The sequence below is a fragment of the Corapipo altera genome, unplaced genomic scaffold (genome assembly GCF_003945725.1).
Source record: "Corapipo altera isolate COAL_440 unplaced genomic scaffold, ASM394572v1 0, whole genome shotgun sequence".
NCBI classification, from domain to species: Eukaryota; Metazoa; Chordata; class Aves; order Passeriformes; family Pipridae; genus Corapipo; species Corapipo altera.
In genome coordinates, this window is record NW_020884872.1 from 5,370,664 (window position 1) to 5,437,101 (window position 66,438).

Genomic DNA, 66,438 nt, shown 5'->3' on the forward strand with positions numbered 1-66,438 from the left:
CTTGGAACAACCAAGCAGAGCCTGGATCCATCCTCTGACACCTTCCTTTCTGATACTTACATATATTGATGGAGTCCCTTCTCAGTCATCTTTTCTTGAGGTTGAACAGGCCCAGCTCCCTCAGCCTTTCCTTGTAAATGAGGTGCTCCAGTTCCCTAATCATCTTTGTAGCCCTGTTCTGGACTTGCTCCAGGAGATCCATAATAATCCTTAAATGGTGACTGTATTACAATGATTTCATTTCATATCATCTAATGAACGTGGTGAAGGTTCTAATGCCCACCACATATTGAGAGGAAAAGTCCCAGGAGCCTAACCAACATCTATAGGGGTTATAGGGGTTCTCTCCCTGTGGAGTTGGGCTGTGCTCAATTATTCTTTAGAGCAGTTTCTCTGCTTCTGGAAAAAAAGAGAGGTTAGAGAGATTACACTTACGGGGAAATGTAAACTTTTGTGTATGTTTGCTACAAATACGAGAAACATTCACTTTGCAAGTTGGAAAAGCAACTAATAGAGTTCCTTTGGCGTGGCACAAGGGCTACTGAGAAAAGTATTTGGAGTCAGGGTTGTTGAAGAGGGAAAAGGGAGTGTTTTTTTGAGCAAAAGAGATATTTCAGCTTTCACAGGTAAAAAGATTTTAAAAATGAATTTGACTACAGGACAGATGGATTCAGATCACTAAGTAGCTACACATGTTTTCTCTTGGGGTTTTCCACTTGTGGTTTACCAGCCATGCCACAATAACTGTCTTTCACTTTTCTGTGAAAGTAAGTCCCTTTCTTAGAGTCTTGCTCCAAACCTGCATCAAGTGTTGCTTTCCTGTGCACGTGTTCAAGTTGCTTGGGATATGTAGTCCCTGTGAGCTGCTACCTTTAATGAAGACAAGCAGAGGGATGCTGATGCTCAAGTGCAGCACTGAACTGGGATGGTGTAATGAGCTGGTTTCAGTTCTGGATGTGGGAGTGTTGTACCTCTGCTCTGCTTGGGGTTGTAAATTTGGGTGAGAAATGGATGTATCAGCCTGGGCTTAGTGCTGCCTTCAGGCTACTGCATGGCTTTCACCGAGTTTGCTCAAGGTATTTTGTTGTGTGAGACAAAAAAAGCAAAGGTGTCTCCTCATCTAAGGGCTTTGGGAAGGAGCACTCGTATGCCCTGAGGGATGTGGCTGAAAGCAAAACTGCCACTTGGGTTGAGGGCAATGGTTTGGAGTGACTTGTGTGTGCGTGCTGGTAGATTTAGTCAAACACCCAGAAGAATGAATGGATTTTATTTAAAATATAAACATGGCACGTGAAGACAAAAACTCTCTTATTACAAAACTTCTGCATCCTTTGAATGGTAACAAACAACTGGGACCCTCTAAAAATAGCTGGAACCCCAAACCAATTGAAAGCACAGATTTTGCAAGAACAGGCTTTTGCATTTAGATGTATCCATGAAGCAGCACAGAGGTAAGAAAATCCAAGCAGTGTAGATTGGTTTAACAACGTATTGTGGAGTGACTGCTTGGTCATTTCTTACATCTCTGAACCCTTACAGCTTCTTGCAGTTGTAGCATATAAAAGTTATTAAAGTTGGAAAACTGTTTAGGAAAAAGGCTTCTGTCAGTTACAGCAGCACCAAAGAGACTGCACAAAACAACTTCATGTGATAGATAGCAAGGAAAGGTCCACAGAACTTCTTACTGAACCACTAGGAAATGGCTACCCTGCATATCTGCATGGGTGTTATTCACATTTTTAAGGTGCCTGCAAGCTTTCTTCAGGCAAGTTCCCTTTATGGTTCACTGAAGACTAGATCTGGACTCAGAAAATATCTAACACCTCTCATGGGCACGAGAGAAGCACAGCTATCCAGCTTGGAGCCTCCTTGGGGGTATTGCTTCAACAAAAGCTAACTGCTGCACTATTGCCAAATGATTCTGGGTCCACGTGATGGGAGAACAGGACAACAAAATTTTCACTTGGCTGGGACTTGAAAGCTGATCTTGATATGAAAAATCAATGTCCCAACTCATGATTGACACCAGAGTGCCTCGAACACACAGAACAAGGGCAAACAAGGCTGTGACTTATTACAAAAATGGTACAATTTTTGTCTAGCAACCAGTGCAGGGGAAGCCAAGTATTTCCAGAACTCAGTCTAAAATTGTAATCTCCATCCCCCTGTGACAAGATGGGGAAACTGTCTCACATGGGCAAGTGAGCCAATATAGATTCCTCCTCCTTCAAAACCTCATACCATCAGCAAAGTTTGCTGCAGCCGGTTTCTCTTGGGGGCTGAAACAGCAAGGCCCATGTACTGGCACAAGGAAACTGCAGTTCTTGGCTTTCTGGACATTCATGGACAACAGCCTGACAGCACTTTTTTTGGTTTTGTTTTGTTCTGGGGTTTTTTTGCGGGTTTTTTTTGTTTTGTTTGTTTGGGTTTTTTTGGGGTTTTTTTTTGTTGTTTTTTTTTGTTGGGAAGGTGGAGGGATGAGACACAAGCAGAGGAACAGTTTAAAAACTTCAGTTTAAAATCCTCCCTGAAAGGAGGATCTGAAGCCACAGGAGTGTACTTAAATAGAGATTCAGTTGAATCAAGCAGAACTTGACTGTGGTTTTTGTTTCATCCTGAAAAGGGTAAGTCCAGGTAACCCAACATTAACATAACAGAAAACCCTATTTTTAATTGGTCAGAATTCCACAGCCTGTTCTTTTGCACAGTATGCTCTGACTCCTGTAAAAAGTGAAAATCCCCTTTTTGGTGGAATATTTGGTAAAAACCAAAATGTTGCTATCAAGTGCATTTAAAGAAGGCACTCTTATGTTAAAACATTCAGTGCTTAATCCCATCAGTGTTGGAGCCCTGGGTCAAAGTGTTCTGCCTAGTTCTGTACACAATAACATGCAGCTGGTGAAACCAGGCAATGAAAAGGATGTACTGTAGACAGAGAAACATGGAAAGGGTTAGTTACAGTTCTCACTTTGCAGAGTCCTTCGGTTTTATTTCTTTATTTTAGCTGCCTTTCTTCACATCCAGTAGTCATCATCAGGGTGAGGTGACACAGCAAGAACTTCCCATGCTCCTGAAATGCAGCTGTTTCTGCTCCCAGCAAAATCCTCAAAGATGATGATGAGAGACAGGACAGCCACCAACTTCCAGTGCTCTGGCACAGAGCAGTTTAGTCCCAGGCTCACTGCATTCCTCAGTGCAGGTACTCAAATCACTGACAGTCACAGAGGACTGTCCCAGGTGGTTAACTGGAGTGGTCACACAACTGCTGTGTGGACACAGTCAGTGGCTGAAATGACAGTCCAGCAGATTTCCTGTCCCTTGTGTTGGAGAAGCTTGTTTTGTTTTGTTTTTGGTTTTGTGGTTTGGTTGGTTTTTTTTTTGCCATCTCTCTTGGCAGAAATCTGTCACTTGTATTACAAACAGTGCTGCCATTGAGACAGGGAGTGATGCTTCTCTTGACACATCTCCAGCTGCCCAAATTGTTGGCAGACTTCCCATTTAGGCAGGAGCTGTAAAAACAGAACAATTTCTTTTCAGCAAACAAAAAAAAAGGAAAAAAAAAAGAAAAAAGAAAAAAACTCTCCACAAAATAATCATGTCCTAGCATTGTTTGTTCTATGTAATCAGTGGAACAAAGCTATGGAAAAGAGGTATTCATGCTGCTGAGAGAGAACTGGCTGGGGTGAAGCCCTGTCTCTGCCTGGCTACCCAAGAAACTGGAGGCTTTCTGTCCTTGTTCCACAATCTGGAAGTGCCTCTGTGCAAATGCAAGAAGGGCACTCCTGCTAACATCCCCCTCCCTTTTGAGGGGATACCAGTGTCACCTTGGGTTCATTTTAAACTACTTCAGAGAATGAGAAGCACAAATCCTGTCTGTGGTCAAGGGAAAACGGCTTCCTGAGGCTCCTCTAAGGAAGTGAGGGGATCCCTCCAGGGACCAGTTCAGAATTGTTCCAGCTCAGACTTTCTCCTCACCAGAGCACTCGGCCCCACTCTATAATGGGTGTCTGGAGAGACTAACCCCACCAGGATGGAATTACTCTTCTTTACAACCTGCCTTCCTCACAGTTTCCAACCCTTTTTTCCCCCCCTTTTAACAGAAAAGATAGTTTCAGTAATTCCTTTTTGGTTTGCAGTATTTGGGATTCCCACTGCCCATGAAGCAATCTGACCTTCTTCATAAAGTGAAACCATCAGAAGCACATTCCCATCAGTATTGAAAAGCAAAATGCATGGCAGAGCATCCCCCCGGGTGCACCTCCACAGTGCCTTATTCCCCATCTACCACACACAACCTGCTTGAAAGTATGAAATGATGACTGAATTAGGCTGAAGTTTCTCCAAGAGCCATCTTTTTTCCCCAGGGTAGTACCAGCTGTATTACTAAATAATTTCTGACAGATACTGGTTTTCTCTTTTGTTAAAAACAAACAAACAAACAAACAAACAAAACAGAATAGCAACAACTTGGGAGAGATGGAGACTTGACAGCCTGGACAAACTCTCTATCTCAGTGCTCAACTACCATTACACATTTCTTCCTAAAATCCAGCCTAAGTCTCCTTTGTTTAAATCTGTTGGACCTTAATTGCTGTGTCAGCCGGGTTAGCGCAATAAATAACTTGTCCCATTCTCTCTAAGGATGCTCTGAAGAGGGTTGTTTATTGTGTCCTTAATCAGCCTAAACAAACATAACCAATCTCCCATCACGTCCCTAGATCATTCTCATTTCTCTGGTGTTAGTCCAAGTTGCCCTTAAATTAGGATGCCCAGAAGATGGTGGGACAGCTGATTCCAGTGAGCCACCAAAGCTGCTGTCCCACCTCCTCTTCCACAAATGATGCAGAGACATGCCAAGGAAAAGATTGTGTCTGGAAGGCAAGTGTCTTTACTTTGTAGCACAAATCATGCTACAGCAGCCTTCAAAATAAGACAAATATTTACTCTTACTTACGTCACAGAGATTTTTCTATTTATGAGCAAAGTCAAGGCCCTTGTATAAGTAGGGCCTTCTATAAATCAGTCTGTAAAGGAGGTTGACCTTAAATGAACTGTTAATATTATGTTAATGTAGTCCACAGGAACAAAATGAGAAACTCTCTTTGTTTTAAGGAGAAAATCCATCCTCCTCTCTACATTGTGCTCTGCTGGAAACAGTGCAATGCCTTTCGTTGTTTAGCAAACACAAATATTGGGGATCAGGCTGTGGTCTGGAAAATAACTGACCATTAACCCAGTTTACATGACCACAAAAGAAGTTCCTGAGAAAGTTTTTTAATTTATGGGATTATATTACTTCTGCTTGATACTATGAATTGGGTACATTCACAACATCTGCTACAGCAAGCTATGCTTTAACTATTAGAGCTTTGGTGGAATCACAGTATTTTCTGCCTGTTCTGCAGAGACACACAGACAACAGTCATTTGCTCAAGTAGAAACTACCAAAGGAAATATAACATAGGCAGATATTTCAACCTCTCTATACTCTCAAAGTCCCCTGTTCTGAGTTCGTTTTTCCAAATCTATCTTCATTTTTTGCCCTATTTTTATTTTTCTCCCACTATAAGTGGTAAATGAATTTGTAAACCAGCTGGCCTGCAATATTGCATTATTGCTTGTAAAAAATATGAACACGTTGAAGGTCTGAATTGTGTAAATTTTTTCTGGGAGAGTGCTTAGTATTTTATTTTAGTTGGGTGTATAAAGGCTCAGGTTCATAGACATAAAGAAAATTATGTTCCTGTATCCCAGTTAAAGACCTACTAGGATGTCGTGCCTAAAAAGTCAGGGAACAACGAGTTGGTGATATGCACTGCAGTGATATGAAGTGATAAATGGTCAGTGTTGTCCAGACTCGAAAATCAGCATTTAAGATAGATTTTCCAAGTTTGTGGCAATGAAGCTTTAGCATAGTTGTAGAACAAGAAGGGAGGGTGGCTTCAACCTGTATGCTCCATGTTCCCTGTTGATTTGTCATGTCCTTTGGCCTGGACTGTTGAAGGAACTTTTGAGAACTAAGACTCTCAGGTTGCCTTTGTCAACACTTACAGACCTTGAGGAAAGGGTTGACAGAAGAAGTAGGGCTCCTACTTTACATGCTTGAGTTATAACATCCAGCAAGTCTAATCTAAAGGCTTTGTGCTAAACTTGAGTACCAAAGCTTTGAAGTTAAGTCACTCTTGAGACAAATACAGTAATATATTCTTAATACTTACGGTTGGGTCCTTCTTTGTATTCATTTGGTGGGACATCTGTTGAAACAAATTCACAGGTTTAAGCATGCAGGGTAGATAACTATAGTGTTTATCCAAATGAGATTAATATTAAGCAACATCCACCAAAGCTGAGGGTTCAATGTGCTAAATCCTCTTTGAAGAGCAAAATGCAATCCTTACTCTTACAATAGAGGTTACTATTTCAGGAAGGACAGACTTGGATAATAAAATAATGAGGTAATAGCCCTGCTCCATGTCTTGGGACAGAGTCCTGTACCCCTGCAACCTTGGGTTGTTTCTGAGGGAAGGACATGACTTCTAGAACAGGTGCTGCAGATGCTGGACAAGATAACTGCCCTGCTTTCTCCTGCTCTTTTCTGAGGCACCCAGGCTTGCTAGCGTGGAGGAAGAGGGCATGGATTGAAAATGAGGATTGTCCTTGTCCATGAAAAGTCTGGTTGTCCCTGCTCCCTTTTCTCAGGTGTTAGCTCCTGTACAGGTGCAAAGTGGCTTACAGTAAGTACTCAGATAGCTTGGCAGACTCAATCTGGTTCACAAGACCTCTTTTAGAGCTCCCTTTTCTTCTGTTAGGCCAAGCATTGATGTCATGCAGCAACATGAGGGTACATGTGTGACAGTGAGACAAGCTATATTTCTGTAGAAATCCACTTGATCCTGGTGGGATCCTGACCCTTAATTTTCCAGCCAGTGACTCTAAAACTCTCAGGCTTGAATTATGCTCTGATTTCTGCTTCAGACTGTGCTAAGCAGAGAGAGCTGCTGAACCCAGTTCTATTCCATGGAGGAGTATCCCTTCCATCTGTCCAGTAACAGCCTGCAGAGATCACAGCTGAAAAACTACGGCCTGCAACAGGCACAAAGTCTGAGTTACTCTCACATCCAGCAGCTAACTCCTGTGAGGCTCAGGCACAAGAGCAGAAAACCATAAAGAATAACACAAAGAAAAAACACAGATTTTTGAAAACAGCATGATTTCCTACAGCGTGCATTTCCCTGTGTGCAGGCAGCTTAGTCGTACCTACCAGTGACACAATGGATAACATTAAATATATTTGTAAGTGAAAAAGAATTCTTAAGATATTTGGTCATGCAAATGAAGTGTCTCATTACCTGTATAGGACACCAGATGGGAGGACCTCCGTCTCCACAGCCAGCAGATTAAAACAACTAGAAGGCCTATCAGAATGACAATGCAAATGATGCCAGCTGCTTGAGCAAGTCTTCCTTTTTTTCCTAGGTTTTCTGTGCTAGAACCATTGCTTTGCTTCTGCTCGGTGTCTAGAATAAAATAGAAAGGGGATGTAATAAGGGGTAAATGTTCACATTTCATACCAGGCAAATATTTCACCAAATTTTACATATATAAAAAAATTCTGAAGGATTAAATATTTGTGCTATTTGTATCACTGTGATACTGGTGATTTCTTCTGAGCAAGGCACATCTCCAGCTAATAATGCCTAATAATACAATACCAGTTTACTCTTCCCTGTCATCACACTGCATCCATCCTTCTTCTTTTTTGTTCTTTCCTGCCAGCCTTGAGAGACTTTATGTTTGGGCTTGTACTTAAACTCAGTTAAAAATAAATCTATACAGAATTTATAATGTAAATCTGAATGTATTCAGAAAAGTGAGTGAAAACCTGTTTCCCTGAAATTAATGGAGAATCTTCACCTACTGCTGCAAACTGAAGGTTTTAAATTGCATCCCTTAACTATTTCAAGTGGTGATGTGCTTTTAAAAACAAACAAAAAATAGTAATATGAAGGTCTTTTCCCCCAGAAGACAATATGACAGAATGCTATTAGGAAACTAATGACAAGGTTACTCAGTTTTCCTTTAATTTGGGATGACAGTATGGTATATTATCATTTAAACACTCTAGTGTGCAACTTTTGCTCGTGTGCACAGTTTCTGTTCCTGGAAATAGTTTATGTAGTTTGTCTATGTTTGTGGGATCAGGGTTGTTAAGTCCAGAGTATGTGATTCCTTGGAGTGTTCAGGCACACAAGTTGTGGGTATCCAGCTACAGCCGTGCAAACAGTCCAACCTCCTTGCACCGGGGTGCAGAAACCTGTGAGAGAACGGGGTAGCTGGAGGTAGGACCAGGAACTGCAGTGAGATCAAAGAGCCACCTCCAGGTAAGCCTTCCCACTCCAGTCAGCTTCTCTACACAGTTTTGTTTGAAATAATGAACTCCAGCAGTGGTACTATAGCTCTAACTTCATAGCTTTCTTTTTCTTTTTCTTTTTAATAGCTTTCTGATTTTGTGAAGAGTTGAGTGCTAAATACTTGTTTTTACTATTGATCACTCACATCAGCAATAAATAGCATATTATACTTGTGCTATTAGGTGTATTGTTCTATTCAGCTAACATTACCCACATTTCTGCCAGCCTACTTTAAATAGTGCACTGTAATGAATTGAGTTTTGGAGACTGAAAACTGAACTTTGAAACTAGGCAGAGTAAAAAGTAAATATGAGAGCTGCAAAGCAGTTGGGTGGGCGGTCAGAAATCATGGATCTGCTGTATGGTGGCCCTTGAAAAATAACTTAATTCCCCAAGTCAGCATGTTCCCAAGGAACCAAAGTGTAAAGCACAGTGACTGCCCGGCATGCAAGAGCTCCTCAGAGCTGTTGTCATCATACACTTCATGGGGTATTCACTTCAGTGTGAAAGAAGTAAACATAAAATGCATGGCTAGGCATAATTAGCTTGAAACAAAACCTGAGCTTTTCTCAGCACCTCTTGGAATTACTGAATTAACACATAGGCCTTATTAGTGTGTATCTACAGACAGAGACGCACTGGGTGATGTTCCTGCTATCTAGAAAACATGGAGCAGCGTGAAGGGACTTACAGTTGGCTGATAGATTTTCCTGCAGCATTTCATTTTCTATGGAGCACTCTATTTGCATGTTGGAAGTGGCTTTCACTGTCAGGGTGCTGAAAACACTGTAGGTGCCGTCGGCGTGGGAGATGATCTCCAGCGTTGATGCGTTCAGGAGACTGTTGTTCATTTTATTTATCCAATAAACATTGGGCTTTGGGTATCCATTGCCAGACCTGCAGCTGAAAGTCACCTCCTCTCCAGTACTGTTTCTTATTGGTCCACTGAGTACTGGTTGGCTGTAACTAGCTGGAGAGCAAGGGAAGAAGAAAGAGTCGTTGATATTTTGAAACATATTGAGAAGACAAAATTCTGACGTGGGCTCTGAAGCAGAACTTCTGGGTTTCACACGACCTTCGTAACTTGAAAGGGAAACACCTGCAGGCTCTCTCAGCCCGGAGAGCTGAGAATTACTGGAAGGGCAGAAAGCTAAAGCCAAACCCAGAGGAAGAAAGCAACTTCTTAAGCTGCTGTCACCCAGTCACCTGCAAGAGTCTTAATATTAATGAAAAACAAGATGAAAAGAAACACACACTGGGTAAACAGTTGTTACAGGTATTCTCCCAGGTTTAGATTCCCTGTCTATAATATTTAAGTTAAGCACACATCATTTCAGCAAAGGGCTGAAGTGTGTTTCCAAGGGTGTGCTTAAATATAATATTGAAATAGCATGAATTTGAAAAACTGAGATGAGAATTTGGGCAAATATGTGTAAGTGACTCAAGTTCTTACCTGCTAAACTGAGAACCACTTCTGCCTGGTGAACCACTTTGGGAAATTCTTTTTTCTCCTGTACTATACATTTGTATGTATGTTTATCACTCTGGCTGACATTGAGTAGTAGTAGAGAAAAATCACCGTTTTCCAATCTGTCCCAGAATAACTGAGTCCTGTTTTTAAAGTGAATACACTGATTACTGTAGTTGTCTCGACCAGAGACCAGTGCATGCACAACTGAACACTTCACTTGATCGGCGATTTGCCAATATACCCGTAGATTTTTTAATTGCAAGTCTCTTTTGTTATAAATGCAACTCAGTGTAGCGTTGTCTCCGAGTTTACTGATGACGTCCTTCTTCTCTAGTGCAATAACTGCAGGATCAAAAGAGAGAGAGAAATAAGGGAGGTTATGTGGAAAAAGGGTCATTATTTTCAAGTACATTCTACCACATACAGACTCCACTATTAGTATTTATAACAGGTGTGTGTGTGCTCATTTCATAGTCATTCCTACCACATGACTTGCCAGTGGCTAATTCTCTCCATGTCCATTTTTCTGTATATTGTCCAAAGGGACCATTTCTCTGAGGACCAACCAGTCTTAAGCGTTCCCAGTCCCATGGATATCCACATGTTGCACTTTGCCCACTGACTGCAGACACATATTCAAGCCTTAATGCTTTAATAATCACTTGTTTTTTTTTTTTAATTAAGAAAAATTCCAAGTAACATGAGGTAAATCACGAGAAGGGAAAACACTGATGAGAAAAAGAGTGCTACCATTATTTTGAGACCCAAAAAATTAAGAAGGGGACTAAAAACAGTGTTTCTCAAAGCAGGCATGCCATAGAAATCACATTTAATTGCTACACCCTCTCAATAAACACATACAGATGGCAAACCAGCCTGGCCAGATGACTCCAGTGACACATCCATTAGACATTTAAAACTTAAGGGTCACTTGAGGTAGGTCAGGACCGTATTTGGCTTTCAGATCGCTTTTTCTGCCTTCCAGACTGGAGAAAGGCAGCCTCTCCTCCTGGTGAGCAAGGGGGAGGTGTGACCTGACTGACAAGTGATGCAGAAAGCACAGTGACACCAAGAGGGCCAGGGCAGCTCTGCCCACAGCTTCCCTGCTGAGGATGCACCACTTCTTCACCCCAGCAGCCAACACCTCCTTGGTGCAACTGGTTGCTGACACCAAAGCAGTGTATATGTTGTAAGTGTCAGGCAGGGGGGTGAGAGAGGGTCAGGCATGGGGTTGAATGGGAGAGATTACATCTGGGGGAAGGGATTATGTGTGTGGATGATTTGGGAAAGAAAGATGACAGGACTGAAGGTTTGGAAATGCGGAAACAGGGCATGGTGAGGTGGGAGGGAGGCATCAATATTAAAGGGGGACCTGTGTTTGTGAGGGTGCACTGAACTCAGAAATAGCTCATTTACACATCTGAGTCGGGCACCTTGGCTTTAAAACACTGATGAAGCAGATTACAGGGAGGAAGGTGGGATGTTTTCCAGGCCCTTATCCTCCAAGAAGTCAGACAAGAAGTTGCAGGCTTGAACTGCAACACAGATGCTGTGGCTCAGACTTCGGGAAACCCCCTTCAATAGCAGGAGAAGTGACACCCAGGGAAGATGAGGCAACCTCCACCACTGGCGTTCTGCAAGAACAGACCAGCTGGCATCTACTGAGACTGAAGCTGGTACAGTTTGTCTTGATGCTGGGGCCAGGGAGTTTCCTTGATGATTTTTTTGAGATCCTTCTCAGTGATTAAGCAAGAACTGAGGAGAGACAACTCTAAAAACATTTAAATATCACCAGGTGATGTTGCTTACAAATATCCCTTTGTTTTGCAAGGGATATTTTGGAACTGTAGTAAAAGACTTACTACTATTGGCTGCTGGACACTGTGATGTATAATTCTAGTCACGAGTATCCAGGCACATTAGATCTGCTTATCAACAGCCCTTATTAGTCCACTTTGAAGGCCTTTTGTTGGCAGAGATAAGTAAGCAGGGATATCTCTGAAGCAAGCAAAGCAATCTGAGCGAGGGCATCCATAAGGTCCCTTGCTGTTCTCTGCAGTGAAACTGATAAAAATCGATTGTTTCTTCTTTCCCTGATGCATGTCAGAGAAACATTTCACACTGAGGAATTCTTAAGTACCTTGCTGAAAACAGGCAGATGATTATATTGTACATTTTACAACTGCTTTGTGTATTTGGCCAAACATAATAAACACAATAAAGGGAGGGAAGCTCAGTTTTTAACTGAAGTGTTCTGCACTTACCAGCTCTCAGGAGATGAAGGAGCAGTAACAGAAATCCATAACTAAAAATAAAAGCAAACAAGAGCGTTACATGATTGACTTTAGAGTCTCTCTTGTGTAAATAAGCAATAAACCCAATATTGATTGGTTTAGTACAGTGGCAGAAGTAGGTAAATTAGGTACTGCTACTGTGTAGCAGTATTAAGTATTTGCATTTTTGACAGCTGCAAAACTTCTGTTCATAACTGTGGGTAGGTGACCAAGGCCATGAATAGCAGCAAAATGCACTAATATTGGAATCAGAGCAGAGGGCATGAAGCTGGTGTTGTGCCTGTCTCTTTTGTGAAAAACAAACTGGATTGACAAATGGGACAAAGATGCATAAACAGGCCCTGGAGGCTATCTGGGTCACTGGGAAGGACAGTGGATGCCCAGGTCGAAACTCAGGTTTTTCATACTTTTGCTGAAACTCAGGGAGTTATGGTTTTATCTGGGTAAAGGTCAAAGAGCAGCTGACCACATTGCCCACCCGTTTGTGCACTCAGTAAAAATGTGTAAACAGGAAGCGTGCTGATAGTGGAGAGCACTGGAGTGGAGTGCAAAGGTTTTGCTGGAAAGAATTTGGTGTGTTTGATTACTCAGGAGGGGCAAATTTATGCAGGAGTTACCCCAGGGTGTTATAGGAGATGGATGCTATAGGAAAACCCAGTTTAACCTGTCTACAAGGTCCAAGTGACTTAACTGTCATCACACAAGGCTTTAAGGAAGATAAATGCACAGCACTTTCTTAGGAGTTACTTTAAAGTAGCCTGTCACCACCATGCCTAGTTACACATTGTGCTCTCCTTTCTCCAGAGTGGTGCGGGAAGGGAAAGGAAAGGTTTTGGAATGCTGGAAAGGTTTTGCAATGAGACTTTTCTGGCTGCAGTTGCCCACCTTGATATTGCCCCAGGTGCAATAAGGTTGCAAAGCTGAGCTGATGGGCAGAGGGACACGAGCACTGTCTTGTTACTGGTTTACCCAGCTCACTCTTGCAAGCAAGCAGGACTGTGAGGCCACACTACTTGGGTACAGCTCCCTTCCTCAGTTGTTCTCAACCCTCAGCCAGGTCCAACACTGAGCCAAGGGCTGGGGGCAATGGGTAGAGCTGTCTCCAGCAGTCCATGTCCAGCCAGGATCAAGTTCCAGGATCTCCCACACAGATCACTCACTGCCTTCCCTCCCAACCTTGACCCTCCTCCCTCCAAGCCCTAAGATCACTCCCGAAGCAGCCATTTCCCCCCTTGCTTTTCCCCATCAGCTATGCTTTACAACATCCCTTCTCTCTCTCTTCCAAGCTTTCTGCCCTTTCCCCACAACTTCTGCTCCTTTGTCCAGCCAAGCATAGGAATTCATACTCCACTTCCCAGGCACAGTATCGCTTCTGCCCAGCTTTACTCCTACCAGCTTCCCTGGGCACAACTTGGGGCTCCTCTGCTGTGGAGGAGTGTCTCTAATTCTCACCTGCCTCCCCCAAAGTTATAATCCCCCCAAATATATTTGGCTTCCTACAGAGAAAGCACAGAACATTCCTGACACAAAATCTACCTCCACTTGAAGCCCCATCCCCAGAGACTGAGACGGAGAAAGTTTTGGGGAGAAGCACTCTGAACTGTATTTCTTTTATATGAAGGAAACACTTCATTTTTCTTTTCTGTGTCCTTTGAAATGGTTTCATAGATGAGGTTTCAAATGTTTAAGTGGATGACCAGTGTAGAACATTTCTGCTCTATTACTTATTTTAGTGAATCTGCCATCAGGCTTAAAGGAACTCTCCTAAGTAATTGTACCTAAACATTCCAGAGAGGCAGCTCTGCTCTGTCCTGTCTCTGTCAGTGACTTTTTGTGGCTTTTGCACATGGCTTTGTATTGTATTCCTGTTGTATTTTTATACAGTGCAGGAGTCATCACTTTTGTGCCAGGCTTCTAGAGATCTGTCTTGATAACTTCAGTTTAATGTAGTCTTTAATCTTTCTTAATCCTGTGTTTGTTTTATCAATCCCCACCCAAATAGAGACTATGGATATAGCAACTCATTTGAATGAAATACAAAAAATAACTGACTTATCTTTAAGGGACTCCTCAGGGAATTTCCCATGGTAGGCTTTTGCTAATACCAACAAACATTCAAATAGTCAGCCAGAACTGATTCTCATATGTATGTACACAAAGCAGATCCTGATTTCTTATTTTAACAAATGATGCACAGCCAAGATTGGACAGATCTCATCCTCTTGGAGGAGGTTGCAGCTGTGGTTGTGTGGGGGCAGTGTCAACCCACTGTGTTCCTCTGGAATAGCATTAATTCCCAGCTTCTGTTGGAAAAAGGGAGAAATGCTCTTGCCTGCAGCAAAACGTCTGTTTTGTCCTCTGTGTACACTCAGCTCCTGTGTCTCCCACACTAGCAGTGAGCTCCAGTAAGTTTCTTAGGTTCTCTCTGATTTTTAAAAGATATTTTAACTTTAATTTTTTTTTCTTTCTCAAGTCTTTCCCACACCTTCCCTCTTCTGCAAATTATTTTAAAATGCCATATGAAACAGGAGAAAGTTGCAGTTCCCTTTTCATACATTCTTATTTGATGAGATCATTCTTCCTACCAGCATTTTTTCCATCACTGCTCATCTTAGAGCCATGGAAGGTTGCTGCTCTGGCACAACCCTGCCAGGCAAAAGATGTCCCGATGCTTTCAGTTACAACAACCATGTGAGAGCCACTTTACCCCTTTGAGATCCACTTTACCCCTTTGAGATCCACTTTACCCCCTACCCTTGTAGCGACACGGCTCTTCTCGCATCAACAGGTGCTCCAAATAAGTTACCTGCGGAGCTTTTCTAACACTTGCCCTAAAGAAACGCCAACCTGGGCAATAAAAACCCTGCTGAGTCATCTCCCATCGTTCACTTTCGGCTAAAAATCTCCGTAAAATGCCCGCTAATTGCCTGTAGCTCTCGAACGCGGAGAGACAAGGGGTTCCAGCCCGGCTGATGGGGGGAGGAGGTTCTGGGAACATCCTCATCCCCTCGGCTCCGGTCCCGCGGCTCCGAGAACCGGGAGCGCTGCGGGACCCGCCGGCGGACGGGAGCTGCCGACGGGAGCTGCCTCCGGGAGCCTTTATCGTCGCAACCGCTGTCCAGGGATCAGGAGGGTTCCCCTCGCCCCTGATTCCAGCCAAGCAGCCCACCCGCGCCAGCGCTTTCCCCGGCCGCTGCAGCAGCGAAGCTCGGCTTTCCTTAAAAGGGGGATGCGCATCCCTGTCCCGGAGCCAGCCGGGGAGTTCCCCCCGTGCCCCAGCGATGAATGAGGGGGGCGGCAGGTCCCCTTTTTCCGCGGCTCCGGGTCACTACTCACCCTCGCGGCTTCATCGTGCGGAGCTGAGCCGAGCTGAGCCGAGCTGAGCTAAGCCAAGCCGGCAGCTGCCCGCCGGGGGCCGTTCTCCTTTCTCTCTCCACGCCTCCTCCCGCCGGGGATTTCCGTCTCTGTGCGCTCGGAGCCGGGGCACGGCCAGCCCAGATACTGGGGGCTGTGCAAACCTGGGACCCCCGGCGCTGGCGATGCGGAGGGTCTCGGGCACTGGCCCATCCCCTCTGACCCCTTCCCAGAGCCTCGCCAGGACCACTTGGCAGGAGCTCCCCCGTGGAATCACCGCCTGCGCCTCTCACTGCCGTCTCTGGAACTACCGGGGAGGACTGGGGAGTCAGCGCTGGGCGCCGGGTTTAGAGATAGCACAGAAAGAGCGGCATCTTCTTGGCCCTGCGAGGCGGAGACCCGCCCACAGCTCCCGGGGGTGGGCAGGGTACTGCACCCGCCAGCGCTCAGGGGCCCGGGGAACCGGTGATGATGTGTTTCAAAGCACCTTGGGTCTATGATCACATAAATAATATATTTTTTACATGCTTTTATTTGGCAAATAGCTAAATGGGGTTTGGTAGAGAGCACAGCTGCGCCCGAAGGTGCCGTAGGTAAGAATTCTGACAGAGCCGCGCTGGTGAGAGGTGTTGAAGCACCAGCGGGCTGTTTGAAAGCTGTGGTTCACAGTCTCAGCCGTTTCGTTTCTGGTTCCACACCCGTGGCTGTGTTTGGCTAGTTTTTTGTCAGGCCCCCCAGCCCAGCTGGGACTCCTTTGCCAGCGTTTGTGACCCGCAGCACGAAGCTGTCACAGCCCCGCTGCAAACGAGCGGCACCGCGTCAGTAGCTGAGATCTGCCACATTCGTGTTTTATTTCTCCTTTGTTCTAGTCCCCCTGGGAATAACCAATTACTTTGTGCACGACGAGCACGAAACTTCAGGGTTGTGCAAGACTGCAGGTCTCGATGCCGTTTCTGCTGCCAGCCAGCAGCAAGAAGGGGTTCTCTCAGTTTCGGGTCTTAAAGCTGCGTTACTTCAGCCTCTCTGTGTATCACTGATACACTTCAAACTAGTAACAGGGTTGGGAGGGTAGACTTGAATTTATTCTAAAGTTAAAGGAAGATAAACATTCTTATGGAATTATTGCTGAATCAGAACACGTTCGCAGCAGCCAGTTCATGTCTTTCACTGAAGTATTTCCTGATGGGATATTCTAGTTTGGGAACTACTCTTTTGTTATTTTGAGTGCTTTAATAACAGTCACTTGGTGAACAGGGATGCACATGGAGTCAGTTCTTTGTGGCTAAAAGCTTCCTGACTTTAAAAGCCTTTGGCTTAACTTTATAAGTGAATTTTTAGACACCTGGATATAAATTTGTTCTCTCTAAACTGCACTCTTCTGCTGTTCTTTGCAGTGGTTTCTATCACGCTTTTTTCACACACGATGAATAAGAGCAAGCCTACTACTACACCTGCATACCAGTTCTGGTGGAAAGGAGTTTCCCAATAAGCAAGAAAGACAAATGTGTCTCCATAGCCAGGAGACTCTTTGGGATTTAGAAAGATGAGGTGCAAACCTCTTCACTGGCTGCACCAGGCTTTTGAATTCGTGTTGCCTGAACTCCTAATGAATTTTTGTTCTATAAGGCAACATTGTATTCTATTTCCCTTCTAAATGATGTTTATTAAGGCCCAGCCTTAGGCAGGTCCTTAGTTCTCAGAGTATTTTTAAAAGCACCCAAGTTGTTGACAGCTGATTTGTCCTCTCTTTTGTGTGGTCACACCACTTGACACAAATTAAGGCATTTAAAGCTGTCAGGAGAAGAAACAAACTCCTAAATCTTGTGCTTGGCAAATATGTTGCCTCTGGACTCTGAAACTAGAAACACTAGGAAGAATTGGGGAAAAAAGAGGAAGAAAACAGTACTTCAGTTTTTCTGGGCTGTGAGACAGAGAAGTGATCTACATAGCAGAGAGTAGGAGAGCTGTTTGTTTTCAAATGGGTGTCATTCAAAAAGAACAGGTGAATCTGTAAAACACCTTCAGTGTTGAGCTCATTAACACAATTATTGAGGATACAGAGAGAGTGTCTGGACTTTGTGAGAGAGAGACATACCTCTCTATATATAGAAGAAAAGACAATCTCAGACAAATTGAACACCTCTGGGGACAGGAAAAAGGGGTGACATGGCTGTATGTGATGTGGAGAACTTAAAACATATTTGGAGTCAGACAGCCATGAAGGAAATGCTGTGACACTTGAAATACACCACATCCTTATGGAATGGTCTCCACACGTCTCTGGCTTTCGCACTGTGTAGACTTCAGTGCGTGACACTAAAGCTCATAAGGCATCACTTGCAACTGAGAAAAAAGTCAAGAGAAAAATGACAGTAGCTCTGGCCACTTGTGCAATTTTATGTGTGAGTAAAGAACAAAAGATGGCACAAGGCATAAATGATTTTACAACACTTTTGCAACACTGTCTGCAGAAGAGTAGCAAATGGAATAGAGACAATGAGTCTTAAAAATAGAGGATGAAGGGAGGACAGTGCACAAAAGCAAGTAGTTTCCTTGAACTAGGGGAGACATCTGGGGTAAAACAGCAAAACTGAGTGCTAACAAACAGAGTGGTGATGAAACAAGGGAAAAGATGTTATTACAAAATAAAATGTTTTGTGATTCTAAGATCCTTCGAGATGGTGAGCTTGGCCTGATGAAATGGAAAAGAACTGCCAAGAAATACTCTTGACAGAAGGGAATGAACTAAGAGAAAACAATAGTCTGTCTATTTGCTCTCTATCTCCTATTTTATTTTCACACTCAGGCCAAAAATATCACTTTTAACACCTAAATTCCAAGATTGTTCCATGAAAAAGAGGAAACTTGTAGCCCTGTAAGATACCTGTTTTGGGAAACACGTGCTCTGTGTACATGGCAGCAATGGCAATCTGTTTATTTATACCCAGAAAAGGAAAGGACTATGCTACATTTAGTTATGTTGTTAGAAAAGAGGACTGGTATTCAGAGTTCTTTATTGGCTGCGCATATTCAATAGTTGATTTCCTGTTGGTTTAAGAAAAGCAAGGGAAAAAATAATTTTGCAATACTTTTCCCTCCTCACTGTGTTTGGGTGTGTTGAGAACAACAAAAAAAAAAAGGATTGACAATAGTATATAATTGCTGAAAATATCTCTTCAGCCTCTCATATTTAGTCCACATTATCCTGTGTGGAGTGATCCCAAATAGAAGAGTGGTTTTGCTGTCTGAATTGGCCTCTGCTCTTTTCTTCAGCTTCATTTCTGCCAAATACAGTTTTCTCTGTTCACAAGTGGCAAAAGCTCCTCTGCTAAGGACACTTGATAATACACCAAAGAAACTGTTGTGGAAATGGAGTTCACAGATTTTAGAGTGTGAAATGCCTTTTGGAGAAGGAGTTTATTTTCTTTTGCCCATGTTCACTACATTAACCATAAGAATGACATGAGAGTCAGCACAGCTGAAAAACAAATTCAGAATCAAGTCATATGCAGCTGCCTTTAGCTAAGGAAGAGAAGGAGCAGATTGTCTGAGACCATCCAGCAGAAATTTTCTTTCTCCAAAAGGAATATGTTGGTTTTTAGGGTGACTTCTCCAGCATGGGATTTCTTATCCCACATAGCACACAGCACAATGAAAATCCTCTGAGCAATTAAAAAAAAAAAATCAGTCACAGTTAAACCTGAATCCCAGTGACTCTGCAGAGAGCATGAAGGAGTTTCTGATGCATAAATGACTGATCTCATGTTTGAACTAAAGCAAGACATATAGGTATATATATACAGGAATAAAGGTAGATAGAACCTTCCAAAACCAATTTCAAACCTCAGCCTTCCCAAACTGTAGTAAGATTAGACTTATAAAATGCCCTACAATTAAGATCTCTTTGTTTCTGATCATCATGATATTCTGTGGAAAGAGCTAATGAAATTTTCAAAGAAAATGCTCAAGAGCCATCTCGGCAATAGCTGAACAGGTGAAATATTTCTCAAATACAAATACACTTCTGTAAAGTCTCAAGAGTAAAATTTACTCCAAGATCATAAGTATAAAATGCAGTAGAGGTCTTTATTGTACAAACTGAACATTTTTGTTATGTATCTCACTGAACATCAAGAATTTTAAGAAACAGATTAAAGCAAAATAATATTATCCATAATTTTATAGATGTAATTTTAAATTGTCTATACTTTTGATTATACCAACATTACATTGTTCAAGTAAATGAGCTCTGATTTGAAATTATAAAACATATTAAGCATGGGTTTGGAAAGTGATACAGTGTTCCAAGTTGACAGTCTAAGTTGACCTTATAGAAAGGTATAATAAACAATATTCTTAAAACAGCATTAGAAAGCAAATATGCATCTGTCCTTCTATAAGCCATTGCCATGAACTAAAGAACCTAGCAAATTTTGGAAACTAATCTCTGATGTGAAAATATTCCTTCTTGAAGAAAAACACAGCTGTATTCCTGGAGACATTAATGTCAGTGCAAAACAGTGCCCATCACATACCTAAAATAATGTTTTAACATTGTGTTTAAAATTAGAAAATTTAGGAAAGTGTTTATTTCTCCTCGTGGCACAGTCAAATAGCAAACCATGTAATGCAACAGGATATGATATGGGTGCCAAGCAGTGAGAAACAGGAACTGAAATCAGTATGACTTAATGCTGTTTATTGAATTATTTGATAAGAAAACGTTACTATTCCTAGGATTTGATGAGAACTGCAGTTTCATTTTAGTGTAAAAAGCTGTTCTGGCCCTTATATGGCTCAAAAAATTCCCTCTTGAAATACAAAGTGTAGATACAGTGTAATGTGGCGTTTGGCTTTTGAAAATGTGGTTCCTGGACAGACGAGTGGTTTGGCTGAATTCCCCTAAAAGCCCAGTCTTTTGGGAGATGCAGTGGTCAGGGTATTAAGACAGATTCCATAATGGGTTAGAGGCATGTCTTTAGCTGTCAGTCTTATGGTGAGTACAGGTGGGGGGCTCTGCCTGTGAATACTGTCTGTTTTTTTGTGAGCTGTTGTGCCATGAAATGCAGCCATGGTTGTGCAGTCTCTTTCTTCCTTTCACACCAGAATTGCCCCAGAATGCAGACAAGAAGCAACACTTCATGGCTCATCAGCTGGTGAGCAGCTCTCCAACATCTTCCTTCGGCCCCCGGTGCTGAACTTCTTGCACCATTGATTACATACATGTAATGCTTCGTAATGTTTCGATTCTGTCTCTCTTGACCTCTTTACTTCTTTTTTCCTTCCACTTGTCTCTAGGTAGTATTGCAATATGTTCTCTTTGTCATTTTCCTATCATAGATGTTGGTGTGATGTAATGCAGGCAAGCTTTGGTGAAGCAATTTACACTGCTGTACCAGTTACAGCTCAGATTGAGACATGTGACTTTTTATTTCTCAGTTTTGTTTATCAGGATTGTCACTTTGTCCTTTGAGGTTATCTGATGTATTTCTTAGTCATAGAGTTTAGCAGGGAAAAATGTGAGAGAAAGGAAGAATAAAAAAGAGAGATTTGGAAAGTAAGATCTACATCACAGAGAGCTATATGTGCTCCTGTGACTGTTAAAGATAATAATGTGATCTTGGTCTAGACAAATTTCAGAGATAATTTGCTCTGACTTTCATTTCTGAAGGAGAAATTTTGAGGACCCTGCTCTTTTCTATGAAAAGAAGTCATGATCTACCATATTGATGATATTTATGATGAGTTTTTGTCTTTAATGACGCAGATATCATTTTTCCTGGAGTAAAGAAGAATGTGATCTGGCAGGGCGTCAGCCGCTCTGTGGACACTTCCCATTCTCATGCTCCTTCCCTGAACTACTCCAGAAAAGGAGATGAACTTTGCCACGTGTCAGCACACTCCTGGGAGATTCTTGCCATGTCACTGGTGCACTGAAAGTACTCCAGCTTTCCTCAGAGCGATTTTCTCATTTGCCCAAACCATAGGGAGGCAATTGCTCCAGTCCCCAGGGCCACACACTGAGCAAGGATGGGCAAAGGAGCAAGGGCATGGACTTCCGCAGGGAGCTGCACTCTCCAAAAGCTCCCAGGGCCAGTGTGAGCCCTCATCAGACCATTGTGGCCACCTCCAGGTTTTTGACCCACTCATGATCTGTACCAGAGCCTGATCCTAGAGAAGACTGGAGCTCCATTGTTTTGGGCAACGCAGGAACATGGGGTACAAGCTCGCAGTAGTAAGCAAAGAGCTGATGTACTAACATTTGAGTGGTTGTGTTGCACAGCCAGCACTGCAAAGCAAATGTTGATCCCTGACTTTACGACAGTTGAGGGGACCTTGTTCAAGAGAGTGCTGGACACAGCACTCCCTGCTCTGCCATCTGGCTCCAGCCCCTCGGCTTCCCCAGGGGTCAGCACTTCTGGGACCTGACATGACCACAGCTCCTGGGGCAGTTGGTTTCAGCCACAAAACTCCCTTTGCCACAAAGAACAAAGAAAACTCCCTAAATTTACTTTCTGAATATGCTACACTAGAATGGTAAGAAAGCTGGCTGGCCCCCAAGTCTGAGACTTCCCTGCCACCTCCATCCAGGCTCCCTTCAGACACCATCGTTTTGATCCCAAAGGCAGTAGCAGAGGCAACAGCGGATAGGGGACTCCGACATATTTGCCCCCACGGGTACCCCACTCTTCTCCTTTCTTGTTTGGGATCTGTGTTTGACATGCTGACTTTGCAGAGACCATCAAACCTGCTGTGATGGCTCTTGTAAGCCACCAGACGAACAAAGCTCTCCACCAAATGCTTGGCTAGAGCACTGCCTCCAAAAAGATCTCCAAGACAAACAGATCCATGTGGCATTTCATGTCAGTTGGTGGTTCATTTGCAGAGCTCATCGTTCTTACTCTTAACAGCTTCCTACTCACTCTCCTGTGGCAGTGGCCTGGATTTGCTTCCAGTCTTTGGCTTCTCTTCTCATTTCTGTGCTGCAGTGAAGAGCCTTGTTAGACTGGCTACCTCCTCCCTGCTCTCCCTTAGCCAGTCATTTGATAGGCTTTGTGCCACATCATTGCTCTGAAATGTGTTTGTGAACACTGACCTTTCATTACGTTTCTTGTTTCTTGCTTTTCTGCAGTTTGATGAATTATTGACGTGACCTCCTGTTCTTCACCTGTACAGCAGTGCAATGAATGCTGGAATAGAAATCAAATTCAAAGGCAGTACGATTAATGAGCCAGTACGATTAATGAGCCAGTACAAAAGGATGGATGGATTTTAAAAGTGCAGAATCTGGTCTTTTACCTCTGCTGCCTAAGAGCTGCATATCTTACAAATTTTTATTTCATGAACACTTCTGTGTATTTTTTGCATGGCATTGAAAGTGCTGTTTTTATTGCACAGTTAACAGACTGACTCTTCCCAAAATGTTAAATAGAAAATGTAAAAAGAAGAACAGAAATGCAGGCAGGTATACAAACCCCTGGTAAACCCATTTTTAAGACCAGATGACTGACATAAATAAATCCAAATTAAGCCCCAAGTTAAATGGTGTAGGAACTGATCTTTTGAAAAGGGAAATAAAAAGAAGGATTGACCAGAATTCATGCTTTCTTCTATCATCTTTACATTTTTACTATACCTCAGAAAAACAAAACAAAACAAAACTTGTCCTGGTGTTGGTCCCCAGTTTTATTATTAAAAAATTACAAATAATTTGCTCTCTTGACCAGTGGATAATTTTTAAAAAGAGTCTTAAATGCAGACATGTGAAATGTTCTTAGTCCTACAGGATTTTGTTTTTTTTAAGTGTGCTAGTTCATGCTCTAAGTGGAAACAGGGAAATTTTGCCCTTGTAAAGACAAATATTTGTTTTATTGTTGAAAGCTCTGTGCCTCGTTCAGCCTTTGAGGTCTGAGTTTGCTGAGAGATGGCTTCCACCAGATAATTAAGGTCCTGTTCTGAATGTTTAAGAGATTACAGGCCTCTGCGAATGAGGAGCTGTAATCCCTTTTATTCTCCTCTTTAAGTATGTTTATATTGGCAGGATCTAAGTCTACCATTCTGCAACAAACAGGATTAACACACTGCCTGCTCCTGCTATACCTCAGGGGGTGCAGAAATGTGCGTTTCTCTTTCCCCCCACGTGAGGATGTTTGTATGTGTTTGGCTCACAACAAGACATTGAGCAAAGGACTGCTGATGTATGTGCAGCTGTGTCCCTTGTCTGTCCTCCCTCTCAAATCCTTGGGAGTTTCCTTAGGAGAAAAAAGCTGCTAAGTGGTGTTTGGACTTCTGTGAGTGACTGTTTCAGGGACTGACACATCTCCTCTCAGCAGTGGTCTTTTCCCTTGTTGCAATCAGTTTTATTTCATTTCCCATAATAGGACACCTGAGAGTTTGTGCTGTTGCACATCTTCCTGAAGAGCTGTGTTTGTTTAATGTCTGTTATTAGGATTTAGCGTATTTTGGCTGTGGGAGACAAGACAACAGATGATTAAGAACTTTTCTGTGAGGAATTTGCAACTTGTCTATGAACTAAAAGAAAGGTTGGGATTATTTTTCTTGCCCACTCAGTGTAAAACACATCAACCTTGAAAGAAAGAAGCATTGCCCTTACAGCTCATAAGACTGCTTTAGAGAAAATATTGGGAGGGGTTTAAGGTGTTCCTATTTTGTCTGCTTGTTTTGTTTTAATTTTTGCTTTTCAAATGGACCAGATTGTGCATTAACTGTATTTTAGGGGAGGGAAGGAATCCAAGTTCTCTTACCTGCTGCTCATATATCTACACAGCCTGTGCAATCCACATTGTGCTCTGCTTTCAGAATATCAGGACTATGGCAAGGGAAATGCACGTATGTATTCATGTGCATGAGGCCAGCACGGATCCACAAGAAATGTGAGATGACATGTTGTTAAAAAGCTGTGCCTTTCTCTTGACCATTTCCTCTATGAGAACCTCCACCCAGGAGCACAGAAGGTTAGGGAAGAAAGCAGTGGGAATGAAAACCACAGGAATACATTGGCAACACAACACACATCACTGAAGCAACTCAGAATTCAGCAGACTTTTATCTCTTACTTTGTTCTCTGCTTGCTGTACCGATTTTAATCTACTGGGATAAAAAGTGTGAGAGCACGTGAGGTAAGAGCGTTCAGCTGGCCAAACACCTGTTTTTCCACGCAGGGCCACGCAAGGTTCTCCTGGAATCACAGTTGGAAGGGTCTCAGTGGAGCGTGGACGCGGAGCGACTTCCTCTGCCGGCGCTCACGCCACGCACGGGCTCCTCGCTGCGCCTCTCTCAGGGGCTGCCCATGCCTGTCCACCCACACAGCCACAAAAGCAGAACAGGTTGTGAGAACACAGGCGAAAATCGTGTAGCAGCTACTCTGCAACACAATGGAAAATGTTGAACAGAGCGTTGTGCACTTCCGAGTGAGCACAGCACAGCCGCCGTCTGCAAGGGTCTGTGAAAGCACCCGAGTGCCCAAATCATTCCTTCTGAGACTGATGGACATCACCCCTTCTTAATGGGAATGTTGCTAGCTTTGCCAGCAGTGCAAATCATTTAAGAATATCTGGGATATTTTTGTCCCTGAAATTTCTGCTACTTAGACTGCAATGTTAGATATGCATCTAACATGTATTCCAAATACTTGTAACTTTACTACCTCCCAGGGATTAATCAAGTCATTAGTCTCTCCATTTCTAAATAAGACTCCGTGCCAGTAGCTTTTCCTTCCAGCCAACCTCATACTTCAGTAAGTTGTTTGGACTGTTTATATTATCATGTCTCCTAGACATATTTCTTCCTGTATTACCACCTACCTGTGCTTTAATTGTAACCAAGAATTTTATCTTTGATTCGTTCTCTGACTGTGGTTTCGTGTGGAGTTAGTCTGGTATGGTCTTGCCCAAGAAGAATCCATCTGGCAGTATTCTTGTTCCCACTGGAAGGAAAAAAATCTTTGGGAAGTCATTAAAAGGAAAGTGAGTCCTGTGGGGAAGGATATCTGTCGCTCCAGTGTCATGGCCTTGAGCATTTTCTGTCTGAGTCATATTTTGTAGAAAAGATTAACTTTCTGCTGACCAGTGGCAGACTGAGAAAGTGTCTAAAGAGCATGTTATGAGGTTGTTACAGAAATTGGTGGTGTTTCACTGGATCTGTGCACTGTGATGACGTCCAACTATTGAATATATGGTTGGCTGTATGGCTGGGCTGCCTTTGAAGTCTCATTCAGAGACAGGCAGGGTTATTACTCTGCTGATGGGGTGTAGCATGCTGAGAAGAGAGAGGTTTGTGAGGCTGGTCACTGTCTGCACAGATGCCTCAGCAACAGGCTTTACTGAAAGGTGACAGACTTTGAGCCAAGGACAAGGCCAAAGGTGAATTAGTCTGGGTCTGACATCGAGAAGGTGCCAGCAGAGCTCAGTCTCCTCCCAGCTGGCCGTGGTGCTTGCTTTGAGAGTGCTTTGTATGGCCTTTCCTGAAGTGCTGAAAGCAACTACCTCTTGCAATTATCCAGTAAAATAATAGCGTAGCTGTAATTTAACGTGGTTGTTTTGGTTCAGTGTCTGCTTCTCATCTGTTGTCAGACTGGATAGGAAATGAGGTTGCCCAGAACAAAACAGTAACATACAGGTGGAATTGTACTGGTTACACTGACATAATTTTTTGTTTGCCTGTCAGCTCTCAGGAGACTGTATTTTCCTTTTATTATCCTGTTTCTATTTAGATGTGAAAAACCTTGCAATTACACCATCAGAAACAAGATTAAATACTTTGAGGTATGTTTACAGAATGATTTTTCTCTTAATTCACCAAGACTCAAAGCTTTAAACTTGTGGACTGAGAAATCCTGCTCCTTTCTCAGATTCACAATCCTGTATCGTCTTCTCAAAATGAGAGACTTTTAGCTATTCTTAGTTATAAATAATCATTGTTTCGGTAAGTGTTTGAAAATATCAAGGAGAAAAATAGTTTTATATGCTCGTGTTTATGTAAGAGACCTGATGAGTAATGGTGGAAGTTTCCATCCTCCAGGAAAGTAGGTTCTACAACTGAGTACATACAGGGTTCAGTGGGACTACCTCAATAAGTTCTTTACAGAATCAGGACCTCAGTGGTCTACTAAATCACCACGAAGATTAGCATAAATTCTGTCTCTGTGTAGCTAATGAAATAGCACAAAACCAATCTCAACCTCATGTCAAAAAAAGACAATAATATGGTTATGGGAGGAAAAAAAGGTGTGTTTTTTTACAGCACCATGGAAGAAATATGAATAAGCAAAGCTGCAGTCTAGATCTAAATCAAGACCCTTGAGAGTCATTGACATCTTATTTACTTCAATGAGAACTGAACTGGGACATAATAGTGAAATGCCTCAGAAATCTCCTATATTTTGGATAGCCCCTGACCTGAGAGGCAATGTGTTTTAGTCAGTGCTGGCTGCAGCCTTTATGTATCTACCATTTACTTGCAAATGTTAATTGAGCAGTTCCCATAGAACTGGGGGGGGGATCTTTGGTCCAAACCAGGGAAGAATTTGTTAGGTCCATTTTTCAAGCATGCCAGCAGACAGTGTTATCAAATGCAACTCTATTGTATTTGGAATGTTTACCATGTTTTTTAGCACATTTTAAAAGAATGTTTTTATAGCGACTGTGGCAGAAGTAGATACTGAAACTTAGTCATGATTGTGCCCAAACAAGCACTGTCTGCTTGTGATTTAGCTAAACAAGTATGTGACCTTATTGTCTTCCATCAGCTTTGAAGAATTAAAATAAGCATATTTTATTTGTCAAGGGAAGAGTTTGAAATGTTTTAGCATATTTTCATTGTATACCAAGCTTAGGGCAATTGTGAAGAAACTCTTTGCAGTTTATGTGACAATTTCATTCATTATGAGATGTGTTTCTGGGAAGAGACTTGTTCTTAAGGAAAAAAAAAATCTAGGAATGCAGGAAGTGTGAGGCAATCCTGTCTAGGACATTATTAATATCTCTGCCAACTCAAAAGATGTCATTGGTTCTTTTAGCCTGGGGAAAATACTGTGAAGTTTCACACTGGGTGGAAAAATTTTTAAAATCCCAAACCAAGGTCAGCCAGAGGATCAAATCCTAATACAGTGCTAAAGTACCTACAGATAAAAGGGTGGGCATTATTCTTCAATAGTAAGCTAAGAGGACAGTGGGAGGAGCTGGCTGTTTCCTCACAAAAACTAGTGCCAGAAGTGAGACAGCCCACTCTGTTGGCTCTGGAGACTTTGCCCCTATGGCTGAGCAGCTGCTCTGGTGCTGTCTTACAGGAGCAGCTTTGAACTAAGCCACTGAAGTCATGACAACCCATTTTATCCACATTTAAACTGCTTCTTAGGGGTGCCAAACTATAAATCCAAATTTGGCCTCAAATACACAATGGCTACAGGTACAATAACAGGCATGTAGGTGCCTGGAGGACTCCTAAATATACATAAACCCCCAGACTGGTCACCTCTAAACCGATGATATGTTGTTTCCCATGATTATCAAGTTTGGATTTTATCTGCATGACACCTCTGTATGGTCAAGCCCTTTCCTTTAAAAAGAGAAAAATACACAATTGTGTGCAATTCTCAGGCTACAGTGTCAGCTAGGTTTTGATACTGTGTGGGGACAGTGATGCCATTTGACATAATCTTTGTATTGTGAGCTAGATGGGGCAGCCACCTTCTCTGGTGAAGAGATTTCTGCTGAAGCCAACATGAGCAGATGGCTCTCAAGCTTTCTGAGAATCAGCATCCCAACTCTGTGGGGTTGGGCTTCTCCAGCAAACAATACTGTAATAGCAGGAATAAAGTTATAATGCTTTAACTTACATGGATGGTTTATAGTTCTTTTAATCAGATACAGAACTGTTCCTGGTTTTAAAGAGTTGAAATTGCAAAGACTTGTAATTAGGATCAGCTATTCCCTGCAAAAGCATTGAAATTCTTGAAGAAATAGATGTTGCAAAGTGATAAACACAAGGCATAATAAAATCTGAGTATTTTCACTTTATTAGTTCATATACAATGATTAGTGCATCAAAACAAGAAGCACAGTCAGATGCCTGTGGGATGCACGGACTCCATGGCTGCATGTGTGCTGTTTTAAAGTCATTTAGCATTAATCCATTGCAGACTTAGGCCAAGAACTTTGTCTAGGACTTCCCACAACTACAGGGGATTTCAGATCTGAATTCTGGTGTAATATACTGTGTTTAATTTGTGCAAGAGGGATTCCAGGCTTTCAGCGTTAGCTGTTTACTCTTTCTCTCATCGTTGTAGGCCCCTCTGCTCCAAACTTTGGGTTGGTTCAAGCTGAGATCCACCCTTCGTCTTTAATCTAATGAGTGGTTGATGTTTTAAGCTGGAGAGGCACTGCAAGGGCTGCTGTCCCCACCTAGGCCAGGAACTGAGAGGCTTAAAGAGCAGGGAAATAAACTGGGGCAGCCTTTAAGGGAGAGAAAACATTGTCACCCTAGAGGACAAAATGTGCTTCAGTTGGGAAAGACCTCTCCAAACTCTGAGCATGAGTAACGATGGGAAGCAGTGAGTTTTCTGAGTACTTTAGAGTATTGAGTAGTTTAAAGAGACAAGAAACTTCTTGTTTTTACCCAGAGGAGTGGCCCCCCAACACTGCTAGGAGCTGTTAGCACTAGTATTTGATATTAAAAAAGCTTTTTATGTCTTTTACTTTGCTTGTTTTTGGTCGTTTTGAGGAAGGCTTAGAACTAGGATGAATTAAAAGTTCAGGACTAATACACCCAATGAGAAATACTATATTGGAAGAGAACCTGGACATCTTTTGCTAAATAGTTCTTTGTTAAAAAGTCTATGTGATTTCTTGTCAAATTTTTGGGCTAACTGTAATGCATTAGAAAAGGGGCAACTCTGTGTGCATACCATAGTGTGGCAGGAGTAATATCTACTTCTACTGCATGTGCTATTTCCTCGTTAAAACTGTTGGGCAGTATTTGTTCAGTTAATCCATGATTTCATACCATGTTTGTTTGCTGACCTTAAGGCTTCCCAGGTGTGATCAACTTTTGCAGTAATATCAAAAGGGAAAGGACACAGATTTTGGCCCTCAGGCAGATCAAAGTAGGTACCTCTCAAAGACGATTCTGCTCTGAACTAAAAAATTGCTTTGCATAATCATCTGAGCATTTGAAGTTATCCACTGAGGACAAGAATATGTGCTTATTTGGCATGAGCTTTTGGCTTAGATTTCCCAGGGGGACAAGTCTGAAGCAGTACTTACTGTGGAGGTTGAGTCACTGCTTGGGAGCGGGGCTGCTCCTCTGCGTGGGGAAGTCACTCCCTATCTGCAGGCAGCCTGCCCTCCCTTAGAAAAATAAATGATCCACCCAACACAGTTGTCCTTTGTTACTCTGAGCTCCTTGAGGCCTGAGAAGCTCCTAATACAGTGACAAGAGCTTTGAGTCGTTGGAGCAGCTGAAACTGTAGGTAAAAACTTCGGAGTTAATGGTTTTACACCCTGCAGATACACAAACAGCCAGCACTCCGTTGTGGTTGCAGTACTTCATGAGAAGGTTTCGTTTTCTGGGCTGAATCCACGCTTCAGCCTGCACTCTGTGTGCTTCTCACACCTTACACCTGCCCACAGACCAAACCCTGCTGTGCAGGGAGGGCAGGCTTCATGTGCAAGTGGAGGATTTGGCTGCCCAAAGGTGGGCAGTGGGGCCGGGATGGATGCCCTGGGCATTGGAGACAGGTCTGGAGGTGCAAGGTGGACCTGGGGACCGAGGTGTCTCCAGTGGCCTGAAAGTGTTCTGGCAATTGAATCATCCTCCTCATTTCCAGTAGTGAAAGTGGCCTTATCTCAAAGTAGCACGATCCTCCTCATTATGGAGAAGAACCCTCCAGACAGGCTGCTGGCCTTGGATAATTAAACAGTTGCATTTCATGTTAATGGAAGCTGATGTTTGGGCTCTGGAGTCCTCATTAAAGCTCTGAGCAGTGCATTTGTGTACGTGAGAGGAGAACCAGAAAGACAGTGTGGTTCACGACAGCTTCATCCTCCTATTGCTCAAGAGCAAAATTTCCTAGAAAAAAAAAAATTAAAAAATCCTCTTTGACCAAAAATTTTGAGCATTCTCAGTGAGGACAGAAAGATGCTGACCCACGGTGGGGGACCCTGGGCAGAAACACTCGGAGGATATTAACTCCATTCATGGGAGCAAGCATAAGAATAGTTGATGTTACTGGAATAAAAACCTACCCACACTTCAGTCCACTGAAACTTTAATTCTGCAACTAGTGGAGCTCGGCCTCCCCCTCCTGGGGACAGAGCGAATGGGCAGGAGCAGGCAGAGGCTTTTCCTCCTCCCGTTGCTCCACTGTGAAACCGGTTTTTAACTGCTCAGCTCTGGACATTTCTGTCTTTGTGCTCCTAACGCCTCTCCTAACGGGAGGGGCAAGGTGATTTGGAAAAGTAAACCTGTTGCAACAGGATGAAACCTGCCATAATAGTGGTTTTATCTCTATTAAAAAAATAATTAGAGCCTAGTCATCAAAGCCCACAATTCCTGTTTTGAAATGATTGCTGGTGATAATCTTCATTGGTCTGCTGCTGTAAATAGAAACCCTGTGTACACCTAATAAAGAAGTTATATTCTGGGTCACAAGGAAGTAACTTTGCCTTCTTGAACTTAAAAAATCCCTTTAAGGGTTGAAAAAAAGTAATTTGAAAACTCAAGGCTAATTGATCTTGATTCCCTTTTTAGAAGAAAAAGTGCAAGATCTATTTTGAAAAAAAAATAGGCATGTGTTATTATAAAGATGTGGACAAAGGAAGACAGTATGTAGTATTGATCTGGTTCAGTAATAACATCACACTTTTCACTTAATCTATCAAAAGACAATGGAACTTCATGCCTGAGGCAGCAGCATGTCAGTTGTCCATGTTATTTCTTATTTCCTTTTAGTAGCCTGTGAGTGCTCAAGCACAGATACAGTAGACATAGCTGGTTACTCATGGCTTTAACACTCATGGAAGTGTCAAGAGCACATAATCACTTGAGGCAGTAGCACCTGTTCCTATGAAACAGAAAAGTTTCAGTGTTATACAGGTTCATTTCCATGAAGTTCAACTTAATTTTTTACTCCTCCTCCTTTAAATCAAACTCAAGAGAATGACCTTTTTCTCTCGGATTTCTTTTTTTTTAAAGCAGCTGGTACATATCCCTCCTTTGATAAAGCGCATAACTTTAAATGAACACAAGTTCAGGAAGATTAAAAAAGAAACTACTATTTGTTTATGCAAAACTTGGCTTGTGGTAGGCCTGGAGGCACAAGAAACTTTTGTACTTTTATTAATGGCGGCAATGCTACATATGTCCATAAATCTACTTATATGCCTTATATTATTTTCTAAGACAGCTTCCAGAAAAGTAAGAAAAAGAGCTCTGACTGTCTCAAATGTGCAGTAGACTAGGGTCTAAATGTATCAAGAGAACAAACAGCATTTCTTTGTGGTTCAAGGGACAGAAAATATTTTTTTAAAAAAAAAGAAAATATTTTAATCAGGGCAATAAAGGCTGCACCCTATGTAGGGCATCTAGGAAGATTAATGGTTCTCAACATTGTGCCACCCCTCCAGTAGTAAGTAATCAAAGGTTTGCCACTGATTTTGGCACGTCCAAAGGTTACCCCAGGCAGAGTTGGTGGATTTCCTGGGGCTCATAAGTCTTCTTTCTTCTCATCTTTTAAACAGGTTAAAATAATTGCCTTTATTTTAATACCTAACTGAAAATTAATGTCCCCAATAGAAAAATGGATGAGGCAGCATCTACAGTATCAATGATGTAAATGTTGACCTGGCACTTACTTGTAGAATTCCATTTTTTTCTGAGAAGGGAATTGGTGTTTTAAAGTCACAACTTCTTCCCCAGTTCTTACCCACCTGCTGTTTCACAGATAATTTGTCCTAATATATTTGGTAAATACCAGGTACTTAAAAATATGTATGTACACAAGCCTGAATTAAAGGTTTAATGAAAAATAAATCAGAAAATTAACCATGTATTAGGTAGGTTGTTTCTGTGTGTTTATACACAAAATGTTTGTCTTTCATCTGGATTTGTGTGGCTTTCTCTTTCTGAACTGTGTATTTGGTTGTGTTCTCGTGCCAAGAGAGATGAAGAGCCAGAAATCTTTCTCTTGTACATTTTAGTGTTTTTATCTCAGGGCTTTTTTACCCAGAATTTTAAAATGTAAAATAGTTGGTATTTCCCAATTTACTCAGTGATCTCCTGGGTACTAGCAAAAAGCAGTTTGGTTGCTCTCTCAAGTCATGCCAGCCACTCATGATGCACAGCGAAAAAGGTATCTGTTTAATAAAGGATCCAGGATATGAGCCTGGAAATTTCCAGACTAGATGCAGATTTCAATGAAAATACAAAGAAGTTAATTGTGCCTTACGTCTTTATCTAGTCCAAAAGTAAAAAATTTCTTCCTGTGGTCCCTTCCATTCAGATATTTAATTTTTGTACGCGCCGACCAAAAACCTCAAAGTTCCCCAGTTAGTAGCACTTATTATTTGCATGCTCATCATGTTTGCTAGAAAAGAAAATCCAAGTCAGGGATGTACTTCAGTGTGTTAGAAGATATAATTCTGAAGCTGAGGACTTTGCTGGACCATTACAAAGGCTCCAACAGTCAAAATTCTCAGTGCTACACAAAAATATCTGGAGAAAAGTACGTATTATTATCAAGCAATGCAAATTGCTGACTGCCTAATACAAACCATCCTAAGCAGTCAGTTATGGAAAAATCTATCTTTCTAGCTTTAACTCTGTTCCCAGGACCTTCATCTTCTAATGTCACCTGCTGTTGCCCAATCCAACAGTCAGTTCTGAATGACTTGTTTTTAAGAGGAGGATCTTCAACTTCGAGCTTTGATTTGAAGAAAAAACCAGCAAACCCCACACATTAAATGTTTTAGCCAGATGGATTTGCCCTTGGCTCCAGATATCCTTTCTGTATCCCACCACCATGTATTTTGAGGAGCAGGCATAGCATGCTCATGGATACCCCTAAAAGGAACCACAGGCAGCGGTGACAAATGACCTCGAATTCCATCCATCTCCATCTCCACCATAGGGTGTCAGCTAAAAACTACCTTGCTGATAGTTCTTCACGAAGTGTTGCAGTTCTTCACTGGGTGCTGACAATGGCATCTGAATATTTTCACCAGGAAATTACCAGATTGTGGAAGCTTTGAGGAACTGACAGCATGGATCAGGTTTAAAACTGATGAGTTCAAAACTGAGTGTGAAAGTATCTGGGAGCCTAACCATTATGACAGCTGCTTTTTCTTACTGTACTTTTTCTTCTCTTTAATAATACCCTATTTTTAGTTCCTTATTCAAGTGATGGAGCTGAAATAAAGAGTAACGCTAGTGGGAGCCCTCGACTGAGAGGACAGCACTAACACAGCCCTGTGTGCTCCCTGCAGAGAGATGGAGAGACACTGTTTACAAGGGTGGTAGGACAAGGGGGAATGACCTCAAACTCAGAATTTAGATAAGATATTAGGAAGAAATTCTTTACTGTGAGGGTGGTGAGGCACTGGAACAGGTTGCCCGGAGAAGCTGTGGATGCCCCATCCCTGGAAGTGTTTAAGGCCAGGCTGGAAGGGGCTCTGAACAACTCAGATCCACTCTGCCTGCACCTCGCAATAGAACCTGATCTTCCATTTTGCTCTCCCAAAGGCTTTCCACTTTCCAAAAGGATTTGGAAAGCCCCAGTTTCTTTTGCTGACCCGAGTCAGAGACATGATGCTCTGTCTCCCCAGCTGTTCCACGCTGTTTACCGGGCTAGGAGAGTGTTTGGGATGCAAAGGTGTGGGCTCCCCATGCCAGGGGATGTGCTGGAAGGTAAAAAGGGAGCTCCCAGATGGATTTGTAGATTTGTTTCTAGTGGGCACAGGCTTTCTGCTTGTGTTAGTAGCAACAGAGATGTTGGGAGAGGGGAGAGATATTGATATTGATTTATTTATTTGTTATTTATTTACGAGGTACATTTTCCCTCTCGGATATGTTCCCAGTTTATGCAGGGGGTGTGTAGGCAGACGTAGCATGTAGCCTAACTATAGGTGAAGATTGACTTTACATGAAATCATTACGTGAAATGGTCAAAGACATTTTCAAATGTCCCTAAACATTTTTTTAAAAATAAGCCGACATCCATTTATCTATTTGTGTGCTTATCAACATGCATTTTACTAGTAATCTGGTAATATTCTTTGGGAATAGAGCTACTGGAATTTGTGTATTGCCTGATGTATACACTATTAAATGCTTTTAGTGGTAAATTTGAGTGGGTTTTTGGCTCCTAAAAGTGATAGATTGTTGGTGATTTTTGTAAAACGAGAGCTTTCTTTAAACTAATTGAATTGTCAAGAAATGCCTATGCTAATTTTATTGTAAACTTTTCCCTTACTAGAAGGTCCATATTCATGTCAGGATTTAATGCTGAAGATTTATTTTGATGTCTTTTACTCACAGTAGCAAACAGTTACAATCTCAATCATCTAGGCTGCACTTGATTAAACCATCTGTGAACGTGAGCGTATTAATTAACTGTTTTCCTAGTTTAAGGATTTTTTTGGCATATATTTTCTGCCTGAATGGCAAGTAATCTTCCCATGAAATATCAGATAAAGTTGTTTCAATAATTCTGTCACTTATTTTCCACACAATTGCTCTCATCTGCTTTTGTGGTGTGTTTTGCACCTCAGTGCCTTGATACAATTTTGTGACACCACTAGTCAGTATGAAATCAATTATGAATTGACATAATGGAGTTGCAGGGTTTTGGACATTGTCTGTTGTGAAAAAGCTTGTCCATGGCTCTCTTCACAGCTTATTATAAAATTCTGCTCCAGAAGCATCACAAATTTCACATAATGAATGAGAAATATGGCTGGTTGTCATTGTCATGATTTCCTCTGCAAAAATGCGAACATTACTGTCATTTATCAACTAAATCTTAATTAAATGAACCTCACATAACCCTATCTCAGCAAGGCTCTTGAGAAACTTATTTTATGTTTTAAGACCCTTAGCTGAAATGTGCTCTGCAGCTGCAAAATACTCCTCTTGTTTATTGAACAAACTGTCTAAATCCACTGCCTGCTGCTCACACTTCAGGGTTTTCCTTTTTTGTATGGTAAGAAAAGGAATTAATATTCTGCATCATGTCCTAGGGTTTTGTGCTGGAGGGATCTGTTGTACCAGTAGGAGTTGATAGCAACGATGTCAGAGAGGATTGAAAATAAAATAGAACTAAAGGTAGAATGTTCTAGTGGAATGAAAGAATACTTCTCTGTTATAGGTGAAGAGCTGAAGGATTATTCATAAGGGGGAAAAGGTACATATTGAGACCCTAAGGCTGATCTATGATCCTAATGCACGTCCTCATCCAAGAAACTGAGGCAGAAAGCAAATGACAATTTATTGCATCAGTTCCAGTTGAGATAATGTCTCACATATGCAATATTACAACATGACCTGTTGTCTCTAGCCACTACTCCAAGAGAAAAAAATGTAGACAATAAGCTGCAGTGGAGATGATGGAAATATTAATCCAGGAACAGTATCAAATGATAGATCATGTATTTTCTTCATCAAGGTAACGAAAGGTTTGGGATTGACAAAGATATTGAGCAAGAGGAACTTTCAGATTGCATGCAAATCAATGAATTAGTGGGAAACTAGACCTTCACTAGGAGGAAATAACCTCATGATTATTCTTGACCTTTCACTTTGAAACAGATAGAAACATTTTTCAGGCAATAGTATAAAAAATCTTAGCAAAACCAGACCTGGCCTAGAGTTCACAGTCCTTTACTAATTTAAGCTCACATTAAAATCCAGCAGAACATCAGAGAGAAGTTTAATGATGAGGGAGAGGTCATAGAAACTAATGAGTACTAAACCAAAACATGAATTATTCTGTTGACACAACAAATAAACGTGTGTTCTGGTGGAATGAGTGAGGTTGTGTTCTACTTCTCTCACATTGATCATAAATCAATAGAGAGAGAAGTTACAAGTATTTAATGTGAATAGGAACTAAATTGTAAGAGGTAACTGAAACATTGCTAATAAATTCTTCTGTCAAAACCAGAGATGGTCTCTGTATGAAAAAACACCCACATCTGGTATCTGAGGCTTGTGCTTTGATTTGACCTGGTGTGGAGTCAGGGGTGGCTGCAGTCCTGGAGGCTGAAATCCCACTCTGTGCACAGGCAGTGGTAGCCTGAGCTCATCCAAACCAACAAGAGTGTCAAGCTTATACTCTATGCAAGTTAAGTCTTTGATATCCAAGGTTGTTAATTAGGATTAGTGGTGTGGTGTAATGAGTTTCTTGTTTCCAGTTGTTCCCAGACTGCACCCATCCAGGATACTGCACTCCCCTTCTCTTTCCCATCCTTCAATGCTTCCTCCACACCTCTTCTCAGGCACTCCCTCAGCAGCTCTGCCTTAGGTACCAGCAGCTCAGACCTTCCTCATTCCTCTCCTCCAGCACAGCCCTGTCTGTCTCTGCTGCTCCAGCCCAGCAACGTTGTCTCTGGTCATTCCAGGGCTTTGCAGTGCTCTTCCTTCCCCTCTGCTGCTGATACATCTCCCTGCTGACAGCTGGGATAAATCATGGACCAAAAACCTGAGATGGGCCAGGAAACTCAGGTCTTCTGAGTCCTTAGAGAGGCACCAAATGATTAAATATTTAATTAAGGCTGGCATGATTCCTAAGCCAAAGAGAGAAGCACAGATTCGGTCCCTAGTTTAGTGAACATGTTATGAAATAAACTTCTGTAAATAAATAAATGTAGAAATAAATGCAGAAACACATATTGGGTTTCGGGCTTTTTTTGTTTTATTCCTGTGTTGGATCAGTAAGTCTTGCCCAGGCTGACCAGAGCAATTGGCTGGTCCTGGCACATTCCTGTTGTGCATCCTGGTGCAGCTCCCTTGGTGGGGATCCCTCCCCTGCTCTCAGTGAGGAGACAGATTGCCACGCCTTTTTGGGGACTTCAGGACCCAGTGGTGGTAGATGGCAGGTCAGAGATGGTGTGCTGGCCTTGTTTCCTCTCAACCTGCTGCCAGAAAACCAGAGAAAACTTTTTTGTTTCGACAAAACCAGAAAAAGCAGAGTCCTGAATGTTTTCGGGCTACTGCTCCAGGAGAACAGTGTGGTTAAAAATTAGTTATTCCTGCTATGCAAGGAAGGTAAAAGCTCATATAGCAGCTTATGAAGCTTCATAGGTAGAAATTTGTGAAGACAGAAGTTAAAAGAAATTATTAGTTTCATCAGGTAGAAGCATTTTCATTCTGTGAAGAGCATCTAGAGCTGTGGCCTATGTTTTAGTCCATGGTCATTTTTCATAGCAATCTTATAATGTAAGACTCATGCTATACCTATTATATTGATATAGCACTAATTCTCTTACTTGGTATAAATGAAATTGAATAGCTTGATTTGGTTTATTGCCAATTTCTTCTTCTAGTGATCCCGCCCAGCTTTCCAGTGTTACACTCTCATTTTACATGGTGCTCCATGTTCCTGCAGCTGTGTAACTGCACCTGTATGTGCTGAAACCCTGCTGTGTGGAGGAGTCCTACTCTGAAAACTGTTAAATAGGGAATATATATAAAAAAACAAAGTGTAAGATTTATTCAGTCGATATGATTTTATGCTGCCAAGCAAGAGGAAGAGAGGAGGCACTGGAATCTTGTATCCAAATTTTTCACAATTTCTGACAACACTGAGATGTCTTTGGTTTCATAAAGGAATGACTTGAACTGTTCTTGCCTCCGAGGCAAATCTGTGAAATATCAAGAAGGAATGATATCTTGAAGACATTTTGATGGGCAAGGAGGAGATTGCTGCATGATGACTGGCACTTTTGCTCTTAAAACAAAGCAGTGCTATTATAATGAAAGCAGCATCACCTGAAAGCAGATGAGTTAGGGAGGAAATTGCCCTTTTATTGTGCTGTATTTTTCTTCTCTGAAGGAAGGAATAATTTATTATATTACTGTGATATCCTTACTGAAGATATTTTCTAGCTAGTGCTTGTCAAAGCTAGATTCATAAAAGCTGATTTTTATTTGAAACCTGCCTGCTTTCAGAGCACCATCTGCTGGTACTTCATGGGTCCTGTAGGCTGCTGCTGGAGAGCTGGGATCCTCTCTATTTTCCAGGGGAGTGTAGAGGTCTGGTGGTATTCTTTGCAACCTGGTTGTGTTTTGAAGCTGCAGTAACACTTCCAAACCTAAACTACTGTTTAGTGTCCGGTCGTCCTACCAGAGTCTGTTTTCTGAGAGTAATTCTTATTTGAATATCTTATAAAAACCCTTTAAAGGAACAGGAATATTTGCATTATGGAGACTAATGTTTGAGTGATGATTTGTGGGCTTGACCCCTGAAGTTTTGTGTAAGCTCCTCCATAGCTTTGTGGCTCTGCAGAGAAAGAGGCTGTGCTTTACCAAATCTGAATGAATGTATTAGACAGGTTTTGTGTGAAATTTGTCAGATTTTCAATTATGTTTTTAATGTTTTATTGCATCTCTTCCCTGCCCAAATGCAATTTATTTCTCTCATAAACATGAATGAATTTGCTGCATTTGAGAGAAATCAATGACAAAAGACCAAATTTTTAAAATTTATATGTATGAGATAATTTTACATCTGAATTGTGTTGAGGTTGTCAGAGAATATTTATGATTTTATTAGTGGGTTCTACCCTTGCACCTGTAGATGGGTTATGAAGGTCCAATGACCTTTTCTCAGTAAAAGGTTTTTTTAGCTTTTAAACCATAGCACAGTTTTGGATGTCCCATGTTTCCAAAAACCAAACAGCTCTCCTATTCCTAGCCACAAACTTACGTAAATGCTTTAAAGGATTTAATACTCATATTTTAATCATGTTGACAACTTAGTTCCTTTTAGAGAGAAAAGTCTGAGCTCTATGATAAAATGCCATCAAAATGTCTCCTAAAAATACATACAAAGCAGTTAATGTTCTTTCCAGCCTTTAAATGAGCCTGAAAACTTAACACTGCATTAAGGAAATGAAGTACAATTAGAGTGTAGGCTTATGTGGAGCTAGAAAATAAAGGAGGCTTCTGAAATAACCATTATTGTAAGCTAAACGTTGTCTGGCAAAAAAGGTGATGGTAAGAATGTTGGTAACTGGGGTCTGAACCAGCAGAGCCTCTTAGCCAGCAGTGCATTGGAGCCCCATGCCCTGGTACGCTTCCTCTTCTGACTCCCTGCCCAAACAGGCCCACGTGGGACCAGTAAACCCAAGTGTTCCCATTTTCCTTGGCACTTCTTCCCTAGCTCAGCCTTGCAGTTGTTACTACGCTGTTATTGTCCTGAGCTGCAAGAATGGACTTTACTCGTCACGTCCGCACAGAGGTCTGAGCCTGGCTGGCCTGGACTTCCAGGGATACCCTGAGGGACTGGATTGTTCTCACAGTCCAGGAGTCCTAAGAGACTTAATTAAGCCTGAACAGCAAGATGTGAGATCTTGCTTCAAGGAAGCTTTGTCAGCTGCATTCGTCTACAGCAAGAAAGAAGAAAAGGGAATTTGTAGGCTGAAACAGCGAATCTGTCAGGAGGATGGCTATGGAATGTCAGCTTGTGAATCCACATAAAATACTGTTATTGACTCTGCTGCCATAGTTTTGACAGCTGCATGTTAGATTGTGTGTATTTATTTCACAACATTGCTGGGAGGTGGTGTTATTATTTAAGGATGGGATCTCTCTGTTTCAAGGATAGAGGTGCTTGTGCAAGCAGGTAGGATGTTTTAAGATGTAGGAGAGAATTGAACAGGTATCATCTACATCCCAGTTGCACAATAAAGCCTTTGCTATAGCCTCCTTCTCTTAGTACAGAAAGTTTGCTGTGCCACTTCAGCTGAGTGAAGTACAGCTGAGCTCCTTGAATACTTCATTGTGCTGTATTTTTGCCTGAAAAGTTCTCTCTTCTAAGTGGTTTTTTTGGAAATTTGTTCCCAAATATCAGTCCCATTCAGAGGGCTGGAGGTTGAACACAAGTGCGTTACTCGTCTTTCATTCACTGTCAAATATTGTGTGTGTAGGTGGCAGGCTCAAACAGCACCTGCCAACTGCTTATTGCCTACTGGCTTAGGATAGAGCTGTTTACATTTAGCTCTGAAGCATCCACTTCGTGTATTGTTTTGTATCTGCTTTAAGAATGGTATTAAAAATTGTGAAATTTGAGGTTGAACAAAGTTCACATTCCCAAAAGCAGGAGTTCTAATTTAAAATTACTTTGTAATTAACAAAGAAAATTTCTTCTGAAATCTGTTACCAATGCACAGTTTGGTGGCAAGATTATATATGAAAGAGGCAGTGCATCAGCCATTGAGTGTACAAGAGACATTAAAGAATTGTATTAACATTTTTCAGACTGACCTTTAAAACAAGAGTTTCTGCGTTGTACCCCTAAGATATTTACTGAGCCCTCTTTTTTATTCCCTGAACTCTCATCAGAATGCACAGTCCCTTATGCTTCAAGGAGGATGAGCACACAAGTGTACTACTTTAATATTTTCCATTACCTTTTAGAGAGTGTGTCTTAGCCGACAACTGCAAAAATTAATCTCTTATCTGATAACACTTTTCTTGTTCTTGCAACTTTGGATATCACAAGACAAAGTGAGTTTATGATTCCTGTATAGCTTTATTTACATGTGTTCTTGACCAATGGGTCCCTCTCCTCAGCCCCTGTTACTGATCTGCATTTTTCAGTCACCTACTGCACTGTTATTGTTGTCCCCACTTTGTTTTGAACATCGTGTCTCATCTCTATCAAGTCCTGACAGTGAATCATCTTCTCTTTTCTTATTATTTTTTTTGTGTAAAGGATTTTTGAGAGATGATATGCCTTAGGAAGGTTGGTGTCAGTGTATGTTACACAAGTAATGCAACCCCTTCTTACTTACCTTCCCTGACAGAAAATGTACTTGATTTGTGTGAACAGGTTTGTTTGCTGTCAAGCTGATGCAAGATTTACTGAATCTTCCATTCATGAATTTGCATTTTACTCAACAATGATCAAAACTGTCACAGGCAGAATTTTTACACCAGGGAACATTTTAAGGCGTTTTCTTCTTTAAATCAAGTATCAGATTTGAGAATACTTGGAAGGAACCGTTAAAAGTAAGAATGGAGGACTGAAGGAAATCCTTTATGCCACACTAAAAATTTCCTTTTTTGGAAAGCTTCTTCCAAAAATAGTTGCTTGCCACACAAATTGATTACCATTAATTGTCTTGAGGCTTAGATTGACTTGGACTAGCTGAGTGGAAAACAGAAATCATCTCGGAGCCAAATCAGAGTGAGATGTAGCTGTGAGGCTGGCCCATGATCATTCATTTCTCTGTATTCATCTCCAAGTGTAATTCATTCCTTTTACTTTGTGTATTTATGTAAGACACATAATTTTGTCTCCTATTTGAGACAGGTGATTTTTTTCAACTGCCTCATACATAAAGGATCAGTGAAATCATCAGAGAGGTGTATTGGATCACCTGGTGCCAGGTGCAGGAGGACTGAGATGGAGGGGTTGCCAAGACCCTGCAGTGCTCCTGCCCTGAGCTGCACAGGTTGGTCTGCAGGCTGGGAGAAATGGGGAAAAGTGTCCCTGTCAGCACCTTGTGTCAGGGATCTCTCCAGCGCAGGGGAGCACAGACAGGAAGAGATTGGAGGTGAAAAGTTCTGCCAGGAACCAGGCAGGTGCCATTTGCCTTCCTTCATTTCTCTGCTTTCACAAACTGTGCCCAAGTAGTTGGTTTGCCAGAGTGAATGCTCGGGTTCTGCCGAAGTGGCTCTGGACTGGGGAAAGCAGGTTGATGGCTGTATCTCCTCTTGCTGCCTGTTAACCTATCTTCTGGCAGCTCATTTCTACACTGCCGCGTACCTTCCTCTGGGAGAAGTCTTTTCATTTCTAAATCCTTATGGGAAACAGCCACGTCTGTGGCAGTTTTGAAGGAGCGTTGTCGTGTCATAAGGTGCACTTCTGGTTTTTGAACCAAGGCCTAATGCTCCAAGTACATACACACCATTTTACGTGTGTGAACAGCACTGTGCTTGTTAAATATGAATATTTCCAGGACTGTTGCCCAGTTCTGCATATACAGCATTCTAAGATTATCCATTTGCTGTCTTTCCATCAACTATATCCATAGCAGGAATAGAAAGATTTCTTTTTGCTATCTGCCAGCCTTGGAAACTCTGAAAGTCAAACTGTGTTCTTTCTGGCTTATGAATCATCACCCCTAACCTTGACTCAGCGATCACAGGGGAACACTTAGGCCATGGTTAACATATATTCTTCTGATCAAAAAGATTCACTAGTATGATGTTGCATTACTCATTATTTCTTTAATAATGCCTGTATAGAATCCCACTCACGATCTTTCAGATATGTTAGTTCAACGGAGCTAAAGGAATAAAAGAGTGGAAAATTATTTTTAGTCCATTCAGACAGATAGATCTGACATTAAATATGTTTTCAATACTGAAGAGATATAACTTTGCTGGCTATAGTTAACTGAAAATCAAAATAATATATTACTTCAAGGAGGCAATTTTAGTTTCTCAGAGATGTGATGCTCTGGCTAGAGGAAATACATATGTGAGTGTGTGCTGGATGCTAGAAAAATTATCTAAGAAATGGTATTCTTCATTATTAATATAGCTTTTGGATACACTGTGGTTATTTATAACTATAAAAAGTGTGTTTTGCACCAAAGGCAATTATGCCAGTTAACAGCATGTTCAGGCTAAGACAATTGACTGAACAATCTTTTAATACTTCGCCCCTTTCAAACCTGTTGCTTGGATACCATTTTCTCTGAACTATTATGTACCTTGCTGAAAATTAAATAGTAAAGAAAAGGTTTTACAAGCTCTTTTCTTTTTCTTTTCCATCAGTCTATATTAAAAAAAAAATTATTTCAGAGGTGGAGTCAAAGAATTAGGGCTTTCTGGTAGCAAAATACTGATAGAAACATCTGGAAAATGCAACTCATGCACAATCTGAATTCAAACCTTTGTTTTTCTAGATATATATTTTTTTCTTGCACACAACCTTCCAAGGGAATCTGACTTTGAGACGCAATGAAGAGATTCCCAAACTGTAGACATCCTGAAATAACTGGATAACACATCCTGGTAAGTCTCTCACTAGTGAGAATGGTTTGCTCCCTTCTCAGTTTTGCTTACTCACTAAAATATGTAATCTGAAAGTGTGAGGTAGTGTTTGTGACTTGAGTTTTTTGTATAAGGAAAGGTTTTTTTCTGGCCTCCATCTAAATGCTAGGTATCCTGTTGAATTTTGTCGTGCCATGAACCGCTGTGATTTCTTTAAGTTATGAGCTGCTGCTTTATCTATACTCAAAAGCCTCTCAGAAACAAGAGAGGTGTCTTGATGCAGGGGTTTAGATTTGCCTCCAGGACTTGTTTCACATTTCACCATTACAGCAGGTTTGGGAAACCTCCAGGTTTATCTGTCTTGTTTCACTTCACTCTCGGATGAATGGTGTGGTTGGCTCAGCAGGCAATGTCTTTGGAATCACCTTTTTCTGGGATCATCTTACCAACTGTACCCAGGGCTTAAGTTATGGGGCATTGCTGCCTGAAACCTGAGGGATTTCCAGTGAAGGTCCAACCTTTGATCAGGGTCGTCCTGACACAGGCCACCTCCCAGGAAGGTGCAGGGATGACTGTCAAGGACTGCCACAGGGTGTATCTTAGGAAGCAGCACCTACTTCACTAAGTGAAAAGTCAGGACTTTGGTGCAGCTCGTTGCTTCAGTGGGTGGTGGAGCAGAGTTGCAAATACAGCTGTGGTCCAGTTGTCTCATGTTTCAGCTCCTCTGCTTCCTATCATCACGAAAATGGGCAGAAGCAGAGGGGATGTTCTTATCTGGATACAGAGTTGGACCATAGACATCTTCTAATCTGGATTTGGGGGTTTGCCCGTGATCTCTAATGCAAAGGGAATGTTCTGTCACTTTATGTTCATAGCTGAGCCAGTCAGCAGGACTGTCAAAGTGACTCAGAAGTGCTGAGATCGTGACTCACTGCTGCATCCTTTCTGGAAAGACAATAATCCTCCTTTCCTGCTGCTGCGGCTGTTTTGGGAACCACAACATTAAGCACTGAAAGGCACATTTATTAAATGACACATGCCAGGACTGGGTTTTGTCTATAAGGGTGAGGAAGTACTTTGTGGCCTCTGTGCTGTTGACTAGACACTGACACATCTGGCACCCAGGCACCGGAGGATGGACAGATTTGGGTATTTGTTTCCCTGGTTAGATCTGGGTGTCAAGCCCGTTTCAGTCAGTGAGTCTTTGGCCTGCATTCAAGAGTTTTTCTTAACTGCCAACATCTGTCAGATGTCAGCTCCCTGAGCCCACCCTTCCTGGTCATGCTATTTTAAGGCACTAAGTATTTAAAATTACAATAATAATAATAATAATAATAATAATAATAATAATACCCTTAAAAATTTTTTCTCTGAGTAATTTGTCCTCAAGGGACTTGGAAGTCCTCAGGTTTCTTCCTCACCAGTGACAGGATGTGGTATATACACCAGGAGTCATCCAACCTTTTGCCACACTGGTCAGAAGCCTTTGGGATTACTTGTGGAACAGGAGGAGCTGTGCCCTATGAATGTAGCAAGTAGTCTGGTAACTCTACTTCAGCTGATTATTGGTGTAGCTCTTGCTTTAAAGTAGGGCATTTCTGTTTTAAACCAACACTTGTTTTGTTGTGGTCTCTTGGAGCCTTTACTTGGGTGAGAATCATCTTGCATGTTCTTCATGTCTACAGGCGTTTGCAAAGGATGCCTTTATCAGAGCTGATCTTACTGGGCTCCAGTTACAGTCAGTGGAGAGAACAGGCATTGCAGGGTGTGATTCACCTTATATCTTTTATCCTTCTGCCTTGGGAGGAGAGAATTTGTATCCTAGAGGCACCTGTTTCTCCCAGTACATCATAACATAGTTCTTGGGCAACAGCACGAATGGAAGAGTCTATGCTGACTCAGGTGACCAAACCCCACAACATTTATTTAATGAATATACACTCAAGATGAACTTTATCTGTGCAAATACTAGTTAACTCAGTTTCTGCAGCTCTCTCCTGGGGCTTGGCCTTTGCGTGTTTTTTTTAACTAATTAGGGGTATGGTGATTTTTTTTAACCAGCAGAGTTATGTAGGTGTGGTTTCTTCTTCCTTGTGGGAGGGAGGCACATTTGTACAACTGGCCTGCACTGGTGAGGCTGCACTAAAATGTCACAAAAAGTTTTCAAACAACACATCTGTGCAAGTATTTACACACCCTAACTGCTACAGTCACCTCAGCTGGAGGAATGACCTCTGCCTTAAGCCTCATTAGGACACCAGAGCGTACAAGTTTTAACAATTCCTGTTCCTAAAATATGAAGGGATGCGAGGCATGGTCCTTTCTAATTAGGACAAGGAGTTTATAATGTTTACTTTATATATTAAAAAGTGTAGATGTTCTTGGAAGAAAAATTGTTGCAAATTTGATACAAATTTTTCAGGGTGAGAGGGATCTGTTTCTGCTTGTTGAAGATTTCGACTATTGTTATCACAGTGAATAGATATAAAATTCAAAACAGCTGATTTTTTTTCTTAACAAATATCTTCTATAAAACAGAGTGGTCGTAAAGCAAATGGTGGTAAAGCAAAATGTCTCAGCAACAGTCTCATTTTCAAAATTTTCTACTGTAATAAGTGAAAAATAGAAACCAATATTAATTAAAAAAAATACTCTCTCCCTAAAATATTAAATAATGATGTAGCTTAAAAGCAGGAAAAGTATAAGATTCTGTGATGGTGTCAGGTTGGTGTTTTACTGAAGTACTGTGCAGCACTACTTCATTTGACAGGTGAAATTGGAGGCTGGGCATGTGCCAGGCAGGGATGGTCAGGGCATCCCATCAGCCTGAACAGAGCTCACGAGGCCATGCTTCCTACCAGGGTTTCATATGGAGTATGTTTTCACATGAAAGTGTGTAAAGGTGATGTAACAGTTGTTGGACTTCTAGTCATTAGCAATTTTCACCTTTGATGGCACAAGGCTGTTCCATCCTACAGAAACACAGGAGTTCACTTGAATTCCCACGCTGCCCATATGCCTACATTTCAAAGCTTGTTACCTTATTAACTGGTGAAATATGCTCATTACAATAGTAGCAATGAGAAGTATTTAGCTGTACCTTAAGCAGTCAAACCCCGAAGATTTAAATCTGCAAAACTCATCTACTCCTAAAGCAGGAACTCCCGTAAAATAGGAAGGTGAAAAGGATTCTTATATTAAGTTTTGCAAGCTCTCACTTTTGGCACTGGGTTAATTGGAATTTCACTGGAAATTGCAAAGATAAGATGTTCTACTGCCTACTTTTTTTTTTTTTTTTAGTCTTCAGTTTGACTGGGCATTGTTCACAGTTCATGGCTACTGGCTGCTCTTGCTTGATCTGACCACTCAATTCTCGAAGTACCCTAAGTGCTTTATAAGTGCTAGATTTTTTAGGTTCAGGTCCTTTCTCTGTCTGAGAATTATTAGTGTTGGCTATCTAACCTGCAAGTCCATTTTGTGAGAAAGGTGGCCATGCCAAGTCTTAATTTAAAAAAAAAGAATTTGGATCTGTGACTCCCAAAGGTGTGAGATGTTTTCTTGCAGGTGAAAATGCTGCATCATTCAAAGCACAGGTCTTCATGGTTAATTTTCTCCACCTCAGATATGGGTAGTACTGCCAATTTAAAAAATAAGATTTTCTTAGGGCTGCAGAGGAACCCTTCCTTCAGTTTAAGAAGCAGCATGTCCTCTGGTGGAAGACATTTTTCTTTTAAAACAACAAATAATGCCTACAGTAAATGTCTAGGATAGGAGGATGCCTCTACTGAGGGAGCTGTCACTCTTCTGAGCAGTGTGAACTGTGAGCTTTTAAACAAACTGAGAATTATTAAAAATATATGATGCTGCCGTTGTAATCCACCACATTTTCCTCCTTCAGAAATCTTTCTATTACCAACAAACAAACAACAAAATTCTGTCAGCAAAATTAGTAAGTGTTGAGTTTCTTCTCTGATTTGTTTTCCATATGGGTCATTTCCCTTGTGCCTGTAACTGTCCTATCTGTGCAGAAAGGTGCTATGATCTGGTGGCTCATGTGTTGGCTTGGAACCAAGAAAGTCTGGGTTCTCTTCCCATGAGTTTCCCAGCTATTGCACCAAAGAAATGGCAGCAACAAAACTGAAAAGTGATTACTCTCAATGCAGAAAAAAAAAATCAGGATAGAAATTAATTTGCTCATCTTTGACACCAAGCTTTCCTTCAATGCCCACCCAAATGCGTTTGTTACATGGAGGGGTGGATGTGTCATGCTTGTAGCAAGGTTATGGCAAGGTTATGTTCTATTAAGAGCTGTTTTAATGTCTTCTGGAAGTCTGTTTCTTGCCATACAAAATCTAATCACACTGTTCTCTGCACGAGTGGTTTAGAGAATTCCTCTGTATGGAAGTGCTCCTTGCACTTACACTGCCTAGCAGTGGTGTTGGTAGCATGGTGGAAAATGCAGCCTCTTCTTACCTGCCATCCATGCCTGCTAAACTATGTTATTTTTCCTTTTTCTATGTTTAAAACTTGTTTTTCAGTGGTTTGCAGATGCTTCTCTTGCTTCCCACATAAATTCCTACAATATGACCAGATGTCATTTCTCTTAACACCCTTTACAGCCCTGAACTGAAACGTTAACACCAACCAGAAAAGAATCATATGCTTGTTGTGCAAATTACCTCAATCAGATAGCCAAAATATTATCTCAGGCTGGCCTAGATGTTATAATGATTGAAGATAAATTGGTCTCTTAGGATTATGGGCAGAGGTCTCTGGGCTTTGAGATGGGCAAAGACAAACCTCTCTCCAGGTAGGAGATGTGCTGTTGGAGCACAGGCCAAAAGTATGTCTTGGTTGGGTCTTCACCCAGAGGGATGCAGATACCAGCCATAGAAGATGTTCCTAAAGAGGAAGAGTGCATATCACTGGCTTTTAGGATGGAGAAGATGATCGTGTTGGTATCAGCTCAGCTGAACAAACTTGCTGTATTTGGAATTCCTGCTGATTTCAGAGGATGTTCTGTCCATTGTCAGTGTGAGCAGAACAGTCCAGTGCTCACAGGGGGTGACTGACTATGAAGAAGAGCCAACAGGTTTATGCATAATGAGAATCTGAATCTTTAATTGACTTTGGTAAACTCTTAAAGGTTGGCTGCTGGGTTGTGGCTATGAAAAACTGGATTATGGTATAAAAACCTACTGCTGGCCAGCTAATTGAGCTTATTTTTTATGTGTGCTTTTCTATTTGAGAAACAGGACCTTCTCTATTAAACTTTCTAAGATTCACAGTCGGAAAGCACTGCATAAAAACTGAGTTGTTCTTTTCACTACTTGATTATCTTTTTTTCCCAAGGCCTGGGTGAGATTAGAAGTTTGAGTTTGCGTGCTGAAGTTGTATTGTTGTTTTGTTTTCCTAACCACTTCCACATGCAATCAAGTTTTATTGCCAGCTGCTCGACATGGTTGATCTCTTGGGAAGTTGGGCTCCTGCTTGTTGTTAAACTCATAGCAATTGGTTAGTTTAATTTTTTGCAAATGTTAATTTATCAGGTTTGGGTTTCCACCAGTTGTCTTTACCCAGCCAGAGGTGGGCAATGGAGTAAGCACTGATGTGTACGAAGTGCTCATCAGAACCTCAAATTCCTGTAGAGGGAGTAATGGGCGAGTTTATGGCCACTCTCACATTCTTTCTGTATTGAAATTAAGTATTTTGAAATTTTTCACTTCCCACAGAGCAAGAATATGAAATTTCCTTTAATTAATGGAAGAAAGATTTTATTTCACAATTTTAAATGGGCTCCCCATGATGATCACAGCAGGGAGCCCATGAACCCAGACATGCTGCTCACCAGGGAGGCTTCCAGGGAGGCCAGCGAGCTAGCAGGAAACCAGCCAGGTTTCCCTAGGAAGTGTGTTAGAAGATCTGATTCAATCAATCTGTTCCTGTAGAATATATATGCATATTTTTCAGGAACTGGCATTTTCCTATGGAAAAAGATTTTAACTGAGTTAAAATTGGAGATTGGTGAGCACGCTTTCCAGTCAGTCCTAGCTGCAGTGGTGAGAAAGTCACATGTGCTTTGTAAATATATGTAAATATATGCCAATCTAACATACAAGTTAAGCAACCACACCAGACACCTAAAATAGGGACTATGAATGACCCAAAAGTCTCCTTAAGGACTTTTGCATTGTTATCTATCAATCTAAAGTTAGCATTGGAATGAGCAGACCATCAGGATACTTCCCTACTTTGCAGGGCAAGGATGTGTGGAAAGGGGTCATCAGACAAAGCAGAAGCCAAAGCCAGTTATGGTGAGAACATCTGTACCCTCTTCAATTTTGCATAGTTTCAGCAAATTAATGTGATAACTGTGAGTCCTGTGTGTTTCCCTGTGGAATTTATTCTTTTAAAACAACCTTCTGCTTGTGTGTTTGATCCCATTGTACCAATAGCTGGAACACTTAAGGAACTGGGTATCAGTTCTGGATTTAAGCATCAGTTGTTCGTACCAAGTCACAAAGTCCTGAGCACTGGCTGCAACCTCAGCAGCCTGTGGGCTGTGCTTTCCCCAGAGACCTGTCAATGCTTTGGAGGCCTGTGGCCAAATTGCTGTGGTGCCAGAACGTGCAGCCTGTGCTGGTGATGGGCACAGATGACCACAGGAGGCACAGAGTGGTGGGGAGAAGGAGGAAGGTTTGGGGCTGAGTGAGGTAGCATGGCCCACGTTCAGCCCCATGAGAACTCCCACTGGGTGTTCCAGAGGAGGGGACATGGAGGGGTTTAGGTGAAATCAGGGCAGAAACAGAGTGTCTGGCCCCAGGCACCAGAAAACTGCTGAAGCTGTTTCTCCTGTGGTTTCCTGGTGGGCATAATGGACAAAGGCCTGTGGATCTGGTGTGCTATTCAGTGTCTGGGGACCTGAACTCCCACAAAAAATGAATTTTTCACACAGGCAGTTAAAGAGAGATGAACTCTTGCAGGAGTTTGTGCATGGAGACCTTTCTACCCTGTTCTTTCTCAGAAAACTCTGCAGAAACAAAAACATGAGGTAAAGTGGGAAAGGGTTTAACCCCTGAACGAGCTCTGGAGACTCTGCAGCATTTTCTACCCTTGCCCTGACATCAGATCCTGCCTCATTACTGTGGCCACAGGCTTTTCTAGAGGAAAACTGGGTTTGTATTGGAACACACATCCAGTGCTTCCAGCTCCGTTTGGCAGGGAGGGAAGAGGAGCTGTGGTGGAATAAAAGGCTTATTTATGGCTCTGTTTGGTAAGGCAAATATGGGTGGGAGGAGTAAGACTAGAGATCTAATTCTCTGTATGTGGAAGTGAGGAGGAGACTGATCCACTGGGGAGACAAAACAATGTTACTGCTTGATGTGAAGGTTTTAATTTTCATAGTTAGATGAAATAATCTAGTTTCTCTGTCATGCAAGAAATAAAAAAGTGTTTATTTTTACACATTTAAAGCTGTTGCAGTCACTGTCCTGCCTGAAAAGAACTGGGTTTAGTCCTCAGTTCTGTGTTTAGACCTCCCTTGATTTGTATTTTAGTCAAAACATATCTCCTTTGGAAATACCACATCCCATAGCACTGAGCCCCACCAGTGACTCGGTGCTGACTCAGAAGAGAAAGTGCCATCCACTGAATCAGCCACACAGCTGTGGGACAAGCCAGTGTTTTCCTTGGCTATCTCCAGCAAAACAGTGATCAGACATGTAAATCCACTCAGCTTGCTACGTGAGATGAGATCACAGTTAAAGAGGCAAAAGTCACATCAGGGTATATTTGTAACGAGAAAAAAAGGACATTTTCATAGAATTGCTTGTTTGTGCAGGATGTAGAGGGAAGTATGATGCAGGGCACCTGGATTTGGAGCCCTCTGGATGCTTCTTTTAGAATTTTCTAAAGGGAAATCATCATTCACACTTCAGAAATGAGAAGATGGAGGTACACTTTGGGGTCTTGTAATTGAAGTATTATGCTACTATTCTGACTGACTCAGATTCTGCTGTTTTTCCTGCATGACTCTCCTTCACAATGGTAGCTTTTGAGTTTTGTGGACTTGTTTATTTTTTTTTTAAGTTATCATTATATCAGCTGCAGTGCTGCTCATAGGCAACAGTGTAAGGTGCTAAAAGTCAATTCATGGCTGTGTAAAAGTCAGTACATTACTCACCTTTCTAAAGCAAAAGTCATATAATGAATTATGGGGAATGCACAATATGGAAATATCACATTAAAAGAAAGGAATGATACTGAAAAAGGCAATTTAAAGTTGAACTTCACAAAGCAGTATTGTCAGATCTGTTATTCTGCAAAATATTTCCCTGCAAAGGGGACTGAGGGAAGATCTTTAAAGTAACACTTGATTGCACCTACATGGAGTGGGCTCCTTCAGTAACAGTGCAAATAATCATGTCTCTCTCACTGCTGCCATCAGTAATTGCACCAGCAATAGTTGAATATTTGCTCCCTATGTATTTAATGGCATGATAAACTTTCATTGAGAGACTGCTGACCCTGTCATCCATCTGTTTTTGGTACTGGGCTGCCACATAGTGGCCTCCTTCATGGACTTGGAGAATGGGAGGAGGAAGGGAGAATATCAAGTTGATGACAAGAATGAGCAAATACAAGTGTCATGAATCTAATTTTGTACCATCTAAAACACAATAAACAAACATGAGGGCACAGTAAAAAAAAGGTAGGAAACCCATCAGTTTGCTAACAAAAGATTCTTTCAAGAAATCTATAAAGGAGTTTGTATAGAAGTAGAAGAGTTTTCTCTGACTTACTAATATTTCCTTCCTTTCCTTTGCCACCTCCTCTTTTCTCCCTAGATACCAACAACTAAGATTTGAAGTGTCTTCCTTTCAGGGGAGTTCACTTTAGAAGGAAAAGTGAATAAATGGGTGTAAATGATGGGAATGAACAGTTTCCTCACCTCATGCTCAAGCTTGATGTTCAGGGTTTCTCATTGGTGGTTGATGGAAGTGCAGCCCCTCTGCTGTTCTGACCCACGTGTGACTTGCATGAATGGCCTTCCCCCTCTTCCTGTCTGTATCTGCCAGGTAAGATGGGCTTTTCTCTTCATGTGCATGCCCCTGCAGTGAAATGAAATCCAGTTTTCCAGCTTGAGGAACTGCCCTGCACAGAATAATCTTTGAGCTTTTGTGCAGCAGCAGAGAAATCCTGTTTTGATCCCGACCTGGAACCTGTGCTATTTTAAATTTCAGCTAAAGCATTCCTTCATGCAAGCTCTGCCTTTTTAAAGTATCAGAGAATGGTTTGGGTTGGAAGGGACCTTAAAAATCATCATGTTCCAAACTGCCTGTCATGAGTGGGGATGGCTTACCCTAGACCAGGTTGCTCAAAGCCCCTTCCAAACTGGCATTGAACACTTCCAGGGATGGGGCAGCCACAGCTTCTCTGGGCAACCTGTGCCACCAGGAGGGAGGTGGCAATGGGGTCTGTTTCATGCCGTAGGATACTGCCTGCATCAAAACCTTGAAACCGTGATAAAATGCACCAAAAAAATGCAGCAAAGGTTTTTTTTTTGCTGCCCTATAGGTTGAAATTTTGACATCCTTTACTCCTCTATGCCTGCCTTGTTCCTGTAAGCAGATAATCCATTGCAGGTGGTCAGTCCTGGAGACTCCAGCTTTGGTCCGGTTTGTACATAACTGAGTCTGACAGCCTTCTGTGAGAAGTAATCTGAGGTGATGGAATCTCTTTAAGGCCCTTAGTCTGACAGTGTGTGGCAGTCTGATTTTCTGACATATCAAATATGGACCTCAGACCATCAGGATCCCTTAAATGAAAGATGGTGTTTATGAATTTTGGACTTCAGTCCTCTATGTGCCTCCTAGGTGTGTGCTGAGTTCCTAATGTTGGTTATGGTAGTTTGATCATGAATTAATGCCAAGTAAGGAAGCAGAGAGGTAGGAAAATGAACTCTGTCTGTAAGAAAAGGCTGTTCAAATATTAAAAATAGTTCCATGTGAATATATGGCAAGTTTAGATCTACTATTTTGTTTAATCATCTGTGACAGAAATGTTAGTTTGTTTTAAGAATAAGCATCCTGTGAACTTTGATTTGTCGTAGTGTAAAGAGTTTGGTGTTGTTTACAGTAGGTGGATGTGAATATACTTCCGTAAAAGCTCTAGGATCTTTATTTTAACACATGCACATTAGTGCTATTAGCAGAGTGATGAGAATCTACTTGGTGAAATTATTATTTGTTTTTTCATTGTGCTTATAAAGATGGTTTTATTTGCCATTAATTCCAGTGCAGGCAGAGAAGCGTAAGTGACTGAGGCAACTGTTGCAGGTAAGAGAGTTTCTACTCAGGGAATTTTTGTTTAATCTAATTTATTGCCAATTAACATGAACTTCTGATCACCCCACTTCTGATGTTGAGAGAAAGAAGGAGAAAATTAATCAAATAAACACTTTGGTAAACTTTGGGAGTAAAGTAAAATAAAGTAAAGTAAAGTAAAGTAAAGTGGTCTTACTGATCAGCATTCACAGAAGCAAATGCCTGGATGTAACAAATGAGAGGAGGAATTGAAACTATCGTAAAGGGACGTGGTGGGGCACCTACTTTCCTGGATGTGAATTTTCAATAAAAGCAACCACTTTCTGCGATCTAATACATGTCCCTTAATGGTTTGTTTATCTGAGAAATGGAGAACAGGTTAATTTTAAAAGGAAAAGTCCATACTGGGCAAGTATGTACGCTCAAGATCCCAAAAGGAAGTATACAGAGGAAACCAAATTCCATATTCAACTCAGTGAGGTTTTTAGGGGCCCTCCTCATGAAAATCCAAATGCAATTAGTCAGGAAAATCTGATTAATTTTCTATACAGAAATATGCCCATGTAGTATCTTTTTCAAGCATTTTCACAAAGAATTTTTAAAAATTTATTTCCACTTTGGAAAGTGTTTGAAAAGAATAAAAAGGTTAAAAAAGAAACCGCATATTTTGCCTGAAGTTTGATTTCATCTTTTATGTATGTTCTGTTAAGAAAAATGTAATGAAACTTTCAGCATAGAGAAAGAAGTTCTAAGTAGAAAGAAGAGCAAAACCTTCAGTGTGTATTGAATCCCTACTGTCATTAATGATTTTCAAAACTGAATAAAAAATTAAATGTTTTATGAATTAATGGGAGTTATATTCAGTTCCTGGCATATAATGAAATAATATAAGAACAGTACATATGAATTAAGCAGTAACAGTATATATGAATTAAGCAGTAAAGATTTCTAAAATATAGTTGAAAATTTCTAGTTATTCTCTGTTAAGGAAAAAAATTTCAGAGGTTTTATTCCATTGGAAAATATGGAAATCCTCTTTTCCTTTTCCTTTTGGAGTAAAACTTTTTGAAAAAGATGGAAATTCCCATGAAATAAATGCTAGATTTTGAGAAACTTCAGTTTCTAGTTTGAAGGAGAACCACTAAAGAGTTTAGTTTCCTGCTGGAGAACAGGAATTGAGTTCTGATATCTCTGAGCACTAATAAGAGAATTCTGATCTGGTTGAAAAAGAAAGGTGGAAAGTGCCATCAATGGGAACTGCAACAACCCTGGAGGTATCTCTCAGAATGTGCCTTCTGAGATGCCCATTCCATTGCTCAGGTTTGGAGCCCAGAATTTTTGGTTGGGTGTTTGGGGCAAATGGAGGTTATGACACCCACTGTCAAAGTCCTGCTGGCTGAATAGAGATGGTGCTTGCATGGACCACCACCACCCCAACTGACTGAGGGCCCTCTCATCTTCTCCTGCCATGGCATCCCCTTCACAGGAATCTTAAAAGAAGGTTTAGCAAACATGCTGAGTATGCAGGATCTCTGCTCGGTGGAGGAATAGGACACCAAGGAACTTAGTTATTACCCCAGCCCTGCCTTTCTACCACTTTAATGCAGATATGGGGTGGCACAGGGGGCTGACGACCTGTGACCCCTCAGTGGTGTGTTTTTCTGTGGTGCCTGCACCTGAGTTTGACTAGCTGGGGGTTCCTGCCAGTCCTGTATTGCTGTGTTTTTGTTGGAAACTTGTTCCTTCCGACTGTATCTTGATGCCTTAAGCCCCTATTATAGTTTTTAGTTTTCTAATTTTTGTAAGCCTTATAAGTTTTATAAGTAGTAGAAGTAGACTTTAAAAGTAGCAGCCCTCATTCCCTTTCCCTGTAGTACAAGTAGTTTACACATTCCTTAACCCTCTTACCCCATTCTATGCTCCCCATATCAAATCTACCCCTGAATTCAGTGTCAATGTTTAGTCTCTTGTCAAGGCAAGGCCTAGGCTGTTTAGAGAACAGCCAGATCAAGGCCTGAATAACAAAATGGAGTCAGGAACTAGGTGACTATGTACCCTTTGTGCTCTGAAGATGATGAAGAATGATGAAGAGGTGGTCCCAAAACGCACCCCAGACTCAATTCTAAGGGGTGGAAGCGAGGTGGTCCAGGGCAAAGGCTACGGAGTGGACACACTTGGGATTGGACAGATAATATTATAAAATGTAACATCTCGGGCACAGCTGGGCGCGCGTCTTGTAACACCTCTTGCCTTGGCACAATTAAACCCTTTCCTTATCTCACCCCTAATTAACTGCTCCGGAGTTATTTTTTTAGCACCAACATTCCACGGCATCAATCTTCATCAGGATCCCGGGCTGTTGTGTCCAGTTCTGCTCATACCTTGTACCCTGGGAGTTTTCCCCCAGGTCTGCCCTCCCCACATGCAGAGGTTTCTCCCGGTCTCTGGCAGCATCCGCTGTTAGTGGTTTCCGTTCTTTCAGCAAAGTGCCTCCTGGAGCTGGGGTATGAGACTGACTAGAAAACAAACCACAAAAAAAATAACCTGTGGGTTAATCCAAACACAAAACTGAAGTGGCGGTAGCTGTAAGTGTGCTGTTAAATTCAGACAGCGGGTTAGAAAAACAGCGAGGGCAATGCCATTTAAAACAGCGTTAGTGTACCTGGTGTGGTGGAAGGCAGATTCTACTTGCATACTCCTAGAGAGAGTGGAATTACACAGAAGCTCAAATGGTTTTCTTTGCATTGCATTCAATTTAGGTAAATGCTAACTAAAACTATTTTGGATGAACACTTGTATTCCTGATGAAAAGGCCGTGAAACAGATGCTCTCAGTCAGCTCCACTGAGATGTGCTTGTTGCAGGGTGGGTATAGTCCTGATCTTCAGTAGATGCAGAAAACCTATTTTATTTGCAGCATAGGAAAGCAGGAATTGTCGTGCAATGAACTGCTGCCTCTCACCTGAGGCTTGGCAACGTCAGGCTGAGGCAGAGTGGCGTTGGCAGCCTCTGTGACAGTGTCACGACAGATCGACTGGCTGTGCCCTGACTTTGCAGTTCAGCTGTTAGTGAATAATGCAGTAAAGGAATAGCACAAATTCTGACTCTGTGGTGCTGCCCTTCCTCACAATCTGCCCTTCTGGTGCTCCGAAGCAGTAATTTGTGCAAGTCTGAGGAGTTTTCTTGCTTTTCTGAGCCACATGTTTTTCTTTAGCTCCTTATAATTCCTATAATGGCTTTTTATGACACCCAACTTTTTTTGTCAACTGGAAATAGAGCTATTCTATGTGCAATTTCGAGAAATACAACTTTAAAAGTTTTAACTGACATCATAGTGTAGTGTGCATTCCCTATTGGCAGTATTTGGTGTGTCACAAAATGTTCCTTCAGTGAATTTTACTCCATCTAACTAATATCTGTGTTGCTGTCCTAACCCCTTTGCCATCAGTCACACTGATTTAATCAGCTTAGAAAGCAGGAGAGCACTGGGGGAGTAGTATGTCAAACCAAGCAAAGTAGAAGTGGAGCTCCAACCTATATACAACATCTGTGAAGATCTACATCGTAGATAATGATTCTTCATGATCCTTGTGAATTCAGAGCTATTGGCAGGTGAGTTTCAGCTTGTTCAAATTCAATAAACAATGTCACCTAATTTATTAGGCTTGAGACATTTCTGAAAGGAGGAATGTAAGTGTTACTAATGATGTTGGCCTTTTTTGGTTTATATAAGGAGCATCCTGTTGCAAATGCGCTACCAGTTTTAGTACTAGTTTTTATATTAATACCAGTATTTTTTACAATATTTCACTCCCAAGTCCCTCTTTTTCACCAAGAAGCCCTGATTTAATGCAGAGAATGGCTCCAGAGAAATACATTTCAGGATCTCTCAGCAGTGGGTTTTTTGCAGTGGTACAAAATGGAACTATTGAAAGGTAAATGAGGCCAAGACCCATTTTGATTGGCTGGATGTCATTATGGGTGCAAAAATCCAAAGGGTCACAGCTGAATTAAGTAAATCACCTCACCACATCTTTTGATTTAAAGTCTTAATGCTCATCATTCCTAGATTGGTCCTCTTCCACCACCTACTTTAAAGACTGTGGAGCAAGGATGACCCAACCAGCAGTGATGGCAATCCATGGTTTCTTCTTGGACAGGTCTTCCAAACCTAGGGACTTACAGGCAATTAGAAAAACATGTAACTAAAAGGAAAGTAATCTTTTTTTTTTATTTTTTCCCTAGAGCATGTATTTATTTGTATACTCAAATCTCTCCTGTATTGCTGCTAAGTATTATTGCCACTGGTTGAGTCCTTTGGAGTGTAATCCAAGAATCTGAGCAGCGAATAGAGGGGTGATTTAAATGGCATAATGAAAATAAAACTGTCTTTAAAACCCAATATAGGAGCTCTTCCAGTGTGGACTTTTGCTGGACTTCCTATAAAGATCGTCCTGCCCCGGGAAGAAAATGTAGTTGAATATAAATATGTAAGAGAGTAAGTGATTTCCACCTTTCGTCAGCAGCTGATCATAAAATGCTTAAAAACTGATAAAAAAAGAGTGCTAACAGTGTTTTTAGGACTGCAGTTTTACAGATGGTGAGAACCACACTGCTTTGCCATCCTGGCAAAACACAATGCATCTTTGTTTTGTTTCTTCCTTAACCAAAAAACTCTACTTGTTTGACAGCTCAGAAGTTGAATGGGTTTACCTTATACAAGAGAAAAAAACATATATGAGGTGTGGAGGTGGTGTTGTTTCTGTTTAATTTGTAGGGGTGGTAGTGTTTCTGCTTAATTTGTGTAAGCTTAAAAGCAGGTGTTTTGTAACTTATTTGCTGCCATTTAGAAGGTGTTACTGTGAGGTTTTGAACAGGAAATTGGGAAAAAGGAAGCTGTACTTCTTTGGATGAATCCCTTATAAATAGGAGCAAACAGAGGGGTTAAATAAAGGCTAGGATTTATTTGCATAGGAAAAATAAATTATGCATGTTAGTATGCATAAAAGAAAAGGAGAAGAGCTGCGTGGCAGTGAAAATGTGGGATGTTTCTGTAAAAGGCTATTTTTTAATTTTGTACAAATATGGTACAGCGTTGACAGCTCTCATGACTTCACATGATACCTATGACGTCAGAAACGTGGCATCGTGTGATTGGGTATTTTAGCTTGTATTTAAACGAGGAAAATGTAAACGCTCGGGTTTTCTTGAAAGTATGAAACATAAGGGCTCCAAATTACACAGCAAATAAAAGCAGCCCACACTCCCCACCAGGCTGTCTTGCTTCACAGTCCATGCTCAAGTCTAGGGGAATCTGGTCACCATCACCCAGCCTGGGGAGGCACATGTAGGTACCAAGGGAGGGACATTCTTCTCTCTGGTTTGTGCTGGGACATTTTCTCTGGTTTTAACAACATTTCTGGTTCTCCTGACCAGTGAGATCAGAACTGGAACACGAATATCCAGTTGTAGAATGGCAACATACTGAGGAAGTTGCAACCTGATTGCTTGTAGTTAATCCACATAATGGTTCTGTTTCTTAGACGTTTATCTCTTCTGCAGTACTAACTAGCGTGAGATGCGAGGGGAAAAAACACCCCTCTGGTCAGAAAGTAAATTTTTGCATTTCACACTGAGCTTCCTGGTGCTCTGCTGGCAGCAGACTGATAATTTTCCACTCCGATAGTTCTGAATGTAAGACTAAAAATTCTGTTAGTGGTGAGCTATTATGTTAATTAGTTAATAATTGGATTGTTTCTAATAGCTGTTTCTACTGGTGAGAGATAAAGAGAGGTAGATCTAGCTAGGTGTGGTTTTTTATAAATCTGGAAGAGAGAAGGTTTTCCACCTGTGTATGTTTCTAATTGGATGGATTTTCCAAGAGGCTGATTTACAGAGAAAAGAAGTTGATAACAGACTTTAAATTTTTTCCTCTTGGGAACCCAAAGTCACTAATTACTCTTCAATCTTGCCTCTTGAGTTCTTTATTTCTAACCCTTTTTTTGAAGAGAAGATAACTCAAGTATTCCATGCTTTAGTGGTTATAACTGATTATAGTTCTGCACTTAATTCATAAGAAATTAAGGGTGAATAAAAAATTAGGGTAATAAATTACTGATCAGCCTCCATTTAAACAAATTCTGATGAAATAATGGAGGCCAGATGAGAGAGAGTGAGAGAGTTGAAACTCTCTGGGAAGTGGTTTGCTGGAGCAGATGCTCTCCCAGAAGCCATGTTCTATAACTTCATGTGTGCTTCTCACAGGTTACTTGCTTGGGAAGTAGAAAGCAGGTTAATTTTAAAAGGAAAAGTCTGTACTAAGGAAGTTAAAGTCTGATCTTATACCCCCTACAAGCTCGTCTTTTGGTCTTCAGAATATGGCTGATCTTTTGACATGTTTTGCAGATGTGTATCTTGAATTTGTGCTGGCAGAGGAATTCCTGTGGAGTTCAGGTGATCCCAGTGGGTTGTGTGATTCCTGCTTGAGGGGACACAGGGCAGCTGTGTGCTGGAGAAGCACAGAAGAGTGAGCAGGCAGCTCAGTTTTGTAGATTGTAGGTAGAGGAATGATATTAGGTTTTAAAAAACACTGAAGGTAGCTTAAGTACCTCAGCTATTATCTGGTGATAAACAGTTTATGGCATCACAGCACATGATGCTCTTTAGGTGTTAGGGGGAAAAATGCCTTCACCAAAGCATGCTGTACCTTCCTTTAGTGCTTTAAATTTCACCACTGGGTTTTTTCACAAGGTTTTATTGAACTGATCTGTATCTTTGAACAGCACAGCTACTTAAGCTATTCCTGAAGTGTATTCTGTCTCCAGATATATGCTACTTTCAATAAGTTCACAGTGCATTCTTGAAATAAATGAAGTAAGCTTTCTAGACTCTACCTGCTGAAAAAATGCATTATGCATTGCCAGCTAACTCTACCACTCGGATTTATGTTGTTCATATACTGCTTTGTTTGTCTTACTGTGCCTTTTTATTGCTTTACAGAGTAAATTGCAGATATCTGAAGTTTAAGAATGTCCCAAATGCATGTTGAGAAAATTCAGGAGAGAAACCAACACAAGTGGGCAGTTAAGGAGCTCAGTCCTGTTATATCATTGCATAAAAACAATTTAATATCTTTAATGAAATGAGACAGTCTGAAGGCAGAGAATAGCTCGTGTGTTTACACCGTGGAAGCACTGGAGAAGCTGTCTGTTCCAAAATTCAGGGTACAAATTGTTTTGCAGCTAAGGGTCAAGAAGAAAATACCCTCTTTTTCCCCTCTCCATATCCTGCAGGATGCTATAGAACAATTAAGTTCATTGGGGATGGTGGGGCAGGATTAATCTTCTCACGGAAACATCTGTAATTGGTAAATATCTGAGGCAGGAGACCCTCTTAGAACAGAATATGAAGGACTTCCACAATGGAACAAACCATCTTTTATTCTTTCCTTTCTTCTGTTCTCAGCTCTTTGTTAAGTGGAAGATTTTAAGACCTGAAACATGGGAAAAGTGTGTCTGTGCTGAAGGGGGACATAGGAAGTAAGAACTTCAGCCAAAATGAATATTATAGACCAGACAAAGGATTTGCTTATTCAGGGTGGGATGAAAGAAGAAAATACATCTCATGGCATGAGAACATTTGAACTTTCAGGTACCTGGGAGTAACACTGGTAATGGCAAAACAGAGTGGAAGTTTCTTCTAGACAGTAGAAAAGCAGGAGAAGGAAGGAAGGGGTTAGTGTGTCTCAGAAGGGTTTCCCCAAACACAAGTTAAAAATTTTGAATAAATGGTAGATACTTGATGCTGAGTTGGAACTAATACTGCTTTTTGTCTTTATTTCTCTGTAATTGTCTTCAAAATGCATGTAACAGATATGTATTGAAAAGCACTATTTTTTATAGATAGACCCTCATAGATAGATTTATAGACCCTCATATTTCCTGGCTGAGAAGTTATTTTAGAGCACAAAACCTGAAGCTTTCCAAGTCTTGGTCAAATTGGAACCGTATATGAGAAACTTCCAGAGTGGCAATTTTACATGGCTTTATTTGGCTTGTGCTTGTTACGATTTCTGGGTGTTTCTTTGATGAGTCCAAACAGGAGAGGTTGATTCTGTGGTAACACTCCCTTCCAGGAGAAAGTAATCAGTCTTTGTATAGATACATCAATATGATATTCGGCAGGGAAATGGTTTGTCTCGATGTTTTTGCATCAGGGCTAAATGGGAGGAAGCAAACTGAGTCTGTCTCAGCTGACATTCTGAACTGGCTGAAATCTGCCTACCAGACTTAAGGAATTTATTAAATGTGACTTGTATGGTATATACTGTGCTATTAAGCTTCCTGCCTATATCCTGCCAAAACCAATTTGAATTAGAGTACTGTATTTCAAAGACTTCCCCCCCAAAACTTCTCTTTAATGTAGCTGTATTTGACAGTGGTATTATTTTGTAAATATATGTATGTGTTTAGCACAAACTAAATCAGAATGGGGGTGCTGGAGAAGAGAGAGTTCTCTTTAGGCATCTAGTAAAATTTGGTTTTTTCCCCCAAGAAGTTATGAAAATTTTTTTCTGTTGAAACACTGTATGTGGCTTCAGTGGTAAATTGACTTGATTTACTTTAGATTTGTTAAATAACCTTTTATTTCTATTGAAACTGTAATGTTGGATGCAACCTGATTCTTTCTGTAATATCCTGTTCTCAAACTTCTATCAGCATGTTTAATATAAATTGCTATTATCAAATTAAGCTGTTACAATTTTAAAATGTCTAAAAAGTGTTTGGGTTTTTTTTTTCCTGTCATATGTAAAGTAAATATTGTGACAGCTGTCTTACTCCAGACATCTTCATAATCCTTCTGGTGGGATTTCACATTAATGAGGTTTTTCTGCCCATAGGTTTGATTTCATGGATGTAGGGCTGCCTGGGTGTGTGGCTGAGTGTCTGTGCTTGTTACTATTAGATTGAGCACAACACCTATAAATGTGCCACCTCTGCCTGAGAACTGACCAGAGTCAGGACAAAAAATTTGGTGCCTGTCTCCAAAGGGCTGTGAAGACATTTACACAGTCTTCTCGTGAACATCTGAACCATCAGAGCACCTTCTCTGAGACTCTGTGAAACACACACCACACAGCTTCAGCTGTCCCTTTGCACAGGGGCCAGGGATTTCTGCTTGATTATTGGCATGGCTTTGGGGCTTGTGTGTGTCACTTTGGCCAAATTTCCAGCTGGGATGTTTGTCTGTGTGAGATATGGGTGTAAGACTGGAATAATATCAAGTCACCAAAGACTATGGTCTGTCTCTTACTCCTAGAAGCTTTTCCTAAACCATTTCAGGAAAGAAAAATAATTCTCCAAAGTGTTATCTGATCCTCCAGAGACTGACTGGTGGATATCAAGAAAGGGCAGTTAGCTGTAGCTACTCCTTGTAAGTTCAGGAGAGAGTGAAGTCAAATTTCTGTGTAATAATAATTTTATTTAATATTGCAGTGAAGTGTGCTCTTTTTTTCTTTTTCTTTTTTTTTTTTTTTTTTTTTTTTATACCTGTGAAAATGCTATAGGAATTGAGGAGTATTTTATATTCTCAGGGATATTGCAAGTCTCCAGACCAAAGTATGGAGGTACCTGGTTTTAGAAAACTGGTCATTTTAAAACCAATAAAGAACCAGGAAAGGACTTCAGAATAAGGCAAACCAATACGAAATAATACAGTCACTCTTTCAAAACTGCAGTTAAAAGTAAATTTCTGTTCTGTCAAGTATCCAACTTAGCCTCAATCTATGGGGCAAGGAAGGATGTTGAGGACTAAAACCTACAGCATTTGAAAACCAGAAGTGGCTAATAAAGCACAGTTGTTGGCTGTGGTTTGTTATGATGCTTTAATCCTCCAAAAAGGCTGACCCAACAAGCTAAAATTCCTAGAGAAACCATCTATAATCTTTTTACATTACCACTAACACTTCAGCTAGTAATTAGAAACTCATCTGGTTTTCACTGTCACTGTATGAATCATTTGGTTTAAATGTGGATAACTTAAGTAAGTCTAACTGATTCTGCTGGAATCAGCAAATTAACCAGACCATTTAATCTTCTCAGCCACGTTTACCTGGCTATAGGAAATGTGGCACAGACATTTTGAATGTTAATGGGAGGCCTGTAAAAACGAAGGTTCCTCTTATTTTGTAAAGGTCAGCAGAATGAATGGTGCGATTCATGTCACTTGAAAAAACGAAAACATCTTGCAAAGTGTCAGAAGTGAAAAAAAATAGTATTTAAAATGAAGAAACGTGAAGAAATTAAGTGAAATGAGTACAGAATTTGCTTTGGGATTAGGGATGAGCAACTAGAGGTATTTATACAAGGAAAAGAGTTGAAAATGGGGTGACAAACCTAGGCTAGGAAAACTAATTCTAAATAGACAATTGGTCTTTAATATCTTATTTTCCTCTCCTCTCCCTTTTTGCATATGTGGTCATTTGTGAACTAGTATTTTTATTGAGTAACAGACTATATTACATAGGCTAAAGAATCAGTTGTGAGGCACAAAACTTTATTTAAAGAAACCTCTATGACTGTTCTCTAAAGGTAAAACTACTAAGTGTTGAAAATCACATTACTTTTCCATTGGGAATAAAATAGATGGGCTTGGCAACTTCATGAAACAAGTAAATGTAGGATGCATTGAGTTACTATTTAAGTATATCCTTGGAAGTAGTTTACTTAATAGAAAGAAAGAATGTGTTCTGCTTGTTTTCGGACACGTCCCTTTGAATGTTGCATTTCCCACCATTTTCATGTTTTGGTGAGTTTTGGTTTTGTGGGGTGGTTGTTGTGTTTGTTTGTTTGTTTATTTTCTTGTTTGTTTTTAGTTGGTTTTTGTGGGGGTTTTTTGTTTGTTTTTTTGGGGAGGGTGTTGGTTTTGGTTTTGTTTTGTGTTGGCTTTGGTGGTTTTTTATTTTATTTTATTTTTATTTCTTGCTTGAACTGTTAGTTTCTGTTTTCTTCTTCCATGCAATTGCTTCAGTGCCACTTTCCTCCCTGCCTGACCCCCAGACTTGGCAGCATCTGTAGGTCAGCAGTGCTTTGTGCAGACTGGAGAGGAATTGCTGTAGGCAGCAGAACTGGCTGCTTTATGTGGAAGGAAATTCTGTAACTGCTTTTGTGGAAGTAGCTTATGTTTCTCACCTGAGAGACTACAAGTGGTTGAATTGGTTCTGTTGAGCTGTCTGTGGGTTCAGAGTCCTGCATTTATTCAAAGTGCTCTTAACCAAAACCACCATTTAACATGATTGCTTATTTGAAGATTTGGAGGCCATCTGCTCTAAATGAATCCTCAGGTATCGTTGTTAAAATATCAGCAAGGGATATCACTCAAGACTGGAGTGCCCTTGCTCTAATTTCTGTGAAAACACAGACAAGGAAATATTCCCTACCCAAAAGAAATGAAATGGGTAAGACAAAGCAAACAGAAGCACCTGGAAGGGAAGGAACTTGGTTGGAGTAACACAGCGAATAAATCCTTGGCAGCCTAAAGGTCTCTTGAGTTTTGTGTGGTTGATTTTTTTTTCAAAAACTAAATGCAACAGTGATTTGAAATGGTATCCACAATGCCAGAAATCCCCTTTTTATTTCTGGTTATTGGACCATAGCTGGAAATACCCTTTCTACCATATCAAGAGATCTCACTGACCTGCTGCAGTTCATTAACCCTATCACTTGCCCCTCTTTCTTCAGCAACCCTGTGATCTAGGAAAGGTGTGAAAGAATAATGCATTTGTCTTGCATCAATAACTGTTTATCAGAGACAAATGAACCCCAAAGTGAGGAAAAAGTGAGATACTTTACAGTGGCCTAACTTACAGAGATGGCAACTTTTTTTTAAGAGCAGGAATTTGGTTGATTTTCTTTAATAATGAACAGATTGAACTGTAAATCAGTTTACCTAGTGTCACAGATATGTAAGAGATTTGAATAGAAATAGTGGAGGCCACAGGCATACTGTGTTTTCACATTTATTTTTCATCTGGTTTCCAATTACTTCCAATTCCATATTTGTTTCCTCACCCATTTTTCTATCTCCCATGGTGGTATTTTGAAGTGCTGCTGAACATCTTTATGTAGAAGGTTTCCATAGAGGTGAATGAATGAAGCAGTAGAAGTACCACCCTCTCTACCTTCTGATGGAACACACAGATCCCTCTGCCTTCCCCTCTCCCCTTCTGTTTCATACTTGGCACCTTCTCTCCTAGAATTATGTGGAAAAACAGCCACTAGCACTGACAGGAATATCTATCATCTATCTATCTATCTATCTATCTATCTATCTATCTATCTATCTATC

The 66,438-nt window shown here is 41.2% G+C and overlaps 1 protein-coding gene across 2 annotated transcripts; it reads right to left on the bottom strand.

Annotated features, from left to right (window-relative positions):
- Nucleotides 1–1,246: 1,246 nt before the first annotated feature.
- On the bottom strand, nucleotides 1,247–15,803 carry ICOSLG (inducible T cell costimulator ligand). Of its 2 annotated transcripts, XM_027645946.1 has the most exons (7): nucleotides 15,513–15,803; nucleotides 12,147–12,187; nucleotides 9,865–10,224; nucleotides 9,103–9,381; nucleotides 7,350–7,517; nucleotides 6,219–6,254; nucleotides 1,247–3,509 (listed from the first exon to the last, which is right to left on the bottom strand). In XM_027645946.1, exons 1-7 carry the CDS (start codon nucleotides 15,524–15,526, stop codon nucleotides 3,499–3,501), a joined length of 909 nt encoding a protein of 302 aa, XP_027501747.1. In that variant the 5' UTR covers nucleotides 15,527–15,803; the 3' UTR covers nucleotides 1,247–3,498. The 2 variants fall into 2 exon arrangements, with proteins under 2 accessions (XP_027501747.1, XP_027501737.1); XM_027645936.1 differs by lacking the exons at nucleotides 12,147–12,187; nucleotides 15,513–15,803 and having other exon boundaries at nucleotides 9,865–10,836.
- Between the last annotated feature and the right edge of the window lie 50,635 nt (nucleotides 15,804–66,438).

Excerpts from the sequence above, each read along its gene's own strand:
- ICOSLG (XM_027645936.1), bottom strand. The coding sequence starts at position 10,294 with ATGTACTTGAAAATAATGACCCTTTTTCCACATAACCTCCCTTATTTC. Across the intron at positions 9,382-9,864 it reads AGTGGTTCTCAGTTTAGCAG|CTAGTTACAGCCAACCAGTA; the intron begins GTAAGAACTTGA and ends CTTGCTCTCCAG. Across the intron at positions 7,518-9,102 it reads GGAAAATCTATCAGCCAACT|ACACCGAGCAGAAGCAAAGC; the intron begins GTAAGTCCCTTC and ends ATTTTATTCTAG.